Raw genomic sequence first — 72,089 nt, forward strand, 5'->3', positions numbered from 1 at the left:
TGCAGACCCAAACCACAATGAGATGTCACCTGACAGCCGTCAGAATGGCTAAAATCAACAACACGAGAAACAACAGGTGTTGGTGAGGCTATTGGGAACAGGGAACCCCTTACACTCCTGGTGGGCATGTGAACAGGTGCAGCCACTGTGGAAAACAGTGGGGAGGGTCCTCAAGAAGTTAAAAGTAGAGCGACCCTACGATGCCGGAATTGCGCAGCGAGGTACTTGCCCCGAGGATACAGAAGCACAGATTAGAAGGGGGGCGCGCAGCCCAGTGTCTGCAGCAGCGTCATCAACAGCAGCCGAACGGCGGATCGGGCCCAGGCGTCCACCGACAGATGAGTGGGCACAGACAATGGGGGAAATACAGTCACTGCGACGTCACTCGGTCATCAGAAGGGATGGAATGAAGCCATTGACAACGATGTGGGAGAAACGGAAAGGACTGATGCTAAATGAACTAAGTCTGTCAGAGAAAGACAAATACCATACGATTGCGTTCACGTGTGGATTTTAAGAAACCAATCAAACTGGCAAAGGGGAGGGGGATGAGGAAGCAAACCAAGAAACACACTCTTAACCATAGAGAATAAATTAATAAATACCAGAGGAATGGGGGGGGGGGTGGATAGGGAAATGGGGGATGGGGATGATGGAGGGCACCTGTGACGAGTACCAGGCGTTGTAGCCAATGGTTGAATCACTATGTGGTACACCTGAAACTATATTATACTGTGTTAACAAACGGGAATTCAATTAAAACTTTATTTTATTTTATTTTTTTCAATTAAAACTTTAAAATGACAATTGTTAGTTATTGATAGAACGGGTGCGCACAATGAGAAAAACAGAAAGGAAACTGAAAATCCAAATAAAGAGTACTTAGAGCCACAAATCCCCTCCTTAGCTCAGGAGATGCCTGCCATGGCTATTGTCACCTCAACAGAGGCCTGGAGTTTGATTCTCTGGAGAGGCTTCTGAATGGATGGATGCCAAGCACATACCCTAACCCAAACATAACTAGAACACTTAAAACTAACCCATTGAAGCTACTGGGAGTCCCAGGGCCAAGCACATGACCAGATCCAATCTCTATTGTTTACAGACAAAAACCCTAACCCTAATCTTAAACCTAACCTTAACCTAGCCTAACACCAGACCTATTAGTAACCGAAAACCAAACACTAACCCCTAGTCCATAATCCATATACCTAACCCTGATTCCAACTATAACTGTAACCTTAACCCTAAAAACCCTAACACCCCAACCCTAACCCTAACCCTAACCCCTATCCCTAACCCCTAACCCCCCCAACCCTAACCCTAAACCCTAGCCCTAACCCTAACACCCATCCTTACAATCCTATCCCTAGCATCGTACTAGAAGTTTTATTATTCAATCAGGAAACTAGAGAAGAATTTAAAATATTTCTGGGGGATCCCCGGGTGGCTCAGCGGTTTTGCTCCTGCCTTTGGCCCAGGGCGTGATCCTGGAGTCCAGAGATCGAGTCCGACATCAGGCTCCCTGTGTGGAGCCTGCTTCTCCCTCTGCCTGTGTCTCTGCCTCTCTCTCTCTCTCGCTCTCGCTCTCGCTCTCGCTCTTGCTCTCTCTATCTGACTCTCATGAATAAATAAAATCTTTAAAATATATATTTCTGGAAACTAATTATAATGAAACTACAACCATTCTAAATCTTTTGATACAGTAAATCGGTCCTAAGATGTAAATTCATTGCAATACAAGCCTCCATTAAAAAATTTGAAAAACTTCATATACAAAAGCTTACCTTGCACCTAGAGGAATTGGACAAATAACTGCAAATAAAGCCTACACCAAACAGAAAATGAGAGATAATAAAGATTAGAGCAGAACTCAATGAAATAGAGACGAGAAGAACTGTAATACAGTCAACAAAACCAGAAGCTCGTTCTTTGAAAGACTGAGATAGATAAGCCCCTGACAGCTTTATTAAATATAAAAGGGAAATAACTCAAATTAATAAAATCATGAGCAAAAGAGGAGAGATCACATCCAATACCAAGGAAATACAAACAATTTTAAAATTGCATAGTGAGTAACTCTATGCCAACAAATTAGGCAATCTAGAAGAAATGAATGCATTTCTGGAAACTGACAAGTTACCAAAACTAGAACAGGAAGAAATAGAGAACCTGAACAAGCCAGTAACTGTCGTGGAAATTGAGGCAGTTATCACACACCTCCCAAAACACAAAAGCCCAGGGCCCAGTGGCTTCCCAGGGGAATTCCACCAATCGTTTAAAGAAAACATAATACCTATCATACCAAAGCTGTTTTGAAGGATAGAAAAAGAGGGAAATATTCCAAACTCTTTTTATGAAGCCAGCATTATCTTGATCCCAAAACCAGAGACCCCACCAAAAAGGAGAATTATAGACCAATATTCCTGATGAACACAGATGCAAAAATTCTCACCAAGGTACTAGCCAATAGGATCCATTAAGAGGATTATTCACCATGACCAAGTGGGATTTATCCCTGGGATGCAAGCCTGGTTTAACATTCATAAAGCAATCAACATGATAGATCACATCAATAAGAGAGAAATCAAGAACCAGATGATCCTCTCCATAGATGCAGAGAAAGCATTTGACAAAATACAGCATCCATTCCTGATCAAAACTCTTCAGAGTGTAGGGATAGAGGAAACACTCCTCAGTATCTTAAAAGCCATTTATGAAAAGCCCACAGTGAATATCATTCTCAATGGGGAAGCACTGGGAGACTTTCCCCTAAGATCAGGAACAAGACAGGGATGTCCACTCTCACCACTGCTATTCACATAGTCCTCGAAGTCCTGGTCTCAGCAATCAGACAACAAAAAGAAAAGGCATTCATATTGGCAAAGAAGTCAAACTCTCCCTCTTCACAGATGACATGATACTGTACATAGAAAACCCAAAGACTCCACCCCAAGATTGCTAGAACTCATACAGCAATTCAGCAGTGTGGCAGGATACAAGCTCAATGCCCAGAAATCAGTGGCATTTCTGTACACTAACAATGAGACTGAAAAAAAATGAAGGAGTCAATCCCATTTACAATTGCACCCAAAAGCATAAGATACCTAGGAATAAACCTAACCAAAGAGGTAAAGGATCTCTACCCTAAAAACTATGGAACACTTCTGAAAGAAATTGAGGAAGATGTAATGAGATGAAAAAACATTCCATGCTCATGGATCAGAATAATTAATAGTGTGAAAATGTCTATGCTTCCCAGAGCGATCTATACAGTCAATGCAATCCCTATCAAAATACCATCAACATTTTTCACAGAGGTGAAACAAATAATCCTAAAATTTGTATGGAACCAGAAAAGGCCCAGTATAGCCAGGGAAAGATAAAAAAGAAAGCCAGAGCCGGGAGCATCACAAGGCCAGATTTCAGGTTGTACTACAGAGCTGTGGCCATCAAGACAGTGTGGTCCTGGCACAAAAACAGACACATAGATTAATGCAACAGAATACAGAATCCAGAAGTGGACCCTCAACTCTATCGTCAACTAATATTTGACAAAGGAGGAAAAGACGATCCACTGGAAAAGGACAGTCTCTTCAATAAATGGTGCTGGGAACATTGGACAGCCACGTGCAGAAGAACGAAACTAGACTGTTCTCTTACACCAGACCCAAAGATAAACTCAAAATGGATGAAAGATCTAAATGTGAGACAGGAATCCATCAAAATCCTAGAGGAGAACACAAGCTACATGAGACTCCTTTTAGACCGAAGCACACTTCCAGCCTGGAAATGAATGGGGTGGTGAGCCATTTACCTTTCAAATGGTCCTCAAAAGAAAGCTGGAGGAGCAATCCTCATATCGGATCAATTTCAGTTTATACAAAAGACAGTACTAAGAGAGGAAGAGGGACACTATATCATACTTAAAGGATCTGTCCCACAAGGAGACCTACTACCCCTAATGCGGGAGCCACCAAGTATATCAATCAATTAATAACCAAAGTAAAGAGATACCTTGTAACAATACACTAATAGTAGGAGGCTTTCACAGGGCACCCTCAGCGAATGACAGATCTTCTCATCTCTAGATGAGAACCCAGTCCATTGTGATTCTACAGCCAGGGTTTCTAACTATTGTATATTGCATTTTTCTGTGTATTTTCCACTTTGAGAACATGAAAGATAATGATCCCTTTTCTTATGGAGAACAACTAGCTGTTTATGTGATGGAATATTGTGACGGTGAGGATCTCATGAGAAGGATCCATAGACAATAGGGAGTGTTATTTCGTGAAGATCAGGTAAAAACACCTCCAATTTGCCTTTTAATTTATATTCGGGGAATTAAATTTATAATGCCATAACTACTAAGCCATGCTTATATACAGCATGATTTCTGGTAGAGAAATTCAAACCACTAGATAGTGGATCTATATTGATGATATATTTAGTCCAGAACATTTTTTGCAATTGAACTGAAATTGAATCTCTTTCTGAGAGTGAACTTTGAGAAAAGATAGTGTTGTATTTTTGGACAATCTCATATAGGATGCCCTTGAGATCAATCTTCATGGCTAAAAACATGTGAATGTGGATGCTCCTCAGCCATTTTAAGTGTGACATATAATAGCTCTGCTCTTCTTCCTTTTACCATTTAGTACACTGTTCTAAAATAGCTGTACTCATTATAAACGACAAATACCCACCATTTGCTTCAACGTGGATGGAACTGGAGGGTATTATGCTGAGTGAAATGAGTCAATCGGAGAAGAACAAACATTATATGCTCTCATTCATGTGGGGAATATAAATAATAGTGAAAGGGAACATAAGGGAAGGGAGAAGAAATGTGTGGGAAATATCAGAAAGGGAGACAGAACATAAAGACTCCTAACTCTGGGAAACGAACTAGGGGTGATGGAAGGGGAGGAGGGTGGGGGGTGGGGGTGAATGGGTGACGGGCACTGAGGGGGGCACTTGACGGGATGAGCACTGGGTGTTATTCTGTATGTTGGTAAATTGAACTCCAATAAAAATTATTTTATAAAAAAAATAATAAAATAAAATAATAAAATAAAATAAAATAAAATAAAATAAAATAAAATAGCTGTACTATTTTGCCAGGGAGCATGGAGGCCCTTTGTGACGATGGCCATTCAGTTTCATTGATTATGAAGAGGAAGGTGAGAAAGGTCAAGAGTAATGGCCTCCATTCCCATTCTCTTTTCACACAAACACATTATTCCTCCATGGGCTGAGCTTCCTTTGGAACCCTCTTGGGAGCTGTGCTCGCGAAGGAGACAGGAATGTGTATGTAGAAGGGAATCTGACTCAGGCCCGTGTGATGGATGGGGCAGGCCACTGCCTTGAGCAGGGCACAGGGATGGCCTCCGTCTTTCTTTTGGCCACTTGTTTCTGTGCTCTATTTTACTATTTAAGGACTTCATGCCTACGTCATTTCCTCCTAGAGCTAAATAGATTCGATGTACAAATGATTCAAGAACTGGTATCTCTAAATTTAGAAATTTTAATCAAGCATTCTCCCTATGCTCGTTTACATTATATATTAAATTCAATATTTATAGAAACCCACCTTTCTTCCTATCCAGGGATCATTTTGCTGTATTTAATAGAAACACTTTTCTCCATAAAATTTTGAATTACAATTCCCTTTGTTGGAAAAGAGCTAAAATTACAACTGAATCTTAGCATCTGGAGTATAGCTCTTTTTAATTTTGTTTTCCTTTTACCGTATAATGTGGTAGACAAAGAACCAACGGCATTTTGGAATAGTTTAAGGGAATCTTTATAGGCATAGAACACATTTTTAATTTACTTTTTACTTTTAAAAAAATTTAAAGACATTTATTTATTCATGAGAGACACAGAGAGAGGGGCAGAGACACAGGCAGAGGGAGAAGCAGGCTCCGTGCAGGGAGCCCGACATGGGACTCCTCAATCCTGGGACCCCAGGATCATGCCCTGAACCAAAGGCAGATGCTCAATCACTGAGCCCCCCAGATGCCTCTAGAACACATTTTTTTTTTTTATAAAGAGGTTCATGGCCAGATAAGATAAAATAAAATCAGAACTAACAAATGAAATTAAGTTCCAAAAAATTTTAAAGTAAAATGTTTTTATATCATATACACATAGATCGATATTTCACTAAAAACTTTAATAACCTCACAGAGTCTCTGCTTCTTCCTCTTTCTCTGTGCCATGGCACCTCCTTCCACTAACAAGGAAATACGTATGGCACCAGGGTTATCAGGAAATGTGGTTTATCTGCTATCCTGATGCAGTTAGCAAACTAGTGTTAAGAAAAAAAAAATCAAATCATGAACTGCCTCCCTCTCTCCCCTGCTTCTACTTCTCTTTTTCTGTATGTGGAATTCCTTCTGATATCAGCACATTTATTTTATTCACTTTTTTGAAGATTTTTTTATTCATGAGAGACACAGAGAAAGAGGCAGAGACACAGGCAGAGGGAGAAGCAGGCTCCACGCAGGGAGCCCGACATGGGACTCGATCCCCGGTCTCCAGGATCAGGCCCCGGGCTGAAGGCGACGCTAAACCACTGAGCCACCCGGGCTGCCTGATATCAGCACATTTAGATTGCCTTTTTGCACTTCCATTTTTCTTTTTCTTTTTTTTTTTTTAACAGTCAGTTATTTATTTATTTATTTATTTATTTATTTATTTATTTATTTATGATATGGAGAGAGACAGGCAGAGATACAGGCAGAAGGAGAGGGAGAAGCAGGCTCCATGCACCGGGAGCCCGACGTGGGATTCGATCCCGGGTCTCCAGGATCGTGCCCTGGGCCAAAGGCAGGCGCCAAACCGCTGTGCCACCCAGGGATCCCTCACTTCCATTTTTCTAGCTATAAAAAGAAAATAATGTGATAAGATGGTATGTCTAATAGTTTCATTCATATAAATACATAAACATAAATGTTATTTCTCTCTTTTTGCATATTATCATGAAGACATGTCAGTGACCACCAGACTACTGACTAGTTTTGTTTCATGTTCCTTCTACAGATTCTGAGTTGGTTTGTACAGATTTCTCTGGGACTAAAATATATTCATGACAGGAAACATATAACAGGGGCATAAAAGCACAAGTAACAGCTCAGAGAGAAAATCAAGAGATCAAGACAGAACAGAGCTTTTGTTTTCTTGAAGTATCTCCAACAACATAGCATTTTCTCCATTTATAGAACATTTTTTTTTTTTTAGCAAGAATGGAATGGTTGCAGAGCTTGTGGACTTTGGGATAGTAAGAGTTTTGAACAAATAAGTACTTTAAAATCATTTTTCTTTCTATTAATAACAGTCAAATTATGTATTTTTAGGTATCATGAGTAAAGAAGATATTAAAAGCTTGGTTTCAGATAATTTTAGATAACTATTTATATAAATTCATTAAATCATTCAGATGATATTTTGTCTAAGGATAAAATTTCCAAGATAAATCTTGGTATAATAGAAAAATGATGGCAATGTTGTTAACTGTGATACAAACTTATCAACTGAGATGTGACTGGATTCGCATAAAGCTAGTGAGAATTTAGTGAACCAGGCAAATTCACACATGCTCAGGGGAATATATTGATGCAACTGTTTTAGAAGACAATTTGTTGGTAATATTAAGAGATTTTTTTAACATTCAATTTCTTGGAATTTAGAACAATTTAAATGCCAAATAACTTTAATAATTTTAATGCCCATTGGGAAATGGGTAAATTTTATAAAGCTTGGCACAAGCATGTACCTGAATATTATGTAGCCATTCACATGTATGATTTTGAAGACTTCTTGATAATGTGAGAACAAACTTTGTTGTATTAAGACAAAACTGGAATTCTGGGCACCCTGGGTGGCTCTGTGATTTAGCACCTGCCTGCAGCCCAGGGCATGATCCTGGAGACCCAAGATCGAGTCCCGCGTGGGGCTCCCTGCAGGGACCCTGCTTCTCCCTCTGCCTGTGTCTCTGCCTCTCTCTCTCTCTCTGTCTCTCATGAATAAACAAATAAAATCTTTTTTAAAAAGTGGAATTCTGAATTTTAAATACTTTGTGATCACACCCATATGAAAAATATGCATGGAAAAAAGATAAAAAGGAAATACACCCAAATTTTAATAATAGCTGTTTTGAGGTAGTAAGATTCTGGGTGATTTTTTTCTTCTCTATTCATGTCCATATTTTCCAAATTTGAAGTCATGAGACTGCATTACTTTGGTAATTGGAAAGAGGGAACTGTTTGGACATCTAAGAGTTTTTGCAATATAACAATCATACTTCTTTGTGGAATCTTTAGCCATAAAACTTTTTTATGTGTAGATTTTGGGGTAGTGAATTATAAGTTTAAGAATTGGCTAATCTTATTACTCTGTTATAAATAGGCAATATGCTGTCTTTAATATGCACGTTCACTGAATTTTGTCTTATCCATTTTTACATTTTTTTCTTGCATGTCCATGTCTTAAGCCTTTTCTTACTTCCATAGTAAACCATATTGTTTTATTATCTATTGTACTTGATAATTATCTAATTATCTAATTAATCTAATATAACTAGCTGGTTCCATGGAACTTGCTAGAACTTGTGCTAGCATACTATACTCCCAATACTATACCATACTCCCAATCTCCAGAAATCTGTCAGAATAAATCCTACAAGAATAACACGTGGGTTGCCGACTATCGGTTTGAAAGTCTCAGTGACGGTGGGTGGATTCTCTCTTTCTTATGATACTTCCATAGTTTCATTTTCTTCACTTCTGAAATGGGGACCCACCCCAGTGACAGTCTCTGGCCACTTCAGTGTTCCCTGAAGCTTTTGAATTTATTTAGAAGAAAAACATTTCATTTGAGGATACAAGTGATAAAAAGATTGACATTGAAAATTGCAGTCACTGTGATGTGTGTCCATTTTATCTTCATACCTTTTGAACGCTGTGAAGCCTAACACAGGACAGTGTTGTGCGTGGGGCAGAGAGAAGGCAGTGAGAGCACTGGATTGGGAGCCAGGAGCCCTAGTCTTGGCCCCGTCACCATCTCCACCAAGTCGGTTGACCTCTGTGGGACCAGCTCCTCCAGCCGCAACGGGGAGTGTTGGCTAGGCGACTGTTAGGGGATCTTCCAGCTTTGAGACCCAACTAGTCCTAGGTATGTGATACCACAGCCGACCATTCTGGAATAGTATTGATCTACACAGTAGTGAATGGTGAACATGAGGAAGCTTTAACTTCCATAAGGAGAAGGTGGAAAAAACCCACTTTTAAGAGCTGGCTGCCAGATGAACTAGTTGTTTTACCAGGAAGACTGAGTTCCTTCTGGGAGTTAGTTTTCCATTTGTTTTGGAAAATACCCACGGGGTGTTTGGCTGTTTGACTTTGTAAGAGATAACTGGAGGGCAAGGCCCAGATGGTAGAGATTTCTAAAAGGAATAGTAAATATTTCTCTGCATAATAGAAAAACAAGCTTCTTTTTTCTTGTTGTTTGTTTTCTGTTTTATGAATACCCCCTAATACCAAGACGGGGCTTGGCCTCCAGGTGAGCAGGAATGCAGCTAGTGCAGCCCGAGTGGAGGCGCACACCATCCAGAGAAGCACCCTGGGTTAGTTCTGTACTGCTTTTTAAAAAATTTGACTCGGTATTTAAATATGCAGATTTGGTGCTTTTGATACTTGGAAGATCTTAGTAATAATGGGCTGGGGAGCTGCTGCGCCCCGTAGACCGGGAAGCCATTCCCTCAGACCGGGAAGCCAGTCCCTCAGCACACGCGGGGCCAGGAATTAGGTTTGCAAATGTTTGCACGCAGCCCGGGCGGCCCTGTGTCCTGAGGACCGTGCTGAGTGGGGGCGCTCTGGGACAGGGAGGATTTGGGTCTCGGGACAACCTGGTGAAGACAGAATTGGGTGGTCAAGGGAAACCGTGAATTTCTAGAAACTCTTAGAAAAGCACAAGAAAGCAGTTGTTTCCTACCTATGCCGTAATCACCCTTCATTTGCTCAGGCCCTGAGCGGTCTCTCTCCTCCTCCTGCACACACTCAGGGTAAGTGTTGATAAATAGTAGAACCATTTCCTCACTTTACTTGTTTTGACTCTTTCACTTCTCATTGTATTTTCTTTTTTTTAATAAGACACCTTTTTCTATAAGGTAACTCCTTGTTAAACCAACCACATATAAATACGAAGTCCTAAAGAGCCAGTCTGAGGGTGGAGGCAGAGCACCCCCCCCCCCCAGGTGTGAGAGTGTTTCTGTGCGGGTCTGCCTGTGTGGGGGCACTTGGGGTGAGCACCTGCTGGAAACACTGTTTTGTCTCTTGATATTACTGTACGAGGTAGTATTGAACTTTTCTCTGATTTACTATCACTACTCCTTGTCCTTCCAGTTTGAGAGTAACAACTTACACCAGTTGGTTCTGAAGCTATGCCAAGGACAGTTTGCCCCGATATCCCCAAGGTTAGCCCATGACCCGCAGGCCTTGGTATCTCAACTCTTTGAGGTGTCTCCCTGAGATCGACTGTCTACGAATTCCATTTTGAAAAGGCCTTTTCTTGAGAATCTTATTGCCAAATACTTTACTCCTGAGGTGAGCTTTAGAGGTGTTTCTGTGTGGATTTTTTTTTAATTTTTATTTATTTATGATAGAGAGAGAGAGAGAGAGAGAGAGAGAGAGGCAGAGACACAGGCAGAGGGAGAAGCAGGCTCCATGCACCGGGAGCCCGATGTGGGATTTGATCCCAGGTCTCCAGGATCGCGCCCTGGGCCAAAGGCAGGTGCCAAACCGCTGCGCCACCCAGGGATCCCTCTGTGTGGATTTTGACAGAGATTTTGGTTAGCAGGCCCTTGACACGTGTGTTTCATCTTAGGTCATTCAGGAGACTTCAATCCCAGCCTCACACATAAAACAAGATGATTGACTTCTCAAACTGCTGGGGAGGAATCCAAAGTAAGAATGATCCAAGTGATCGAAAAACATTTCTTAATGTTTGTCTCACACAGTGAGTTTTAATATATGGCTGACAGCATTAGCACAAAAATTCCACCAAATACACTGAACATAGATGTTTTAAAAATATGAGCAGTGTTGGGGCACCTGGGTGGCTCAGGCAGTTAAGCATCAAACTCTTTTTAAAAATTTATTTATTTATTTATTCCTGAAAGACCCAGAGAGAGAGGCAGAGACACAGGCAGAGGGAGAAGCAGGCTCCATGCAGGGAGCCCAACATGGGACTCGATCCCGGGAATCCAGGATCAGGCCCTGGGCTGAAGGCAGCGCTAAACTGCTGAGCCACCCAGGCTGCCCTCATTTTATTTTATTTTTTAATTTTATTTATTTTATTCCTGAGAGAGACAGAGGGAGAGGCAGAGACACAGGCAGAGGGAGAAGCAGGCTCCCTGCAGGGAGTCCGAGGGGTGACTGGAACCCAGGACCCCGGGGTCACGCCCTGAACTGAAGGCAGGCGCTCAACTACTGAGCCTCCCAGGGGCTCCAAACATCCAACTCTTTTTTATTATAATAAATTTATTTTTTATTGGTGTTCAATTTGCCAACATACAGAATAACACCCAGTGCTCATCCCGTCAAGTGCCCCCCTCAGTGCCCGTCACCCATTCACCCCCACCCCCCGCCCTAAAACATCCAACTCTTGATCTCAGCTCAGGTCTTGAATTCAAGCCTCTAGTTTGTCTCCATGCTAGGTGTGGAGCCTACTTAAAAATAGATAGCTGATGATAGATGATAGATGATAGATGATAGATGATAGATAGATAGATAGACAGAGATATGACAGAGATAGAGGTGTATATATAGATTTAGTGTAAGCAAGAGAAGAATCATCTTGTAAAATAGTGACTAGTGGCTGTGCCTGTATATCTGGCTCATGCCTGCTCTGGGTGACTCATTATCCTTTCTTCTCATTAGTCAGGAAACTCCAGAAACCAGTGGATTCGCTAATTAAGAGGTACTTGACAAGGTAGGATCATAACTTAACTTTTGCATAGAAGAGGAAGAGAAGGTTCACAGACAGACCAGGGATGATGAGATGAAGCTGATTTTCTACAGAGAGGATGGTCTGGTGACTTGGAATGCTCTTGCAAAGGCCATTTGAAGCTGGAGTTAGGATCTCAGACCTAACTGGTGGCTGTGGGGATTAGTATAGGGCCCCTGAGGAAAGCAGGTGACACTTCACAGTAATGACTAATAGAGAAACGATTTTAGTGGTGGTTTCAGGATCAGCTGCAGAAGCGCTCCATACATGTGGGTATGAGAGAGAGACAGACATCGAAGAAGACAAAATTACTCATTCCATTGATGTTGTCAAATAAGAGCAGTGTGGACTTAGTCATAACCAAATGTCTACACTGAAACAACGAGGAGGAGTAAAACATCTCTCCAAGGAGTCAGCGATAGGAACATCTGTTGGCTGTTAGATAGAGACATTAGACTTGAGGCAAGTTGTCAAGGGAAGAAGAGTGAATGCGTCCCTCTGCCTTGTGTAACTCAGTCTGGCATTGTTACATATGGGCTTAGTTTGAGAACATTTAGAAGGCAGGTAAGTAGCAGATGAGAGAAAGCACACTGTCAACATTTCTAATATGGGAAGGAAAAGAAAATAGGAACACAGCCTGCTGGTGGCACGCACGGACATATTAGAATCCTGCTCATACACTTCACAGGGCACCTGGGTGATGCAGTTGGTGAAGCGTCTGACTCTTGATTTGGGCTCAGGTCATGCTCTCAGGGTTGTGAGGTCAAGCCCTGCATCGGGCTCCATGCTCAGCAGGGAATCTACTTAACATTCTCTCTCTCCCTCTCCCTCTGTCCTCCCCTCCTGCTCTCTCTCTCTCAAAAAAAAAAAAAAAAAATCATACACTTCACACAACAGTGTGGCATGAGTTGTGTGACCTGTATCCCAAGCTATGATGACTCCATGTAATTATTTATGCCATTATCCATTGCATACTTTTCCTGTAAATGTTAACACTAATGCCTGATTTTTTAAAAATAGTGTTATATGTACTAGAAATATGTGAAAGAACCCTGGATTAAACAGTTTCCTCCATTAAAAGACAATGCAGGGGCACCTGGGGGCCTCAGTGGTTGAGGCCTTTGGTTCAGGGCGTGATCCTGGAGACCCAGGATCGAGTCCCACGTTGGGCTCCCGGTGCGTGGAGCCTGCTTCTCCCCCTGCCTGTGTCTCTGCCTCTCTGTGTGTCTCTCATGAGTAAATAAATAAAATCTTTAAAAAAGAAAGACAATCTACTGGCACTTCTCTCAATGGGTCTAAACATCCCTGGGTGAAGTGAACCTACTGTATTGTGAACTGTCCCTTATGTTCGTACTCTCACAAGCATCGATGATAAGATGTGGATATTTTAAAGAAACTGAAGTTGTTTTATTTCAGTTAAATAAGAGCCTAAAATACAGAAAGCAAGATTCCAGGGAAGTGCCTCCCCAGATCAAGGCTAGCAGCGCCAATTAAAAGGAAGGAGATGCTGTGTAGAAATGAATGGAGACCGCCAGCTGAGCCCAGAAGCCTGTATCTATCTGTACGTTGTACTTTGTTAGCAGGGGACATGTTCTCCAGGACTACTTGTACACGTTCAGAGGGCACAGGCTCATTACTCTGGAGTCGGCTAACTTGGTACTTAGTAGTGAAATCATTCTGTGAGGAGCATTAAAATGATACTTCATTGGACAACTTCCAATTGCATTTCCTTACAAGTATTCTATCCTTTTACGACTCAAACCCTTTTGATTTCCTCAAAAAATAAGACTTTTCTATATAGGATAAGTGAGTAGTATAGCTGCAGAAAACATTAGGCCTTCATTCCCTTAATTCAATATGGTATATATAATTGAGAAACTTTTATTATATAGTCGATTATTTTTTTCCTAGAGATTCTTTATGTTTGGTTCTGCTGAATCCACATCAGCAGAACCTTGAGCCTCTTAGTTCATGCTAATGTAATGTTTCTGGTATGTAAATGATAAAATGCTATTGTCTTTTAATTGAAGAATTGTATTTTTTTTTAATGTGGTCTTAGAACATCCAGCGTTTTTTTTTTTTTAATTTTATTTATTTATGAGAGACAGAGAGAGAGAGAGAGAGAGAGACAGGCAGAGGGAGAGGGAGAAGTAGGCTCCATGCAGGGAGCCCAATGTGGGACTCGATCCTGGGTCTCCAGGATCATGCCCTGGGCTGAAGGCGGCGCTAAACCGCTGAGCTTCCAGGGCTGCCCGAAGAATTGTATTTTTAAAGAAGGCTGTAATTGTATAATTAGAGGACCAGTTGGAAGTCTGTTTATTATGTATTTACTTGCTGTATAAACATTTTAGAAAATGTGGCTCTGTAAAAAAAAAAAAAAAAAAAGTAAGAAAAGGAAAAAGAAAAAGAAAATGTGGTGGTGTATAGATAGATTTTGAAACTATTAGTTAAATTATTACCCTCCATTTGGTAGAATGTGGTTTAACTTTATTAAAGGAGCCTAAAAGTCAGGGCGCCTGGCTGGCTTAGTTGGAAAAGCATGGGACGCTTGATCTCAGAGTTGTAAGTTCAAACCCCAGGTTGGGTATAGACATCACTACAAAAATTAATAAATAAGTAAACTTAGAAAAAAAAAAGAAATGTAAAAGTATGTTGTGATTTAGCATACTCTGTAGCTGACTCAGAGGAGAGAAAAAGCACCTGAAAGATTCAATGATGGATTAAATTAGCAGAACAAGTTGACATTTTATGCAGTGGAATGAGTGGGTCTCCACAGGAACCACCTCTGATGTTCTCATTACTTTGTGAGATTTTAGAGAAAATTCTAAAGAAGCTGTTAATTTCCTACCAATACTTTTCTCTATTTCTAGCCATTTTTCAGCAAGTAATTAGCAGTACCTTGTTTGGGGTTGTATATAGCTAAGACTGCAACACTAAGAAACATATGTCACACTTTAGAAGATTTTTTAAAATAAATATATAATTTGTGTTTAGACTAATAAGCCAAACTTGATACTTTAATATTTAAATAAAAATGACCCAATATCTACAATCCCAGATGGCTCAACTTACATATATAGGAATCACACAGCTTTAAAAAGAAGAGGTAAAAAAAAAAATAAAAAATAAAATAAAATAAAATAAAAAAAATAAAAAAATAAAAAAATAAAAAAATAAAAAAATAAAAAAAAAAAGAAGAGGGAATATAGTGTGTTCCTTCTTCACAGTGAGGAAACTTCAGTTTAAACCATTTGTTTGGTTATTGGTATTTCCAGCTACCAGTTCTAGGCCTTTCCAGTGGTTTGAACTTCTTTTTCTTTTTTGTTATTGTCTGGTAAGTAGTCAATTGTCCTGGTTAATGTAAAATTGGCCCTAATTTGTTCTTTCATCTGTTAACGTGGTCTGATTCTTGTCTTACAGCTCACTGGCCTCTACTTAACTCCGAGACAAACATTTGTTTCTGGTTCTCCTCCTGTCATTCTGTTCTGATCGGGAAGGGCAATAAGGGGTGACTTGGGGTGATAATATGCCAGTCACAGCTGTTGCATGACTTTCCTTCATTTACTTGGGAAGGGTGACTGAATAACTCAGCATCTTCTTTCCTTTGAGTCATGATGCCACTTTGTATTTAGTCAATTCATCAGGATCTAAAAATGTTATGAATCCCCAGATTTGTGAGTTGGACAATAACATTTATCCTCTATTAAAGTACAGTAAGATGCAAATAAGTTAATAAAAATAGAAAATAATAATACTGAGTTTAGTTTCAGATCTCAGGTTGGCGAGGCATACTCACCAGGTAAGCATTTTTGGTGGGCCAGCCATGAAGTATGCAGGATTTCTATTCACACCTTAGTATAATTATAAATGACTGTGCTACAGTAGACTTCTAAAATAATTTCAAGTTCTAAGATTTGGGGATACTAAGATTATGTTAGTCTAAAAAGAAATCTAGACCAAAAATAACAAAAATATACCTTCAGTGCTTTGTTTTAGTTATGGTCACTATCAAAGTGTCAGTTATTAGAGATTTTAATTATGTGTCTTCAAAATTTTTCCTCTTCTTTTTGATCCTTCAGATTAAAATAGTACAAAGGCCCAAACTTACTGCAGTGCATGGACATTATGACTATTATTATGCCCAACTTGACATGTTGAGGAGGAGAGCACATGAACCAAGTTACTGCTGGGTTCCTCAAGAAGATCCTGGAGTTGAGGAGAATTATAGTCAGGAAGAAAGCCACACAGTCCATCACCAGGTCAATGGTGATATCAGAGCCTGACTTAAATTTTGGTCCTCTGAAAATATCTTGATATACCATTTATTCTGAAACCCTCCCAATTCTCCTAAAACAAATAATCCAAGAAGAATTTCCAGACTGTTCATCTTGAATACTTAATTCACAATTCCCTTAACTCTGTTTCATCTTCATTCAGCATTTATTTTCTTGGGATCTTTCATTTGTGTGCCAGCGTGAGGAATAGATGTAAAGGAATGGGACAGCATCTTGCTCTCAAGGAGCTCGGAGTGTGGTACAGGAAGTGGACAAGCAACTAGGGTGGCAAGGCTGTTGATCAGATGCCTGCCCAAAGTGTGAGAAGATCCTGGTATTGGGTTTTTCGTTTTCCCTCCTACCCATTGTGGACCATGGATGGACTTCCTGTCCTGAAGAAAAATCACGGCACCAGAACATTTTTCTGTTTCAACCTCTCCTGCATCCCCAGTTGGTACAGTTCTCTTTGCGTCTTTTTCTGATTCCCAAGTATGTGTTCTGTAACTTTGAACTATCTCTTGAACTCAGAACTTTCAAGCCACAGGTGAACTGTGGACCTCATTATTAAATTGAAAATCTACTTCTCAAATTAGTGGCTAAGACTAGTAAAAATTTCTACTCAAGCTGAACATTTTTATTTTCTAAGGCCTGCTGAATACCTTCAGAGGAAATTTAAAGCTCAGCAATATAAATTGAAAGTGCAAAAGCAATTGGTAAGTAAAATTCCAATTATTAGGGGCGATCAGGAATTTCCTGCTCACAAATATTCATGGGTCCTTAAGTCAGAGTGCATTCCACATAGAGGATCAAGACTATCCTCCACCTTCTCCAGTTTTTAGTAGCTAAAGAAGGATAATGAGAATGTGCTTGAATCAGGGTCTGGGAAGCCTGATTTTTTTTTCCTCTGGCTCTATCACTTGCTGTGTGACCTTAGGCAGGTCGTACAAGCTCTCTGAGCCTCAGTGTCCTTTTTTAAGTGACAGTTTGGGAGTAGACAAGCTTGAAAGTCCCCTTCAGTGCTACAATTCTTTGTGTCTATTTTATTAGAATTCTATACATTTTTACAAAGTGATTTTGTATTTTATTTGAAGTGAAACTCAACCTTTACCCTTAAGTATAGTGTTACAGTTCTGGGGACAAAGGAAGCTGGATAGTCATCCTATTTCTGTTACTCTTATTTTGGACTGCTCAAGAGCTCTAGTTCTATTCCCCTACTTCACGGTGGTCAACTTTTACAGAACTTTATTTTATTTTATTTTTTTTAAACCTTTTTTTTTTTTTTTTTTTTTTTTTTTTTATTTATGATAGGCACACAGTGAGAGAGAGAGAGAGGCAGAGACACAGGCAGAGGAAGAAGCAGGCTCCATGCACCGGGAGCCCGACGTGGGATTCGATCCCGGATATCCAGGACCGCGCCCTGGGCCAAAGGCAGGCGCCAAACCGCTGCGCCACCCAGGGATCCCTTTTACAGAACTTTAATTTCACAATTATACTTTACTAGTTCAGAAAATGAATCCAGGTGTCTCACCTGATAGTGTAAAACATTGATTATGTAGGATAAACAACATAAATGGTTTTATTAATTTTCTTTACTTTTTAAAAGCTTCATACTTTAAATGAAGAAACTTCTACTGCCCACTCCCAAATAGTGAGTTTGATTCAGATAATTCTTGTTTAATGAAAAATATCAAAAGTCAAACGAGATTTCTAAAATGCAAGTACAAACAAAAAAATAAAAATAAAATAAAAAATAAAAAAATAAAATGCAAGTACACTTTATAAATCATTTTATTCAGTTGATAGGGTCTTTGTCCATCTTATGCTGAGTCAGATCACAACCAGAGACAAGAGCTAAGAAGTAATGGAGAAGAGTCTAGATTCCAGGACCTGCAGATCGGGAGAAACAAAATGAAGAACAGGTTAGAAACAGTGTGATTCCAGGGCCACCACTGTACCTGCATCCTTGTCTTCTGTGCTGCATAGGATATTATTTTTAGTGTCTACACTATGCCTGAGGGACAGCCCTCTTGCACAATACTTGGACACACTCACGTGAAGCTCCATGCTGAGAGTTTCAGGAGATACAAAGATATGGATTTGGGATCCCTGGGTGGTGCAGCGGTTTGGCGCCTGCCTTTGGCCCCGGGCCGCGATCCTGGAGACCCGGGATCGAATCCCACGTCGGGCTCCCGGTGCATGGAGCCTGCTTCTCCCTCTGCCTGTGTCTCTGCCTCTCTCTCTCTCTCTCTCTCTCTCTGTGTGTGTGTGTGTGTGTGTGAGACTATCCTAAATAAATAAAAATTAAAAAATAAAAAAAAATTTAAAAAAAAGATATGGATTTTACTTCCTCAGAGGATGTCACATAGCGAAGTTCATAAAGCTTTTGACCTTGGATTGATAAAGCCATTATCCACCACTAACATTTTTGAAATTTGTATTAGTTTTCTAGGGCTGCCTTAACAAAGTACAACAAACTGGGTGGTTTAAAACAACAGAAATGTATTGTCTTCCAGTTCTGGAGGCTAGAAGTCCAAAATCAAGGTGTCAGCCAGGCCATGCTCCCTCTGAAACCCGTAGGGAAATCATTTGCCTCTTACGGATCTTTGACATTCCTTGGCTTGCAACTGTATGACTCCGTTCTCCGTCATCACATGGCATTTGCCCTGTGCATCTCTACCTTCATCTCTGTCTTCTTACAAGGACACCCATTGTGTTGGATTAGGGACACACTCTACTCCCCTATGACCACATCTTAGCTTAACCAGCTACATTTGCAGTATCACTATCTCCAAATAAGGTCACATAATAAGGTCCTGGGGGTTAGGACTCCAACATACCTTTTTGAGGGGACAATAAAATTCAACCCATAAAAGTGGGATATATAAAGTAATGGTATGCCATTAACACATTCTGGGTTAAATATAAAAGTGAGATTGCCCAAAGCCACCCTATCGCTCACAGGGAGGGAAGTACCACAGCTGAATGTAAGGCAAATTATCATCTTTAGGACTATGAGGTTTTCAAATTCCTACTGTGTATCACACATTCTTTAAATCCATAGGCTCTGTGGAGATTACTCTGTTCAGTTGTTCACCACCATTTAAAATTTTTGGATTGGGAATATTTTCCAGGAATATTGGAAGCAGTTAGAGGAAATATGTCAACAGTACCACAATGATATGAAGGAAATTTAAAAGAAGATGGGGAGTGAACTGGAGCTGAATAAATTTTTCTCCTAAAGGAAACATGGTTCTCTTGATTTAGATCTAACTAAATTAAGCAGGTTTCAAGAGTGATGATCTCCTCGTAGAAAGGGTAAAATGTCATCATCTAAACTTTTAATGGGAAAGCAAACACGTAATTGAAGCTTTTATTATGGTTTACTTGAGACCACCCACGCTGGTGAGGATATCTGAGACTCTCAGTTAGGAATGGTTGTTATTAAAAATCCTCATTCACTGTCTTCTTCACGAATCAGTTAATACTTATTGACAGAGCAGCTACTTTACACCAGAACTAGATTAGTTGCAGAAAGTAAGTCCCTGCCCATAAGGTAGGGGCAAGAATGAGCATTTATTGAACTCAGCCATATTGGCATAGCCTCACATGCAGGGTAAGGCTCAAAGCCTGGGTAGGACCACATTTGAGTGTAGTCGACTTGAAAAACTGATTCCTGAAAAATCCCTTAAAGGTGCCACATTGGACACTCATTCTTCCATGTCTCGGGTCACTGCATTTCCAGTAGAGCTCCGGATGAGATAGCTGGCCTATGTTTGTAGACCACGTTTCGTGAACATCTAACCACAGAACCACCCTCATTGCCCTGCAGTGCTCCTCCTGTAAGAGGCCTGTGGTGCTAAAGCCGGCCGAGGACACGGCAGGCCCCCGGCTCATAGGCACTGAGTAGACTTACTGGACTTGGTTTCTTTCTCCCCTATCCGCGACCCCCAAGGGCGTACAGAGGAATCAATATGGGGGAGGTGAACCTATGCTACAGTTCAATTGCACATACCGGGAGTCTTCACATACTTTAGCTCATTGTACACACCACAACAGGGAAACTAAGTAACTCATCCAAAGTCACTTAGATGTTACGAGGTGGACCAAACACCCAAACATCTGATTTGAAGCCTCTACTCTTTCTAACATATGCACTTCTGCTCACGAAGAGTTGGAAAGACAGGACACACGTGTTTGAGCAATGACTGAGGAAGATTGACTACAGTTAAGCTCAGGAGTTAAGGATGAGCCAGGGGAGAGTTTTCATGGTCTCACCCAGTCCAGGAAGAGGAGCAGAGTTTGGAGGGGCAGAGCCGAGGGAGAGGGCGTTCTTCCGGAACCCTGCAGAGGTTCACGTGGTACTGGAGGTGCTGGAGGCAAGGGGACTGGAGCCGGTTCTCTTCAGGGCAGAGCCTCGGTTAGGGTGGAGAGCCTTGAATCGTCATCAGCCTTGTTTTTAAGGCAGGTCTGTGATGGAAGGATGATGGCAGACTTTTCTAGAGAGACCATGGAAGATGCATGTGGGGCCTGCCCAGGCTGCCACAGGGGAAAGGAGCCGGGAGGAGGGAGCTGTCAGGCCACTTCCTCTGATGGCCCCTCAGCAGCAGGAGGAGAGCATTTCCTCACCAGATCCCACTCAACACTGGCCACGGTCCCCCTGTGGACTTCAGAACTGACTCAGAACTAACCTGACTGACTGCGTATGATTTGTCTTTTTAGGAGGACCCCAAAATAAGTCATAAAACCTATTTAGTGAAGAAAAGCGACCCACCCGTCCACTGATAGGCACCTGAGGAGGAAGCTCCTGTGCAGCTGATGGTCGTTATTAGATGATGATGTGTCCTCCCCAGAAGTTCGTAGCCCTCACCGTGCAGGGGAGAAGCGTGTGTGAAAGTTCTTAAAAACTGAGCCACCTTGGCTCTACCCCAAACGGTGGGGCGGGGGTGGGATGGGGTGGGGGCAGGCATCTGTTTCTGGCAGCTGGCCAGGTGACTTGGTGCACAACCAAGTTTGAAACCTGCTTTGGAAAAAAAAAAAAAAAGAAAAGAAACCTGCTTTGGTGCGTGTATGAGTGTTCAGGGTTCTGGAGGGTGTTCGAGTCGGGGTCTCAGACACCTAGGTCAGAAGTCTGATGGTTAACGTTGCTCTACTTCAACCTTGCATTGAAGCTTTTTTGTCCCTTCTGGAAGGTTCTTTTACCTTCTTCTTCAACATACCATGAAGGCTTGGTTAAGGGCAGGTGAGGGGGACCCATGTTGGGTGAAGACCAAAAGGGCCCCTGAGTGTTTTGCCTTGTGAAAGACCCTGGGACCTTCCTTGATGTGATGCCGGGGTGCTCTAAAGTGGCCTGGCTTGGGGGATGGGGCTCAGGAGTTTAAGATGGTTGTATTTTAAGGAAAATAAAGCCATAGGACACTTCTTCCAGAACTGAGACAACCAGACTAAACTATCAGATCAGACTGCTAACCTCACAAAGTAAGATACAGAAGTCACGTCCTGTTTCAGAGTTCATGATATCACGCGGCAGAAAAACACCCTTCCCAGGGTTGCAGGGCGAACAGGTCGTAGTGAGCCAGACCGACACATCCCGTATGAGAAGTACCCACAGAGGAGACAGTTCTAAGAGAGAGATGATAGAGACCTCGTGTAAAATGGTGGAGAAAAGAGAGCCTTAAAACACACACACCAAGGAGACGCCTATGCTCCTGCCTGGAAAGGGGTAGTACCGCTTACTAAGACCGGGAAGAGTGGGGAGCAAGCTTGTGGTGGGGAGGCAATCAAGGGTTTGGACATCAGGTGAGTTAGAGAAAATCTGAGGGATTCCACGCCTGCCTCAGGACGCCTGCTTCACTGCTCCCCCGGCACAGAACACGCTTTCCCCAGACCTTCAGATCACGAGGTGCAACGTCATTCCAGGGGTTACACCAAATACGGAGATGGGCTTTTCCTGCATTCCCATCATCTACTCCTCAATTTCTATGCTACTACCCTATTTCCTTTTAGCACATAGTACTTTCTGAAATTATGTTGTTAATTTAACTCATCTATTACTACTCTAGGTCCCCTGTAGGGACCTGTGGTCACATTCGCTGCATGAACCCATGGTGTGGGACAGTGTCTGGCCTATGGTGGGTGCTCAGTATGACTCTGTGGAATGAATGTCGAAGTGAAGATGATGCTAAGTAGGCAGTTGAGTATGTGAGCCTGCAGCTCAGAGGGGAGGAAAGAGCAAGCCTGGAGGCGCACACTGCAAAGTCCTTGCATAAAGGTGCACTTACATCCACAGGAACTGCTGGAACCTGGGATTGAGGAAGAAAAGGGTAGACGGCCCAGGACCGGACCCTGACAAAGCTCCGAACTCTGACATTCCTGGCATCTACTTGCACAATCTTCTCTTCCTTGAAATTGCACATCAATTTTTAGTGCCCTCTTCTTCCTTTTTACTATCATGAGCAGTGCACATGTTTTCCTGATTACAATCATAATTAAGATCTATAAACCTCTTAAGGGAGTGATCCTGTAGCCAAAACTACTTTCTTAAAGAAATAAAATCTTTAAAAAATAAAAAAAAAAGAAGGGCGCCTGTGTGGCTCAGTGGGTTAAGCGTTTGCCTTTGCCTCAGGTCATGATCTCAGAGTTCTGGGATAGAGCCCTGCGTGGGGCTCCCTGCTCAGCAGGGAATCTGCTTCTCCTCCCTCTGCCCCACCCTACTTCTCTCTCTGTCTCTATCTCTCAAATAATTAAAATTACATTCTTGAATTAGATTAGGTTGTACTGGACCAAAGTGACAAGCACTGTCACATTGTAGAATTTTCCCCACTTGCAATGCCACTTGCAATGCCATTGTATTAATATTTCAAGTTAATGGATGCTGTGTCCAAGTTTTTAGTGAATTATTATTAACTTTCCTTAACAAAGGCATGTTTTTATTCTCAAATTAATCATCAGATCCAATCCAGAAGTCAAGTTATATAAACAGACCATGCTGTGAATTCAGGGATTGTGAAACTATCAGTTTGATCAATATTAAATGCTAGATATTAATTTTTCTCTAAACTTGCAGGACATTGAAAGAGACTTGAAACAAATTAGAGTTCAGAACATTAAGGAAAATAAAATTCCAGAACAAAACTGTACAGTTAAGGTAATAAATATTTTGTCTTGCAGTGTCGTATTAAATGACTCTTTGGGGGGGTTCCCACCTTGCAATCCGGGTTGCCTACAGGATTTTTCCCTCTACTATTTTATGGAATTGCCTTATTTTGTGATGTTTGACTAGTGGTTTTAAGTATCTGTAATGTCAAATAGGAGTTGTAATTTTAGCATTTTTATTGGATTGCTAAGCTAACACTATTTTCGTTGCTTTCTTCTAGAGAGGGGTGAAGCTTGAAATTGGTTTAAACCAATGTACTTCTGATGAAAACACCCTCCAAGAGGAAGAGGTATGCCATGAAGTATTTATTTCCATTAACAGGTATAAAAAAAACGAATGTCTTAATAGCACATTTAATGAAATTTTTCCACTGGCCATAGGGAGAATTTTCTTAAATGTTCCTAGAAGGATCTCTGGTTCAAAGGAGTCTTCCAAAATGCTTTTTATCCTTCCATTCTTTTTTTCACTGAGATAATTCCCTTATATGGATTATTCCAATTTAATTTACTTTTCTTTTATAAAATAATTATTTTCTTCATAATATTAACTTCTCCTTTATTGCCAAATTAAAATAGAAGACTTAATTGTAGTCAACAACCAATATACTTACTAAAAAAATTGAGCGGATACCCTGAAACCATGCACATTTATCTTAGGTCTTAATTAGCTATTGACAATTTTGTGTTGGTCTTTGGATGAATCTCAATTATACACTTGAGCTCTCATTGACACAGTGATAAATGCACGAATACAGTAGACTCAAGTCTCATTTTATTACTCGTATTCAACATCCCTTTTAATCCCACTTCTTACCAGACCTGCTAACAAATACCAAAATCAACTGGTTTGTGTTACCATTTCACCTTCTCTAACTTTGCCTTTTAAATTACCAAAAGTTATGTGTGTGGACATATAGGTTCTGTATCACATCTGATACTCAATTTCTTTCTTTCATGTCCTTCATTAGCTAACCATTTTTTAATGTTATCATTTCTTTTAGATTTTTTTGTTTTGAGTAGACTTCATGTTTTAGAGTAGTTTTGGGTTCATGGCAAAACTGAGCAGAAGGTACAGAGATTTTTCCATCTATACCTGGTCCCCTCACATGCACAGCTCCCCACCCACCCCCATCCCCCACCCCCACTGGGATGGAACATTTGTTACAACTGGTAAATTCAGATGGACACATCGTAATCAACCAAAGTCCATAGTTCACATTAGGGCTCACTCTTGGTATACATTCTGTGGGATTTGACGTAACAACACATATTCACCGTTACAGTACCATGAACAATAGATCCACTGCCCTAAAAATCCTCTGTGCCCTGCTTACCTTTGAGATTTGTCGTACCATTTTGCCACACAGAGGCTTCTTTGAGTGGTGGTTGTTGACTCTCACCTCTCTTTTAAGCCTTAGGCATCTTAGCATCCCAGGCCTAGGAGGGTCGGAGGGGGCCTGTTTCTGGTTGGGGTGGTACATCCACAGTCCTTCTATGAAGCCAGGCACTGAGGTAGGCCTGATCGTATAAAGGAATGGAGTCAAAACGTTTTATCTGCCGGGGTGTTCACCCTTGGTTACTTGATGCTTTGATGTGCTTGAAACAGAATGATCATTTTAGTGTTGATTATGGGGTATTAGGAGCAGTTTTCGGGACCCAGTGGGAACATTGTACACTTAAAGCAGGGCTTTCTATAAGGTGAGATAACTTTGAGCGTTCTATAGAACGGAACTGCCGCAGAATAACATCGAAGACAGGAAGTCTGGTTAAAATCAAGTTGCCATATGATCATTATGTGATTGTCACTACTGACAAGGAGAAGAAATAAACACACCCGTTTCTATCTTGTTCAAACATCATTCCAGTTAAAATGCTACTAACTTATTTGTTTAATATACATATATTGCATATGTACCGTATGCCTTGGTAACTGTTTATTACTGGGAATGCAAAAACATTTTTCAACATATTTTTTTTATCAAAATATGGCTTGTTGTCGAACACTGTGGTATTGCTTTAGGCAGTGGGTGTGCAAAATGAAACTTTGACCTTTGAGAATGGCATGAAGCTTAAGGAATATAAATGTGTGAAGGAATATGAAGATTATACAGACAAAGCATTTGAAGAGCTCTGCTGTCCAGAGACAGGTACGTATTGTGCCCCTCGAAAGCCGTAAGTGAGAAGGAATGTTTTATCAGCAATCCGTCACAGCCCCCCTCCTCACTCACTTGCAACCCCATTGTCACCTACCCCGGCTCCTCTGCCACCAGAGACCCAGCCCTTTGCTCTTGCTCTGAGCTGCCCCCAGCCAGCCACTCCATGCCATCCACTTTTCTCATTATCTGCTGGAAGCCTCCATGGACAAATCCCATTGGCCTTGCAGACTCAGCATCTGTCCAGTTGAATTTCAGAGCTCGTCCTTCCCATCGATCCTTTATTTCGGGTACTGCCAGCAGCGGGTCGAGAGTTCCTGCTGCACAGCCAGGGTGGGCTCTCCTCCTCCTTCGCTCCCTCGGCCCCTGGTCTGGGGCTCTGTTGTCCGCAGCGATATGGTGTGGTAGTGGATGCATGGACTTTGGAGGCAGATGGGAGTTTGGATTCCAGCGGGCACTGCTACTTTCTGATTGTGTGACCTTTTACAAGTGATGACAATGCTCTGAATCTCAGCTTCCTCCTAGGAACGGGGATGATAGTACTTGCCACACAGGCTTATTGTGAGGACTAAAGCAAAACTTGATATATGCAGTACCTGGCACATAGTATGTGCTTAATAAATGCTCTGTACCTCATTGTACTGCCTTATTCTCCTACGTGTCCTTTTCTCTAATATTTTCTCCTTCATTCTCTATATGGCTGCTGGAGTTATCTCATTATATTATTCTTCTACTTCAACTTTTTTTTTGGATAATACCTGCAGGATTCCCCATAGTCCATTCCACATAGTGTCCTATTGAATGCTGTGGGGCCTGATCCTGTGGTGACCAGCACCCCTCTTTCCTACCACTGATGACGGGATCCATATAGCCTCCTGGAGCAACCCTCGCTCTAACAGCTGTGTGAGCATTTACACACCCTGGCTTGGCTCTGTGTCTTCTTCCTGGAATAATATATTTCACCTCATTTCCATCTGGAAAAACCTGTATTCAGTTCAGCAGACATCTTATGAGAATCTCCCATGTGCTTAGACTGTGCTACATGGTAGGGATCTCAAAGATGAATGAAAACTGGGTCGGCCCTCGACATCACCATGTGTCCTGAGTCAAAGAAAGGAGGCAGAAAACATGTTTTCTGAGTCCAAATACTAATCATCATTAGAGTGCCAGCTGGCTAGAGTCAGGGAGGAGCCCACTCCTGCAGAGCTTGGCATGCTAAAGAGCTTGGGCTTTATCCTGTGTGATGACTTTCAATCAAAGGGAATTAAATTCTATCTGTGATGGAGAAAGATCGTGCTGGCTACAGTGTCAGGATGATGTGGAGTAGCAGGACTGCAGGCGGGAGGATAACAGTCCAGGTGGGAAATGACAGGTGCACTGGCCAGAGAAGTGTGGTGAGAAAGATCCCAAGTGTGAACCACTGAGTGTCAGGGTTGAGGAAGAGAAGGAGGTCAAGGATCCTCCCAGTTTTCTAATTCAGATGGATGAAGCTGTCACCAACCAAATAGGTACACACATCACACAGAGGGAGGTCAGCAGACATAGGATCCCACTCTAGATTTGGGACAGATGGGGATTTAGGTCTTTATGAACCTCAGCTGGAGATGCTTAGAAGATGTTAGTTGTGTGAGACCAAAGCTCTGGGGCAAATCAGGGTTTCCTTAGCATACACAAGGTATTATAATCACTTTAGAGATGGTCAAAAATGCCTAGGCAGAGGAACTAGAGTGAGAAGAAAACGGAGCTTAGGACAGACCTTAGCAATGTTTAGACAAGTTTTGGAGAGATCCAGAGAGAGTGAAACCAAAGGAGGAGAGAAAGTTCTAGAAGGAGATACAGAGTTGGCAGCATCAACTAAAGAGAAAGGCCAAGTGAAGTGGGTTGAGTAACAGTCTATGGATCTGGCCACAGGGAGCCCTTGGCGGCCTGAGTGAAAGTGAATTCCAAAGTTATTCTTTGCTTCAGTTTGCTGGGAAGAGATCGCAAGTTGTAGGTCTCAAAAGAAATAGCTGCCTCTTTTTTTTATTATTAAAATAATTTCAGTTTGATACTGAAAATGGTCTTTTAACTTGTCTGCATTCCTGTAATTATAATTCAGGTTGAAAAAAAACTTTTCCATATGTTTTGACCATCCATGTCTCTTGTGAATTATGTGTTCTCATCCTTCATTTTTTTATCCGCTGAAAATGGCATTTGTTTTATCCTTTATAAGACTCTTTAAGTTAAAGCTTTACCTGTAATATGAATTGCAGGTATTTTTGTCATTTGGTTTTCAAATCTCATCTCCAGTAACAACAGCAAATGTGTGTGAATGTGTGTGTATGTACATATATGATTAGGAATAAACTTTATAAAGATTATGCTAAGCATGTGAAGAATACTATAAAAACTTACTGAGGTATTTAAAGATCACTTGAATAAATGGGGAGAAATAACACATATTAGAAATATTCTTTCCAAATAAATATATCATATGTTGCCAATTTCAATCAAAATCATCAAAACCACAAAAAGATGGGGACATCATGGCAGATTGGAGAATCTTGGAGACTCTTAAGCAGACAGATTTAGAAAAGAAAAGCAGTGAAGTGGTATATACACTTTCAAATATCAATATATATTCTATAAATTATAAAACAAGATGATAGGAACACCAGAATAGATAAAGCAGTGAAAAGAAGAAATGGTTTAGAAACAAACTCTAGGATGGATAATAATTTAGTGTATGTTGAAAGTGACATCACAAGTCAATGGGAAAGGAAGGCTCAGTCAAATAAATGCTGCTAGGCCAATTGGTTTACAATTTGGGAAAAACTGTGAAATCAGATCCTGTATAATGATACAACAAAATACATTTTTGAAAAACCAGAGTTTATATATAAAAAATGAAGTTACAGATTAGAAAATGGAGTAAAGGAACAATCAAAACTCTAAGGCAACCTATGGAATGGGAGAAGATATTTCCAAACGACACATCTGATAAAGGGTCAGTTTCCAAAATATATAAAGAACTTATATAACTCAACACCCATTATTCAGAAATGAATAATACAGTTAAAAAATGGGCAGAAGACATGAATAGACATTTTTCCAAAGGAGATAGATGGCCAACAGACACATGAAAAGATGTTCAACATCACTGATCATCAGGAAATGGAAATCAAAACCACAATGAGAGGCACCTGGGTGGCTCAGTGGTTGAGTATCTGCCTTCAGCTCAGGGCATGATCCCAGGGTCCTAGGATCGAGTCCCACATTGGGCTCCCCACAGGGAGCCTGCTTTTCCCTCTGCCTGTGTCTCTGCCTCTCTCTGTGTCTCTCATTAATAAATAAATAAAATCTTAAAAAAAACTACAATGAGATGTTACCTCACACCTGTCAGAATGGCTAAAATCAACACCAGTAGAAAAACAGGTGTTGGCCAGGATGTGGAGATAGGGGAAGCCTCTTGCACTGTTGGTGGGAATGCACACTGGTGCAGCCACTATGGAAGACAGTATGGAAGTTCCTCAAAAAGTAAAAAATAGAGCTACCCTATGATCCAGTAATAATACCACAAGCATTTACCCAAAGAATACCAAAATACTAATTCAAAGGGAGACAAGCACCCCAATGTTTATAGGAGCATTATCTACAATAGCTAAACTAGGGAAACAGCCCAAGTGTCCATTGACTGATGAATGGATGAAGATATGGTATTTATACACAATGGAGTATTAGCCATCAAAAAGAATGAAATCTGGGGATCCCTGGGTGGCTCAGCAGTTTAGCGCCTGTCTTTGGCCCAGGGTGTGATCCTGGAGAACCGGGATCAAGTCCCATGTCGGGCTCCCTGCATGGAGCCTGCTTCTCCCTCTGCCTGTGTCTCTGCCTCTCTCTCTCTCTCTCTGTGACTATCATAAATAAATAAAAATTAAAAAAATAGATCTTTAAAAAAAATAAATAAATAAATAAAAAATAAAAATGAAGATAACAAGCGCCCGCGAGGCCCTATAGCTCAGGGCTTAGAGCACTGGTCTTGTAAACCAGGGGTCGCAAGTTAAAAAAAAAAAAAAAAGAAGAAGATAACAGAACTGGGGCTGTGTGGGTAGCATAGTTGGTTAAGTGGCCGACTCTTAGTTTCAGCACAGGTCTGACCTCAGGGTTGTGAAATCCAGTCCTGTGCTTGGTGTGAAGTCTATTTGGGTTTCTCTCTCCGTCTCCCACTGCCAGCCCCAACCCACTCTTACTCCATTTGTCTCTCAAATAAATAAACCTATCTTTAAAAAAAAAAAAAAAGATAACAACTGATTGCACTTCCATTGAAACTGAAGTCAAATGCTCAGAGTTGCCTCAAGGAATTTGTCCGTTCCTGTCACTAATATTTGTTAACATTTAGATATACTGTCTAGTCTCTCACATGTTAATAATAAAAATGAAACAATTTTTAAGCCTGTTTATAATTTTGGCCTTCTAAGTTACGATCTATATCTTAGTTCGTTTGGGCCGTTATAACAAAACGCCCTTAACTCTGGGGCTTATAAACAACAAACACTTACTTCTCACAGTTCTGGAAGCTGGAAAGCCCAAGATCACGGCGCTGATGGACTTGGTGTCTGATGAGGGCCTACTGCCATGTTTCCTCTATGTCCTCACTTAGCAGCCCTGTGGGGGCTCTTTTGTAAAAGAGCCCTAAGTCCATTCTCAAGGGTTCCACCCTCATGACCTCATCACCCCCCACAAAGATTCCCACTATATCATGTTGGGCATTAGGTTTCAACATAGGAATTTGGGGGGAGGTTGGATACAAGCACTCAGCCTGAACAATCTGTATTAGGAGGAGGTGATAATTTCTGTGTTTCCGAGTGTACCAACAGATAGACTACCTCCAGATTTCCTAAGAACCATTTGGTGCAATTAGTTATTGCATTTTACTTTAAAATTAATGAGTTATTTTCTCATACCCAAAGCTGTTCATTCAAGATACTGGTGCTGCTGCAGGGAATGGGAGACAGTGGGATGTGCGAGCTCCTCAGACTGCTGGAGCTGATGGCTGCGGGTAACACTACCTCCACCTGCTCCGCTATGCCTGCAAGGGAATCTACACTCAGTCAGTCAAAGTTGCCCACAGAGGAGACAAGGCCTCAGATGCAGCTGTGTTGCTGGCACTCACCCTGACTCCCTAGTTCCCTTTTCAATACCATCCCTATAGATTTGGTATCAATGCCTTCAAAGATATTATTTTGGTATCTCCCTCACCTCCTGAGAACCTTGCCTGCTAGTTATCCTAGACAACTGACCATCCCAGGTATGAGAATATAAAAGAGAAAAGATGTAGAACCCCACTTTCCTTGCAGTGAGGGGGATTGTCTAAGGAAGGGCAGTTGGCTTGACTTGCCTCCCATGCTAGCCCAATTAGTTCCTTGGAATTTCTTGGAGGGGTTTTTCCGTCAATAAAATCCAAATTAACATACTAGCTATCCCATAAGACTTATAGTTAGTAGGGGATCCCTGGGTGGCTCAGCTGTTTAGTGCCTGCCTTTGGCCCAGGGCACGATCCTAGAGTCCTGGGATCAAGTCCTGCGTCGGGCTCCCTGCATGGAGCCTGCTTCTCCCTCTGCCTGTGTCTCTGCCTCTCTCTCTCTCTGTGTCTATCATGAATAAATAAATAAATAAATCTTTTAAAAAAAAGACTTATAGTTAGCAGTGCAAAAATACACATAAAATTGCTTTGTAAGCCAATGTGCTATTTAAATGTTAAGAGTGTTTAGAATATGATGATATTTTAAAACTAAATTCCTCTGTTTACATTTGAGCTTCTGGCATAGTCTTTGCACAGGAGTTCAGAGCAACATCTGGGTGTTCTTTTTACAGGTGATGGGGAATTTTATTATCTATTTCCTGTGTTCGTCTTGATAACATGAGGTTGGGAGAGAGCTAAAATCTATACCCATTTTATACATTGAAATATGACTTACAATGATAGCATTACGAACCACTGAAGTCCTCAAACTTGCAAGAAAGGGCTTGCAAACAAGATACAATGTAATCCGTCCTATGCCAAGGAGACAATAAGACCAGTTTAAAATAATCAAGTAGAATAGAAAATTTAACACACCAAAGTGGCCACTTTACAAAGCAAACAAGTGATTCTCCTACACATCAGCCACGTGATGTGACATAAGTCACTAAACTTTTTCTCTATCACCGTTTTCTTAGTGGTAACAGGAGGGGTGGGATTAGGTCACCGCCAAGGCTCTCACATTCTGTGATTTTAGAAGAATTCAAATGAAGCATTTTTATTTTCAGTAACACAGTCTCCTCTTCAGGTGGCCCAGGGATCATGACCGAAGGCGTTCCAGAAAATAGAAGACGGTGGCGGCAGGAAGCCCCAGGAACTTTAATGAGCACGTTGGCTGCAGCACATCTAACAAGTAGTTCATTTTCTGCCAGCGAAGGAGAACTGGGTATGCAGTTTATTTTTAAGAACATAACCAGGCCCCTGGGGGATTTTGTCAGAGACTTGGAAATGCAGAAAGGGTATAAAAATACCTTAGGCCTGGTGAGAGGGCTGGGGAGGTCTCAGCCTCGTCAGAAACCGATTTGCTGTGTCCAAGCCTGTTCGAAATGCCACTAACAAAAGACTTGAGCTTCCGAAAAGAGTGGAGTAATTTTCTTTAATGTGGTCAGTTGACAACTGCTGAAAATAAGTAGGGAAGCTGGCTTTGTAGATGATAAGCTGGTACTGCTTAGCTCTACCTGACAGTGTATTTCTGAGAGCTATTCAACAAATCACTATTCTATAGGCAATGAAAGTACATCACAATATAGTTTCTTGGCTTTTTCCTTTTGTTCTTTTTTTTTTTTTTTTTGCCTCTGATTTTTAGCAAGATTATCCTTGTGTTTACTTTATGGGAAGCCAACAATCCTTTTCAAAAGTTTGAGGGATTCATGTCACAGGGGGATCTGGTCTTTGGTCAGGCATGCGGGTATGCCCTGGGACAAGTAAGGCCGCCTTAGGCAGGCAGGTATGTGCACAGGCGCAAGGTTAGGGAACGTGTGAAATTGTGGTGGCGAAGAGGCAGAGATACAAACGAGGTACACGGAGGCTGACAGATACTTACCAAGTTAAAGAACAATACAAAACTATGTACCACCCTGAGAATAATGAAGGTACCTACCACCCAAGAGGGAGTTTGCCAGTTGGTGAAGCCTGAACTTCGCAACCTTTGTGAAATCTTTGTGAAAGCTGCATCTTCCAAGAACGTCCCAAACGTCCTGGGCTGAAGGCAGTGCTCACTCACTGAGCCCCCCGGGGATCCCCCCCTTGAGACTCTTTATAATACTTTCAGATTACAGAAAGCAGTGTTTTGTCCATTTGCCCCCTTCTATTCTGTCCTGGGATAAAAGCCTTGTCCCTCACCTGGGTGGCTCTGTGGTTGGGCGTTTCTGCCTTCGGCTCAGGCCGTGATCCCAGGGTCCTGGGATCAAGTCCCATGTCAGGCTCCCCGCAGGGAGCCTGCTGCTCCCTCTGCCTGTGTCTCTGCTTCTCTCTGTGTCTCTCATGAATAAATAAAATCTTAAAAAAAAAAAATAATAAGCCTTGTCCCTAAGGGTGGCGCTGGAGGCAGTGAGGAGGAAGCTATGGGCTGACCTGGCTTGGCCTGGAAGCCAAGCCCTGGGACCACAGGGCCAGGTGTGAAGGATGGCACTCACCTTTCAAGGCACGGAGGTGGTGACATACTTGGTTTCTTCTTGCATATGCTCCTGTTTTTCTCAGAGTTATAGAAAACTCTTCATTTGGTCTGTCATGCCAAATTAATTAGTTCACAAACTTACTGTATTTTTCCATGGATGGTTTTACATTGGGCATATACGAGCAATTTATCTGACCAACCTGAGATTGGATATAGGAATTTGCCTCCAAAGGTGCCTTTAAAGCCGAGGGCAGATGTTTTCCTTTGCAACCTGCTGGGGTGCTGACACCCCTCCCAGTCCAGCTGTGCTCTGCCTCTAACTGCTGTTGGCCTCTTGACTTCCTGTTCCTGGTCATCTTTTCTTATGTTACCTCAACCATCTGTACCCCCAACAGATAATCCTCCTAAAACAGATCAAATTCCTTTTCGGCTTAAAATCCTTCAAAAGATTCCCCCTTACCCTCAGGATAAAATCCAGTCTCTCTGTGACGATGGGCCTGGCCCATCGCAATGCCAGGTTGGCCAGCCCTTCCCCACTAGCAGATACTCCTCCACCGGCTCTCCCTGTTTAGAATCCCTGCCTCCTTCTGCCAGGATAATTCCTCCTGCAAACTACCATTTCTGTCACTAGGTGTCATGGGCGGTTACCCTTCTCTCAGTGCTTTTCCCTGTACCACCCGACAGGGCTTTCTTTGTAAAGGGGTCTGGAATAACGTTGATTCTTATGTGCTCTTTTGCATGAATGAGTGGAAGACCCTGTAACTCTACATGCTTCTCTTTAAACCAAAAAAATTCTACTAAGTCCTCAAGTTTGTTAGCTGATTCTGACAATTTCATATTCAGTCTCATGCTCAGATTCATTCATGCTCAAATGTTTGTTCAGTGCATGAAATAGTGACATTTCATCACTTTATTTAAGTTCATGTCATAAAAAGATGCAGGAGTTGACTTGAATTTTTAGTAATTGCTATGATAAACCTGGATCTCAAACTACTGCCTGTGTGCCACTGATGGGAAGCCACTGTTTAAATGATTAAGAAAGATCTGAGCATGTTATGCCTCTAGGTTTGGCCTCACATACCCCACAAGACACTGTGATTCTCTGATCATAGAAATAAAGTTCCCTTTAATTACCTATTCTTATTATCTTTCTTCCCCACTGGACCATAAGCTTACGAAAGCTTTGTCTTGATTACCACCCTGCTTCACCTGTCTCTCCCTCATGCCTAGAACTTAGCAGGTGGCCATCGTCTTTATGAATGAACATAAAACTGTAGCATGTTTTTAGTATTACTTTATGTAAAGGCATGTGATTACCCATATTCATATTGGCATCAAGTTGGATAGGGAAATTATAATGTGAAAAATAATTCTTATGACCATGTAGAATCTTCATGAAGACTTCCTGCATGTGTAAGTTTTAATAACTTTGATTGCAAGTCTAATAGGCAGTTTATAAAGGCTTTCAGGGATTAGCTATTGGGCATACATTTAAGCACGATTCACGTCCTTCAACATTCTTTAGCTTAAACTTCCAACTCCTTGAAAATAAATTGCTTTAATGCTTCTAACCCTGCATTCCATTAAAAAAATGAAACTTTATCAACTACCTATTTAATTTATCCTCACTTTAAGTTTAAAATAGCAAGACTTTGTAAAATCCTTTTCAACGACTTTTACTAGTATAAGCTACACTCTTTAGATAAGGACAAGTATTTTTTTTTATGTGTGCATAACTCATTCAGGTCAGTAATTTTGTTTGCAGTTTAACCACTCCAAGGGAATCCTTGGTGGGAAGGTAACCTCCATTTTTCTTGTAGAAGTTTTCAGGCCACATAGTTGCCTTGGTAACATCAGAGATGCACATCCTGATAACAGCTGATTTACATTTCTATAGTTAGCTATTCATTCTTTCTTCTATCCTGTTAAGCAAAAAATAAAAGCCTCCTAAAACTGTCTTCCTAAAACAGGAAAACAAAAACTATGATTCCCACAGCAGGTGGAATACTGAGGCTCCTATTAATTACCCAGGCTACCTCCTAGATGAGCTATATCAATCAATTCATTTATTTTATAATGTACTGTAGGAAATGATATAGGCTGTGATTTGGGGTGACACCTATTGATTAAAAATAAATTCCTACTTGTAGATATGTACCTAAATGGTCAGTTTACCAAAAGACAAAATAATAGGCACACTTTGTTTTTCATTTCATCATTGGAGAAAAGTTGCTATTTCTAATCCCACTTGTTAGCAGTGGGTAGGATTTTTTTCCTGGAGACCAACATGAAACACAGTTTAGACCCCTAGGAAGCAGATGGTTGCAGAGTGCATGTGGGAGAGGCAGATTCTGATAGGTTACCAAAATGAGCGCAGTCTTCACTCTTCCCTGTATTCCTGCCCTTTGCAATATGACTTTGCAGCTCCTCCATCATTAAATGGCTTTTTTCCCCTTCCCCTTGAATCTCAACTGGCCTTAGTGATTTGTGTGCATGAGTAGGATGGAATAGAATGGTGGTGTGCCAAATCTGAGTATTCAAAGAGATGCTGCAATTTTTTTTTTTTTTGGACCCTGTCTCTCAACTAGCTCCAATTGGCCTGCTGGAAAATGAAGCCATGTGGAAAAGAGAGACAGGCCATCCCAAGAGAGGCCATAGTAGGCCAGCCGTCCTCCAGCTGGCCTGGCAAGTGACTGAACACGTTTGGCTGGGGTCAGCCGAGACTGGAAGAGTCAACCAGCTCAGCTCCAAACTGCCTAACGGCTGAAGAGTCACCTAAACAAATGGTTACTGTTTTAAACCACTAAGTTAGGCGGTGGTTTATTCTGGAAAAGCTAAGTAATGTAAACATATTTAGCAACATTCCTAAAGTGAGCAGCAAAAGAAGGCTAGATCTACATGGTTTTAAAGTCAACTTAAGAAGCCAGCATTTTTGGGATCCCTGGGTGGCGCAGCAGTTTGGCGCCTGCCTTTGGCCTAGGGCGCGATCCTGGAGACCCAGGATCGAATCCCACATCGGGCTCCCAGTGCATGGAGCCTGCTTCTCCCTCTGCCTGTGTCTCTGCCTCTCTCTCTCTCTCTCTCTCTGTGACTATCATAAATAAATAAAAATTAAAAAAAAAAAAAAAAGAAGCCGGCATTTTTAATTCTTTTGTGAACTCTTTATGTTTTTTAGATTTTAAGGAAATCTGTCTCAGCATTGCTCTTGATTGCACCAAGGTTGAAGTTATACAGGGGGGAAAAAAAAACCTGACATATTTTCTGTTTTAATGGAAATAATTCAAAAGTTTTACCTTCATGGTTGTTATCCAGTACAGGATTTGGGGTATAAACCTCTCATCATGCATATAGGCTGGTATGCTTTAATCTCTGTTATTTCTTTAACAGTGGGAACATTAAAACAATGGCTTCCTAAAGAAGATGAGGGGAATGTGGAAATGGCCTTTGGCATTGAAGTAGATAAGGAACAACCAAGATATGATGATGATGATACGTAAGTAGGTCTTATCTAGATGCCTGAATGAAGCATTGGTAGAAAGTTAAAAATGCTGTTGTTGAGACTTGGACCATAGTCTCAGAAACCTAGCTATAGAGATTAAGTTTTACTACACACATGGGTTTGTTTCTGGGCTCTCCATTCTTTCCCATTGGGATTGTTTCCTATCTCTGAATGAGTGATATTCTCTTAAATTACTGTGCCTTTACCATAACTTTTGGCATCTGGTAGGGCTATTCCCATACCTGCTTCTAGTCTCCTTATCCTTTTCTTCAAAATTATCTTAGCTATTGTTGCCCTTTACTTACCATATACATCTTCCACTTGTAAAATGTCATGAAAAGCTTTGCTGGAATTTTGAGGAGAATGGCATTACATTTGTTGATTGATTTAAAGCATTTGACATCTTTATGACCATATAGCTGAACATCCATGAATATAGTATAGCTCTGCATCTCTTTATGTCTTTTCTTAAAATATCCTTTAGCATTTTTGTAGTTTTAATCATGATAGAGGTACCATTTAACTTGGTGGTTGTTGCTGTTGTCATTATTAATGGGGTTGTTTTTCTTTTACTGTTTCAACTTAGCTACTGCTAGTGGATAGAATGCTATTGATGCTGTATCCTGTGTAACCTTGCTGAACTCTCTTATTAGTTCTAAAACTTGGAGTCCTTTGAGTTTTAAAAATTTTACACTTTTTAAATAAGCATATACTCACATGACTTCAAATTCAGAAGTTACACCCTTTTCGTAGTCTTCCTTCTATCTCTTTACGTCCACCACACAATTCTGCTTCCCAGAGTCAACCAATCGAATATGCCTCTTATGCACACTTCTCCTGAGGAATTCTATTAATCTGTAAGCCAACATGTAGACTGTGTATTCTTTTTTTTTTTAAAGATTTTATTTATTTCTTCATGAGAGACACAGAGAGAGAGAGAGAGAGGCAGAAACACAGGCAGAGGGAGAAGCAGGCTCCACTCAGGGAGCCTGACGTGGGACTCGATCCCGGGTCTCCAGGATCACACCCCGGACTGCAGGCGATGCTAAACCGCTATGCCACTGGGGCTGCCCTAGACTGTGTATTCTTTTTCTCTCTTATAGAAACAGATTGATAGTGCACATGCTATCCTGCAACTTCCTTTTATCATTTAACATTGTAGTCTGCATACCTATCATAATATACAAATAGTAGCATACATGCAGTTTAAATTCCCTGAAAAGCCAAGTATTAGGTCGAAGAGTATGTACATTTGTAGCTGGATATTGTCAAGTTGTCCTTCACAGAGGTTACATCTATGAACACTTCCACTGACAGAGTATGGAAGTGCCTGTTTCCTTGCATGTTTTCTTGCTTAGTGTGTTACCAAACTTTTGGATCTTGCACAACTGATAGGTTCAAAAATGACATTTCAGGTTAGTTTTAATTAACCTTTCTTTTTTGAGTAAGATTGCCTTTCCATGTGCTTAAGAACCATCTTTATTTCCTCACTGGGGACAATTTTATTCATAGCCTTAGCCATTTAAAAAATTAGGCTACTAACACTGCATTGATTTGGGGAGCCTTTTGCACTTTAGGGAAATTGATCTTTTATCTATAATATGACTCTAAATATTTCCCCCCGTTTTTTATTTGCCTTTTCATTTTTCTTATAGCAGCTTGTGCCATGTAGAAATTTCTCATTTTTATCTAGTTAGGTTTATCAATGATAAGAAACAATACCAGGATTTTTTTTTTAGCACTTTTATGATTTAATTTTTTTTTTAGTTAAATAACTTATTCCTCTGGAATTTCATTCACATCACACTGCAAAGTGTGGCTCCAACTTTACTTTCCTCTAAATAACTTCTTACCTACTCTAACACTTTTGAAAATTTTCATTTTCACTACCAATTTGAAATGCCACTTCTATGATATACTACAGTTTTATATGTATTTACTTCCAATTCTTATTCTTTCTAGTTTAATTATTGTATTATAAATATATTGTTATATAATATGAATTATTATTTGGGAGGGCTAGTTCCCTTAAATACGTTCCTTTTTCAGTATTTTTTTTTCTCTAGTCTTTATTGCTTATTTTTCCAAGTGAATGTTAGAATCATGGAAGTAAATAAAGGAGGGAAGGAAGAGGGAGAATTTTCTCAGCCTGCTTCCTGCCAGTAGAATTTTGGAGTCCAGCAGACTCATTTCAATTAGGATTATCTGTGTCCCTTTTGGTCCAACCTGGCTATGTTTCTACATATATATTTCTTTCAAAAATTTTGTGGACCTCTGTAAATTTTACTGGGATTCACTTTATTAGACAAAAGCCAGATCCACAAATCCTTTTTAGACAAGTGCTTCTCTGTCTTGAGCTTTTGCCTAGATTCTGAAGGACAACACAATTAAGCTCCCTGGAAACCCTACTGTTTGATAATAATCTTGAGATTCATCCACGTTGTCCTATGTATCAGTTGGTCATTCCTTTTTATTACTATGTACTATTCCATTATATAGATAGACCATAATTTATTTATATATTCACCTGTTGATTGATAGTTGGGTTGTTTCTAGTCTTTGGCTATTATAAATAAGGCTGCTGTGAATATTTATGTATGTCTTTGTGTAGACATAAATTTCATTTCTCATGAGTAAAACCATAGGAGTGGATGACTGAGTCATATGGTAGGTGAATGTTTCACTTTAAAAAAGACCTGCCAAGGTATTTTCCAAAGCGGTTGTGCCATTTTTACAGCCCATGAACAGTGTAGAATTGTTCTCATTGCTTGATATGGTCAACTTAAAAAAATACTTGGATGGTCTGGAAATGCGGATATTGAGAAATCAACATTAAAATTAATAGTAAGAAATCATAATACTCTGAGGTCTCTAGAATAAATAAATATGTAACATCCTGGAGGGATATAGCCTCAGTCCAGGCTATGTTGAATTTTGTCATTAAGGCACTGGTGAACATGAGTTTACAACTAAAAATAGAATCCACTATGAAAGAGAGCATGCGCAACAAGTAGCTGAATTAGACCATAAAGAATTCAGATAATACAATTATCCTATGAATACTTAATATTTATATAATAATTAAAATTGTACATTTAAAAATATCTAGAGTAAGGAATGAAAACATAAGAAAAAAGCCAATCTATCAAGAGCAGGAAGATTTGATAATTAACCAAACAGAGCTTCCAGAAGTGAAAAAGAATCTGGTAGAAATTAATATTCAAATGACAGTTTAAATACAGAATAGGTGCAGTTAATGAGGGAATTAGTAACTGCCAGAAAGACTTGAAGTAAAAAATATTGGGAAATGTGAGAGAGGAGTTAAGGGTCATGAAGGTCCAATGTGTATCTAAAAGGAGTTCCAGAGGAAGAGAATCAGAGAAAAGCAATATTCAAAGCAATTAGAGCTGTGAGCTTTTTATAGTCATTGAAAGCCATACACTGTGATCTCTGAGCAATAACCAAGCAGGAACAGTGAAAATAAATTCACACCTAGACACATCATACTTCAAACTGTAGAGGAATGAAGACAAAGGGATGATAGCTTAACAAATAGGAGCTTGAATTGCTGGTTCACCCCAGATGCATGCCCTCCGGTTTTAATGAGGTCCTCCATGGTATCTGGCAATCCTATGCCTGGCTTGCTTCCCTCCAAACCCTCCACCCTGCATATTCACCCCCATTCACCTCAGTCTTGTCCTGGGACCATGCCTCTACTTCACGGAGCTGGTATGTGGTTTGTAAATGGAATGGTCTTGATTATCTGGTTCCAAAACGTCTTTCTATCCACATAAGTCCTCATTGCTTTCTCTTTTCCTGACTTCTTCCCCAGACAAAAAAAAAAAACTGTCTCCCTGCTGAAAGCACATCCTGGCACAGGCGCTCTGAATCCCAGGCTTTCTCAGAGAACGTGTTCGTATTATCTGTCCTCCTATACTTTTTTTAAAGATTTTATTTATTTATTCATGAGACACAGAGCGAGAGAGAGAGGCAGAGACACAGGCAGAGGGAGAAGCAAGCTCCATGCAGGGAGCCCGACGTGGGACTCGATCCCGGGACTCCAAGATCACGCCCTGGGCTGAAGGCAGGCGCTAAACCGCTGAGCCACCCAGGGATCCCCTGTCCTCCTATATTTTTAATGTCTGTTACCTACTTTCTCTCAGCGTATACATGTGCCCAAATCTGTCCCTTCTTGAGACAACACCAAAAAATCATTGCCCTCATTTTCTCAAGTTAACGCTATCCTTTCAGAGCCAGGCTTCCCTCAAAGGAGTTTAAGCTTCTTATCATCACTTGTTTACCTCCTACTGCTTGCTTGCTCTCTTTCTTTCTTTTTAAGATTTTATATATTTATTTGAGAGAGAGAGAGGACACAGGTTACAAGTGAGGGGGGAGGGGCAGAGGGAGAGGGAGAAGTCGGCTCCCCGCTAGGTAGAGGGCTTGGTGTGGGACTCGATCACAGGACCCTGAAATCATGACCTGAGCAGAAGGCAGAGGCTTAACTGGCTGAGCCACCCAGGCGCCCCACCTCCTACTTGCTTTCTTGATCCACTCTATGATGGTTCCTGCCACATAGCACACTTTCTTGCAAAAGTCATCTATTACCTTGAAGTTGTCAGGTCCAGCTGTCATTTGTCATCTTATTTGGCTTCTTGCTACCTGGAAATTTCCTGCCTCCTTGGCTCCCATGATGAATACTTTCTTGGCTCTTATCAGATCTCCTTCAGCCTCTTTACTCGCCAAGTAAATATGGGATCATTGAGATGGTTTTCTTGGTCTCCTGCCTTCTTCCCTTCTAAGAATACCAGTGTTGAGGTCTTATATACAATTTCAATTCCCAGTCCTACTAATCAGTATCTGTGAGGACTTGGGCAAGCTTTATTAACCTCTCTGAGCCTCAGCTTCTTTATAAATTGATGGTGAGAGGGCAGCCTGGGTGGCTCAGCAGTTTAGCGCCGCCTTCTGCCCAGGGTGTGATCCTGGAGTCCCGGGATCGAGTCCCACATTGGGCTCCTCCCTCTGCCTGTGTCTCTGCCTCCCTGTCTCTCTCTGTGTCTCTCACGAATAAATAAAATCTTTAAAAATAAATAAATAGATGGTGAGCATGTCTACCTCGAAGTGCTGTATTCGATGAAATAGTCATGTGTAAAGTGCTTCAGGGCAGTCACTGGTGTATGGGAAGAGCTCGCTATATGGCAGCTGTTTTATTCTTTTTTTTTTTTCTCTTCTCTCTTCCTCTCCTTTTAAATATAAGAGTAGATGGGTATTAATAAAGGTTGTGGAGTCCAAGTCCAACTAAACATAATACTGATTATCCCAATGTTGGAAAGCCAGGTTGATGTAATAAATAATTCATTACTTGGGTGAAGATGCAACCATCAAATTGCTTACGTGGGGGTGGGCATGAGAAGGGGAACTACTTTTCATATGTATTTTTCATTGTTTTGATATCATAAAGTTGATTTTTACCTCTTGTTTCCAGAAATTTTGAAGAATCTGAAGGTGAGTTGAGAAACGAAGTGGTGGAGTGCCTGGAAAAACCTGCTACTCCCAAAGAGGAAGAGAAGAGACGCCTGGCTTCTCTAAGGCTGCAGAGAAGTTAGGACATAGAGATGGGACAGACACACAGGAATGTGCAAAATTAAATGAAGGTTCAGGGAGTATTTCTACTTGATCTAACGACAAAGTATGCATCGCTGATGAAAACAGAGAAACATCAACAACCCATCATAATATACAAGTGTGATTATTTTACTTTTTCATAAGTGACTAGTACCTATGAACTGCAGCATCTGTTTGAGCACAAGTCATTGATTCATGAGTTTTCTAGTAATCCCAGGGATTTATTTTTATCCCAGTTTAGACCATGAGACTGACCAATTCGATGTAGAAATTAATATTTTACTTCAAAAATTCTATCAAGGAATCTTTTGGACAATATATGTCACAGGCAGGGCCTTCCTCTCCCAATACACCTCCAACAATGTGAATATATTGTTTCATGGCAAAGGGGAATTAAGGTTTCGTGGTTGCAGGTGAAATTAAGGCTGCTAATCAGCTGACCTCAAATAGGGGAAAGTTATTTTTGCTTATCCAGGTAGACCCAATGTAACCACAGGCCAGTTTAATGGTAGAAGAGGGAGGCAGGAGACAGAACCAGAAGATGTCAGTGTGAGAGGGGCTCAGCCTGGTGCTGTCGGCTTGGAGGAAGGGGCCACAAGCCATGGAATGCAGGCAGCTTCTGGAAGCTGGGAAAGGCCAGGCAATGGGCGTCCCCGGAAGCCCACAGAAGGAACACAGTCCTCCTGACATGCTGGTTTTAGCTTTGTGAAATCCACTTTAGACTTCTGACCTACAGAACTGAAAGCTAATAAATGTGTGTTGTTTTAACTAAGTTTGCTAATTTGTTAAAACAATGATAGAAAACACAGTGTACAAACTAATTCACTTAATCAATCAACCATTTTAGAAAACTGTAACTTTGAAATTTCTTAAGTTCTATTGCATATACTATTTTTTTTTTTTTTTTTATGATAGGCACACAGTGAGAGAGAGAGAGGCAGAGACACAGGCAGAGGGAGAAGCAGGCTCCATGCACCAGGAGCCTGACGTGGGATTCGATCCCGGGTCTCCAGGATCGCGCCCTGGGCCAAAGGCAGGCGCTAAACCTCTGCGCCACCCAGGGATCCCGCATATACTATTTTGAAGTGGACACGGACACTTAGGGAGTAGGGTAACTGAGCAAAGAGGATCAAGGCATGTCATGTTAATTATGCCCAAGAAATCATTTTACTGTTTTATTGAATTAATTTCTACTAGCTTCAAATGTACAGATTATAGACTTCTTAAAGGCAGAGACTCTACCTGGTTCTTATATCTTATGCTGGTCTTTTTATAAATGGTGCTTAGCAGAGCCACATTATAACAATTCCAGTGTTGAACACATGCCTGCAGTTTAGCTATTTATTCATTTACTGTGTTGTTGCTGTGAAGGACGGAGTGGTTACCTTTCTAAGTGATAGAATTCTGCTTGAAATATATGCTCTAGGGATCCCTGGGTGGCAGCAGCGGTTTGGCGCCTGCCTTTGGCCCAGGGCACGATCCTGGAGACCCGGGATCGAATCCCACGTCGGGCTCCCGGTGCATGGAGCCTGCTTCTCCCTCTGCCTGTGTCTCTGCCTCTCTCTCTCTCTCTCACTGTGTGCCTATCATAAATAAATTTAAAAAAAAAAAAAAAAAAGAAATATATGCTCTATAATACAAATAAAGCTAAAATTGCACATTGATACATTGCTGAGCCAAGAAAACAAAGATGAAGTGTTGGTCGGATTATTTTTACATTTGATATAATTTCATTAAACGTGGGGAAAGTATCAGGATTCCCCTAACTGTGAGGAATGTCCCCTTCATGCCTGTATCTTCCTGGTGTGTGAAGTACTGTTCTTTCAACTCGGCGTATAAGGGTTATAATCTACTCTTTTAGGGAGAGTGCTTGGCATGGTCACATCATGAGGCTCAGAATATTTAAAAATCTCTCACCACTGTGTTAATGTCAACGTTGGTAGCACAGGACCCCGAGAGACTGGAGCATCAATTCTAAGAGTCTTTTACTGGTCAGCATATGCATGTTTAATTACTTCAGAACATTATGTGGTTCAGACACACTAAATCTGTTGGTGTGCTAAACAAACACTCAACAGTATTTGAATGCATGGAAAATGAAACACAGTTCCTGAAAATCCCAAAGACCAGTAAGTTGTAGGCAGAGAGAGAGAAAAAAAGAATGAATGTTTAAGGTCAATGTTTAAGAAGAAACCTATCAAGTCTGCTCCAATGACAAGATGCTTGGCTAAAGTCTCCTTTAGCCAATAGCCACCAAGCCTTATCATTCATGCTCAGATTTTGAGTTCTTTGCTATCAAGTAGGAAGTATCCACTGTGGCAAGTATACAAATCTGCAAGGTTTTCCAACCTACTTCAGCTCCTAATTCACCTTACCCACCTTATGTACACAATTACCTAAATCATGTTCTTGAGGCACACTTGATTACTTTATTCTGGGTTTAGGTTAGCTGCATGTGTTAAGTTGAAACTACTGATTAGACTTGCATGTGTTTTTAGAATAAATTTTATTAAAAATTATGCATCTCGGAAAAAATTATGCATCTCGGTAACTATATATCATAGCTATCAAACTGATCATTTTTTAAGTGGTGTATCAACTCTTAACTTCCCTTCTAGGTATCTTGTAGCATGTATAGTCCAAGCAAGCATGTAGCACTCAAGCGTTAGAACTGATGCTTCTTTAAGGCCCAGGGTGCCTTGGACTTAGGATGAGGACAGAGGAAAAAGAATCAGCTGAGGTAGGGAAATTACAAGGGCATAATTTGATTCTAGAAATTTGCATGACTTCTTGTGGATAACTTTCTCCTTGTACCCAAATCTGTTGACAGATTTAGCAGACACTCTACTTACTCATATTATAGTCCTGGAGTCTAGGATACATTTACATGATTAAACACAAATATTCTGAAAGCATTTACAATTATACTGGCCACTCTCATAATTTTGTCTATGACTTTGTAAAAAGCCCTGAAAATTATTAAAGTGTATGAAACTCTGCAGTGTTTTTGTAAGTCTGAAATATTAAAATAAAAAGTCTATTAAACCTGACAACCTATTCTTCTTGGGTACTAGAGGCAAGACAATTTTGTTTTACCTTGAAGTTCTTTTTCTTTCCTCCCTCCCTCCACCTTTGCCTGCCTCCTTTTCTTTTTTTAAATTCCCAGCATGTGGAGCTTAGAAATATTAGTAGTAGATAACAATTCAGCATTGGGAGAATGCATGGGGGTACCAATGTACCATAAGGAGAAAGTACCCAAGATCATGAAAATCGCTTTAAATCATAGATACAAACAGATTTTGTATCTATTAAATCCAAGTCATATTATATACAGATTATTATCAAAGAACATGGAACATGTATTTTATTATGCACAACCCAAATAAGAATGTGAATCCCCACTGTTGGGGGTTCGGGATATACCGCAACAGGACCATTCAAAAACAATGTTTTATAGGAATGAATAATCACTCAGAAGTTCCCCAGACAGACAGTAGCTGACATATTGTTTTGACACTCTTCACGGTTATTGGTCTTTCCAGAAAAAAACAAACAAAACACGTAATATCACATTAGCAATAGGGAGGGTGAAGAGATATGCAAAGTATGTTTCCAGTGATGTGTGTGGCAAATAAAAATAATTTTGAAGAAATAGGATTTAAAAATGCTTTACAGAATTTCAGAATCTTTTTTTTTTTTTTTTTTTTCCTGTTCTGCATCCTTTCCTTCTGCTTAGTCTACTTCAATTTATCTTTAGTCCTATGGTTTTCTGAGGGTAGACAGGTGACTGCAGGGGGCGGTGGGCCGAATCTTGCCCCAAGATTAACTATAAGATAAGAAAACCAAGTGGGCTGCAGTCAGAACATCCAGCTTATAATCCTGATTTTGTCCCTTAAACAGCTTTGTGAGACTGAAGGAGTCTTAAGGTCTTTAAATCGTGGTCTGTAAAGTTGAAAATAAAACTGGACCAGAGGATTTGTAAGGTCCTTCCAGCTTCCATGTCCACCAGTCTTTCTTTTCTAAACTGAACCATCTCCACCCAAAGCTATGTTGGTGGCACATCATCCTGGGGCTCTGCTTTGCTGCTTTTTGATCTGATGACAGAAGGAGGCCTGCAGATGAGTCAAAGGTGGAATTGGGAATAGATGACGGAGCTGGCTGGGTCCATGACTGAATGAGAGGAGTTTGAAAGAGGGAAAACCAGACCTCTTTCACATGCCCTCTAACACAAAGATGTATCAGACTGGGCTGGAGGTCGATTCACTGATCTAGAAGGAGCGAATTCTGTATGCAGAGAACGCCAAGTGCCGTGGGGCTCTGTAGCCGTATCTGCACATCCGCATACTTTCCGTGCTAGTCGTTCAGCACAGACGTTCTGTTCAAGTCAGCACATAGTCCTAGCTATTGACTTAATAACCTACCTTGAGTCCTACTATTTTAATAAGGAGGCTTGATCACAAATGACATTTACTATATATTGTTACTCTTAATTATTTTATAAAGGGAACTTTAAAAAAACTTTTATAGTTTTCAAAGTACTTCCCATCTCAGAATCACTAAGGGGTAGCGAGGACAGGTACTACCACCTCCAGATTATAGATGAAGAGCCGGAGTTTCAAAAAGATTAAGCAGCAGCCTGAGTAGTAGGAGGTCTGCTGTTTGTAAATAGTGACAGTGGGGTCAGGCTCAGGTATTCTGCCAGTCCGGGGCTCTTTTTGAAATGCCACTTTGTACAATGTATGATGCTGCTAACAGAGACCGGGAGGATGGAGCTGGTTACTCCATCATCATTATGAGAAGAACAACTTAGCAGGATGTTCTCATTCAGACCTTCTGATGGACTTAAAGCTGACTTCCAGTCCCCGGGAACGTGGAACTGTGAAGGGATTGGTACAAGTGTCCCGGGAGTGCTACACAAAAAGCTACTTCACAAATCCCAAGCTCCCGACAGGGATGGATTTGGGGCAGCACCGGCCTCCACGAGCAGACCCTTGGCCATGGAGTGGTCACAGTCCGCCTGGCTCGGCCCTGCGAGCTTTTAGAACACGATGCAGCCTGCTGCAAGTGTCTCTTCTCTTTAAGAAAACCGTTAGGCATCTTCAAGAAGGTCATCCACATAGTATTTAGAACTTAAATGTACCAAAATCTGTGTTTCCAAGATGGCAGAACAATTCTAAGTGCTCATCAACTAATTGTCAGCTCTCCATTTCCCTTTCTCCATTTCCTTTTTTTCTAAAGGGAAATTCTCTTTCCTGGTTTCTAAAGTACAGTGATTTGACAAATCAGATCGGAAAAAGACGGGTCATACCAACAGTAAGACTGTTCATTTTTTTCTTTCAGATTCATATTTTTCAGAATTTGAGACAGAATACTAATCTTACTTTTTTTTTTTTCATTTAAACCATTTAGGTAATTTTGCCTTTTTTTCATTTTCATTGAAATCAATATCCTGTCTATATACAAACTGCTGAGTACATTGCTCAGGCTGACTTTATCACCATACGGAAAAACTTTAGAAAAACACTAACATATGAAGGTGTTTAGCTGTTTTATATAAAATACCTTTGACTTTTACAGATACGGCACTATTTAAGTAAGTTCTCCACAGATGACAGGAATGCCAGTTCGAACTCCTGATCAGAGAATCTGCTCACAGATGCCCGAGCATTGCTTCGGATTTGGAGTCTCTTTTCCTCAGACATGGAAAGAATATGAACCATGGTCTCAGCGTAGTCTTCTTCGCTTTCAGCCAGAAATCCAGTTATCTCTCTTTGGTGTGGAACGACAATGTCGAGCTTCGGGCCCCCTGAATTGTGTGCAAGGATAATTGTGCCAGCTGCCATACACTCGACAACTCCTGAGAAACAAACAAAAGCTGTGTAGTCTTTTAACATTTTGAGAGCGTTCATAAGAACAAGGATGAGCAGAAACCTCTATAAATATTAAGACACTCATAAGAAATTTAAGTAAATGTTGCGTCTATAAATTTGCTTATTAAAATTCCGCAGTACCAAATAAAAGTTTTTTAGTTTCGAAGCTTCACAATAATGCTCTTTCGTTCTTAACTGAAACAGACAAGCAGGTGGAAGTCTATAACAAACAGATATACTGCGGACACTGAAACAAAGCAGAAGACCATACAGTGTGAGCAAGAAGGCATATGATTAATGGCTACTGATAAGTTGTAAAAAGATATCAAAAGCAAAATCTCAGGAGTTCAAATCACAGCATCAGGTTTCCCTCCTCCCTCCACTTCCCTTCTCCTCTGTTGGCTCCTGCTTCTACCCACTTCTGAGCCGTTCTTGTTTCCAGCGTTTTGTACTAGGGCCTCCTCTCGCTGGGCACACTTTCCCCAGGCAATGAGGTAACTCATCCGTGGGGTTTCTGCAACTACCAGGACAGTGACGCCAGCTCCTCTGTTTCCAGGTCAAGCCCCTCACCGGCACTTCTAGACCAGTGCCCACTGGGATGCACACACACCTCCGTGTCCCACCAACACCTAACTCTGCGTGCGAGGAGCCCGGCTCGTCAGCTGCCTCTCCTCTTGGAGTCCATCTCTAGGGGAAAGCCATCCACCACTGACACACTTGTCCAACTCAAAGCACCAGGAGGTCCCCTGCGACTCTTCTTTCTCCTTCGCCCAACAAATCCAATTCATCACCAAGTCCTGCTCAATCCTGCTTCAGAATCCGCTCGGGCATGTTCGCCTACCACATTCAGATCCCACCCCATCAGGGTGCCAGGGCAGCCCCACACACCCTCCTGCCTTCCTCGTCTGGCTCTCTCTGCTCCTCACCAATCCACCCCTCCACGTGGCACCCGGAGTGAACTGGAGGAAACAGAAAGCTTTTCAATCCAACACTTAAAATCAGTCTATCTTCTCCCACTGGCATCACACGGCCACCTGATCTGGCCCCAGCCCCCCGCTCCTTTGGCAAGCTGTACCTCCGTCATCCCTTGAGCATGCCTGTGAAGGCTCCCTTTGTCACACCTGTCTCAACGCTGTTTCCTCTGCTGGATATTCTCCTCTTTTGCAAGGCTGGCTTCTAATTATTGTTCAGGTCCCAGCTTACAAGTGACATCATGTCCTCGGGCAATTGTTCTCCGACCTCACAAATCTACATCAGGTGTTTCTCTGCTTGCCCTGACATAGGTCTTAGCACCCTGTCCAGTAAAGTGCTGTTTAACTGGTTTGCATCACACGCAGAGCTGGGGGTCTCTGAACACCAGTTTGCGTCCCCGTCATTTCTCCGCACCCACCACAAGCCTGGCACCGTGCATGCTCAGTAAGTCTCTGCGGAAGGAAGCACAGGAAGTCAAACCCCGTGCAGAAGGTTTGAACCAGAGTTCTTGCTGTATGTCTAAGCTTAGTCGTGTGCTACCAACCAGGGATTGACAAGAGTAGAAGATAAACTGTAGCCTTCGCAAAGGAAACTTCACTTTTATGTTCTTCCATTTTCCCTGAACACCGAGCATGGGAAGGCACAAAGCCACCACTGGAGGTGAGTCAGATACTTAAACGGGATTCAGCAGGAGGAGGAGGGGAGGCCATTCTAGTAATGAGTAGGGAATCAATAGAAGAGCCAACAGAAGTACTGTGTGGAGCCCAGCGGATTCAGCTTTTGGTGTACAACAAAATCACCCGAGGAGCTTTACCAAAATACATCTACCCGGGCTCCACCCAAGAACTCAGATTTGGTCCTTGAGTGAGATTAGGCCGGGAACCTGTACTGGTCCGCAGATGGGGTTGGGAGGGGCAGAGAAACTGTGGTAGGTAAGAGCAGGGACTGTCTGAGGGATGATCCAGGCTTTACCTCTTCCTGCGGCTGAACAAGGACGAGTTCAAAACCTCTCTGTGCCTGAGTTTATTTGTAAAATGGAAATAAGAGGGATCCTGGTGTGGCTCAGCGGTTTAGCGCCTGCCTTTGGCCCAGGGCATGATCCTGGAGACCCGAGATCGAGTCCCACGTCAGGCTCCTAGCATGGAGCCTGCTTCTCCCTCTGCCTGTGCCTCTGCCTGCCTCTCTCTTTCTCTCTCTGCATCTTTCATGAATGAATAAATAAATAAAATCTTTAAAAAAATAAATAAAAATAAAATAAAAATATAAAAAAAATGGAAATAAGAATATATATGAAGCAGGATTAAGTCAGATAACACTTGTAAAAATCCCAACAGTGACTTCTATGCAGTAAATTGTCAATAAATATCACCTATTATTACTGACTACATACTGTCATGTCCTGCAGGGTCTCAAATGAAAAGAGCTTACTTGGTGGACCAGTGGAAGAGCATGAAGACTTGATAAAATCTTCCACAGTATTATCATAGTATCAAGAGAACCTAAAATGTACATTCTCATGGCGCCAAACGAGTTGCTTAAAGGACAGACTTACCAATCCCAAAATGCTCGTTCCACATGGTATGCAGACCAATTGTTGCTTCAGACAAGTAATGCTTCAACTCGTCAAATGGGATGTTTATTTTAAATTCCACATCTTCTTGAATTCCTAGATCCTCAGAAAGCCTTCTCAGTTGGTTTACCCTCAGCTCATCATCTTGGTTACGACAACCTCCAATGAGGACAAGTTTAAGTGAAGGAAGTGGCTCAGCCACCTTCTTATTCAGCAACTTAGCAAAGGCTTTGATCTGCAAAGGATGATTCTTTTCAGGCCGGAACTGGCCAACGGAAACCAGTAAATGTCCTGGGGTCGTCTTTTTCTCACGTAAGGGAATGTCCAGAAATGTCTGCACGTCACAAGGTGGATAAACAATGTTAGTGCAATTCCCAACCTTCCACAGTGAGAGAATGTGATTTAGTGTCCAGGAAGAATTGACCATCACTACATCACTGCAAGAACCAACAAGTCCATAAATAAAAGCAAATAAATAATAATAGATGAGCTTTAATTTGCTGAGAAAAGGATTCCTGGTAATGAAGGCTGCATTGTTAAAGCCAACATTTTGATTCTTCACTACGGAAAGCATGTCGGTGCTGATGGTGGGATAATGAACATAGCTTCCGACGTGACAACCACCTAAATACTTAAACAGAGGAAGTGTGAACGCGTATCCCATTGAATCGATGTAAACGTCGGGAACACACTGCATTAGAGCTTCCCAGCCAAGAAAAATGGACCCTAGACTTTGGCCCAGCAGTGTGAAGTGAGGATAGAGTGAATCTTCCACAAGGTATCGTTTCCTTAAGAAGACAAACTTCACTGGGTGAGTGAGTTTGATGTTAAATCTTTGGAAAGCGCCTTCTAGTATCTGCTGTCCACTGACGTCGACATCACCAGTATAAACGACGTAAACTGCTTCAGGGTACCTAAAATAGAATGTAATACTTAAGGTTTTCCTTAGTGTAGGTGAGAACCAAGCAAAAAGTTGTAGATAATTATTTTCTCACAAGGTTACTAAAAGTAACCTTATTTTAGACTGAAAAAAAGGTTTTCCACGTCTTTAATTCATTGTTCTTGGTCTACTCGTTCTCCTCTTTCCTGAGTCTTCTGCTGCCCTGCGAGTGAAATGTTAGTCCTCCAAATGAGATCTCTAGTTCTTTGCTATTTCCTCTTCTAAGACTTTCGCATAGAGCAGACATCAACAAAAATTGCTGATCGACATTTCTGTCTTTAAGAAATATTCAGAAACTTTATTTTGACAAATTTCTCAATATAAAAATGGTACTAAAATATTAATAACATTCAGAAACAAGAGTTAAAATTTACTAAATGTATCTTTAGATAGAATTGTAAATGCTAAAGCATCACTCAGTTTTTATCTGAGACATGCAACAAGATTCTTCAAGCCAGATCTGGTGCCTGCATCAGCCTCTGGTTGCTTAAAGATGATGGCCACAGACTCTTTGACATTTGTCGAGCGGTGGGATCTACGCCACCTCCTATGGAATAACAGTGGGCTCTGTGACTCTTTTAACCATTAGTCAAAGGTGACATCTTGCCAGTTTCTAGACCCAGACTCTAAGAGCGGCAATTTCTACTTCGCTCTAGAGAAGTCAGCTGTCACATGAGGAGTCCAGTATCCTGAGACTGCCGTGTTGTGTGCCAGCCCAAGGCAGAGGCTGCGGGGGGACAGAGATGCCTGACCCGTATCCCACACCCTCACCCACAGGAGCTGCTGCCACCGTCCCAGCCCAGGAAGCAGACAGGTTAGCAAAGGCCTTCAGATGACTGGCCCCAGCTGCCATCTAATGCAGCTGCTCGGCATGAGGGATTCCCAACAGGGCCTGTCAGTGTCTAAACTGTTAGAAACAACAATAAATTCTTGTTTTAGCCATTACAGCAACAGGTCAGCAGAATGTCATCTCTCTGTTTGAAATCCTCATACAGTTTTCCACAGCATTTAGAATTAAACCTAAACTCCTTACCCTGCTCACTCAAGTCCTGTGTAACATGAGGCCTCTACTGTCTCACATGCCCGCACGGTCAGCCAAATTGGATTCCTTTCTGTGAACAAGCCAAGGTCCTTCCTGTTTTAGGTAACTTGTAATCCCCTCTGCTTTGAATTCTCTTTTCTCACCTTCATTGTCTTTTCCTGAGGCTGACAGTATGGCATGTGGTTTACAACATGGACTCTGGTTAACTCAGTTTCCTCACCTGTCAAATGAGGGTAAGAGTAACAACCTCATACAGTTGTAGTGAGGACTGAGTGAGCATGTAAAGCACTCCAGGCAATGCCTGGCATAGAGGTAAGTGCTCAGTAAACGTCAGCTGCTTTTGTCATTTAGACTCCATTAAGTGTTACCTCCTTGGAGATTTTCCCTAATCACTCATCCTAAAGTATGGAATCACTCTCATGTTATCCTATTTTAATTTCTCTCGCCGCATTTCTCACCACTTGATATTTTTCTTTGTTTATTATCTTGTCTCTCTCTCAGCTAAAATCTAAGATCTGTGTACGGTAGAGCTATCACAAAACTTTACTACTGCCCTCAAGAGCTAGATAATCCAGTTCGACAAGTTCATGCACAGAGTTATGAGAAGCAAAGAACAGGAGGAATTAGAGAGGGAGTAGGGAAGGCCTGAAGGAGGAGGCCGTTACGCTGGGATTTAAGAAAATGTTTTGGATCTGGGCAGTTATGGAAGATGGCAAAGGAAATGCGGGGGTGGAGGCTGGGAGCCAGGATTAGCCGACAATAGAGAAATGTAAAGCGAAAGGAATTCCGTGCGAGGGCTCAGGAACTGGATGAAGGGCATGTGCCAGGAAGCAGTGTAACCGTAGAAGAATAATAGTTTTCCTCCTATGATACAATCATCAATGGAACTTCTACTTTATTATGTTTGTTCCTCTTTAAAAGGGAATCATAAACATTTTGGGGGTGGGGATGGGATGTGGGTGGGGAGAAGGAAGCCTCAAACTTTAAATGACTCTAACATGGTAACTTAAGACTAACTGGTAATGGTATCAACCTCAGAATCAAACAAACACTTTCACAGACATTATTTCCTGCGGCCACTACTGACTAAAAGTATTTAGGTTTAAAGTACTCCCCATTACTTAGTCTATTTCTGTTTATTTCTTCTCCACACATTCTTCCAAGGAGACAGTTATCCCCACTACATTTTGCCATCAAAAAGCCCTTCTCTTCCCTATTTTTTTTTTTTATCATATCAACTAAAATTCAACATGCTCTTGTAATGCAGGTTGGCATATAACAGAAGTATTTCCTTATTGAAGAACAATTAATTCCTGGCTACAGAGAAGGTAGTGGAGCAAGCTGAATATCTGGACAAGGATTTTTCTTTAATGGTAATAATAGAGTAAATGAGCTAGGAGAGATGCATACCTACTTTTTCTGCAGGGCCCTTAAGGCACACCACAAAACTCTTTCTCCTCCTCCACCGGCATTGCAGTATGGATGAAAAAATGCAACCACCGTTTGCTTCTTCCCATTTTTGCTGGTTGATACTGACTCTTTCTTTTTCTGTAGCAGCAGTCTGATTCCCCAGAGGATAACGAACAGACATACACATAAAGTTCCACAGACTGTTAGCCCAGGGAGGAATAATGAATAAAAAAATCTGAAACAAGAAGGAAAATGTAAAAATTGACAAAATGCCTATTCTAAAGAAACTACAAATTAAAGTCTACTTTTACATAGCTACTTTATACATTAATAGTGAACACAAAAGTTTTATAGCTGGGAGTCTGCTAACAACATACTCAACTTTTAATATTCTAACACACAAAATGTCCAATGTCAGAAGGGCAAATCCTCCTTAATTCCGATCTCCATAGGATGCTACCAATTCAGTATAACTTTTCTTTTTAATTGGCAGTGAAAAATCAATGTTGATTTGATCAACCTTTCTCCTAACAGTATATGTGTTAAACGATTAATAACAAATTTAATTACTAAGCTAAACAAGATATGATTAGGAATGGCAATTGATCCTCAAATTTATGACACAGACTTCTAATTAGTTAAAAGTCTGATGAAATAGTAAATCATTTTTATTCTCTCACTTCACCTCAAACAGAACCATTTCTGGGGCAAGAGGAACTTAGATACCTTCACTTCTATTACAAGTTCTGCATTTGATCTGTTTCTATGACCCTGAAATAACTGCCTTCCCTCCTGTACCTCTAAGCGAGTTGCCAAAAATGCACCAACCTACTTCACACACATTGGTGAACTCACTCCTATTACAACACTTTGATGTCATTGCCTCCATTTGCGCTTAATAGCAGTTTTATCCACCATTACTTTTGCACTATAGGTACAAATGTAAACATAATGAAAAAGCAAATGTTATTTTCAATTATTATAAAAACAGTTTTAACCTTGAAGAACTACTAACAGGGTCTTGGGGACCTGCTACCGTCTATGACTGTACTTTGAGAACCATTGCCTTAAAGGATGAACAGAGTTTGACAGAAGTGGAAAGATTTGTCATTTATTTAACATTTGGAATATATGAATTCATTAAAGCAATATTATACAGCTTTCCCAGGACAAGCCAAAAGCCCATTTAACTTAAAATGTGGCTGACCGGGGATCCCTGGGTGTCTCAGTGGTATGGCACTTGCCTTCTGCCCAGGGTGTGACCCTGGGGTCCCCGGATCGAGTCTCACACCAGGCTCCCTGTGTGAAGCCTGCTTCTCCCTCTCCCTATGTCTCTGCCTCTCTCTGTGTCTCTCAGAAATAAATAAATAAAATCTTTAAAAAAATGTGGCTGACCTATATTACATAATACAAAGATTTTTATGACATTTCCTTCTAACGATTTAAGTGGTAAGATTCATATGATAGATTTTCAACTTGACCTATTTAACTTAAAATCAGGAAAAAAGGGCAGCCCCGGTGGCGCAGCAGTTTATTTTATTTTATTTTATTTTATTTTATTATTTTTTAAATTTTTATTTATGATAGTCACAGAGAGAGAGAGAGAGAGAGAGAGAGAGAGAGGCAGAGACACAGGCAGAGGGAGAAGCAGGCTCCATGCACCGGGAGCCCGACGTGGGATTCGATCCCGGGTCTCCAGGATCGCGCCCTGGGCCAAAGGCAGGCGCCAAACAGCTGCGCCACCCAGGGATCCTGGCGCAGCAGTTTAGCGCCACCTGCAGCCCGGGGTGTGATCCTGGAGACCCGGGATCAAGTCCCACGTCAGGCTCCCTGCTTCTTCTCGCTCTGCCTGTGTCTCTGCCTCTGTGTGTGTGTGTGTGTGTGTGTGTGTGTGTCTCATGAATAAATAAAATCTTTTTTAAAAATCAGGAAAAAAAACCCATATTAATGACTAAAGTTGAGCCAGTCCTTTATTGAGTCTATTAGTTTTAAAGACTCAGACTCTATAGATAAATTTATTAAACATCCTCCATTGCTTGCACATTAAAACTACTCATTTTACGGGCACCTGGGTGGCTCAGTCAGTTAAGTGCCAGCTCAGTTTATGATCTCAGGGTCCTGGGATGGAGCCCCTCATCAGACACTGGGCTCAGCAGGGAGTCTGCGAAGGGTTCTCTCTCCCCCTCTCCCCACCTCTAAAATAAATAAATCTTTTAAAAAAAAAAACTACCAATTTTAGAATTTATTTAAATATAACTAAAAATATGTGCCATTAAATAATGTTTATCATAGAAACACAAGGCTTTCTTGGTGGCTCAGTGGTTTAGCACCTACCTTCAGCCCAGGGTGTGATCCTGGGTCCCGGTATCAAGTCCTGCATTGGGCTCCCTGCATGGTGCCTGCTTCTCCCTCTGCCTGTGTCTCTGCCTCTCTCTCTCTCTCTCTCTCTGTGCGTCTCATGAATAAATAAGGTATTTTTTTAAAAAGATAACTGCAATCAACAGTGAGTCATTCATTCAACAAACATTTATTTAGCCATTATAATGTGCAAAGGACTGAATTATGGATGTTTCAAATGGCAGGGAAGAACATGAAGCCTCTGAAAATAGAATTTCCTGTCCAAAATATTTTAAATAATCATTATAGAATCTGGAGTAGAGGAGACAAAAGTGAAGAAATAATACCCAAAGTCTGGAGAGAATACCGCTTTTCGGGATGCTATGTGTTAATTACAAATTTTCAACCTGAACAAAAATAGGTTGGTGTTACAGACCTCTGTAGATGGAATATACTAGGTCTTCTTTTTATATAAATACATGAATACAGGGCAAAACATGTAAAATGCAGTACTATTACTAGAACAAATGTAGGAAAAAAGTCTGTTTTTTTTTTTGTTTGTTTGTTTTTTCCACCAACATGTTAACAGTCGTTATCTCTGGATGGTAGCATGCCTGGTGATTTTTCTTTTTTGCTCATCTATTTCCTAACTTTTTTTACAAGAAACAATGTAGTGACTATGTGATAAAATTTTATGTGACTATTCTTCCATCAACCAGAAATAAAGATCAGCGGATAATCATGGGGCTGAGGATTCAACATGAACTTTCTATCTGTGAACTAAAACCGTCCCTGAGAGGGCTCAGGAGGCCAGCGCGGAGCCCCATCCCTCAGTCCCACGAAGGCCGAGCATCACGCCCCGAGTCCTGGGGAGGAGCTGCCTGCGCAGACCCCGCCGCCAGCGCGCATCTCCCAGAGCGTCCCAGGAGCCGCCAGGAGACCCCCCCGGCCCCCCGCGTCCCCTCGGGTGTCACTCACCCCGCCCGCCCCGCCCCCCAGCTTCCGGTCCCGCGGGATCAGCACTGCGGGCCGGGGGTGCGCGCGCATCTCCCAGAGCGTCCCAGGAGCCGCCAGGAGACCCCCCCGGCCCCCCGCGTCCCCTCGGGTGTCACTCACCCCGCCCGCCCCGCCCCCCAGCTTCCGGTCCGGGAGCCGGGGGCCCTCTCCTTCGGTTTCGCCAGAGCCCGTGCCTCTCTGCTCTTCCCGGAAAACCAAGGCCAAAACCAAACCATTGCTGCTGGTAGGACAGTGGTTTTGTCTGCAAAGCTGACGGAGTCGATGACGTCTGACCATGACCGTGTCGGTGAGGAGGGGCGGCCACGACGGGAGAGGGAGAGCCCATCCTCCACCAAGGGACAGACGCGGTAGTTCGGAGGGCTTCGTGGCTCAGTCACAAAGGAAGAGGAGAAGTGAGTAGGAACGATCCGTGACAGAGCGAGGAGAGCACCAGGAGGGAAACGCCGGCCCTCACCGCACGGGGCAGGCCGACACGAGGCGGTAGGCGGACTCTTTAATCCGGTCAGCTCCAGTCTGACTGGAAACTCCGAGGTGAGAGGAAAGCGCTGTCTTTGCGGAAACAGACGAGGACCGGGGCAGGAAGACCCCCTCCCCGCAAGTTCCAGTTGCACGAGGCGGACAAGTGTCCCCGCGAAAGAAAACGCCTGCAAACCCGCCCCACCGCGCTCCTCACCTCAGTAACTCGCACAGGCACCAGCCCCCTTTGGCGGCCGCCATCTTCCCTCGACCCCCGACCTCCGGAAGCGCTTCGCTGTTACTCTTCTCTATTGGCTCCTGAGGAAGCGGGGGGCGGGGGGTGTTCTCTCCGCCTCCGCGGGGCCCATCTTGCGTTCCAATTGGCTGCTGGCAGTAGCTTCCCACGGCCTTCCAGCCAATAGGATCTCCCGGGGAGGAGACGAGCGTTCGGCGTGGCGCACAAGGGTCCCGCCTCCAGTGGGCGGGGCCGGAGCGGGAGTTGGGCTGGGGGGCGTGGCCTGCGATGGACACCGGCGCCCCGCCCTCGGCTCCCTCCCCCACGGGAAGCCCCCCGCCCCGGGCCCGCGGGCGGTTGAGACCAATGGGAGGTCCTTGCGCGCCTCGGGTCGATTTTCCAGGTGCAGAGGTCACCCCCGGCGCGGCTGTAACGCCTGGGATCCGGCGCTCGGGAGCCAGGCGCGGACCCGGACCGGGAGCCGGAGCCGGAGCCGGCGCCCGCCGCGCCGCACCTTCCCCGCCCGCGGCCGGCGCGCCCTGGGTCCGCATCTCCGCGCCCGCCCCGCGGCCCTCCCGGCGCTCGCTGCAGGCCGCAGACCGAGTCCGCAGCGCGCCGGCCCGAGGTAGCGGAGCCCCGGGGAGGACCGGCCCTGCCAGGGTGCGAGCGCGGCTCCGGGGCCCGTGGCGCGCGTCTGACCCACCCGCGGGCGAGGGCAGCGGGTCCCGGGCCTGTCCCCGTGCGGGCGCCCGGCCGCAGAGATGCAGCGCTCACCGCGCCCTTGTTCCCCCCCCCCCCCCCCCACCAGGTGACCGCAGGATTCGGTGCCCCCGGAGGACGATGCTGCAGCCGTAAGCCGAAGAGGCCGGTCGGACAGTAAGTGTCGTTCCCGGGCGCCGGGCGCGCACACCCACCTGGCGGCCCCTGCTCGCCCACCTGGCGGCTGGCGGCCGGCGTCCGCGGGGGGCGGGGCGCGGAGCCCCAGCCCGGGGGCAGTCGGGATCCTACCCCGAGCAGCCCCAGGACAGGCGGGGGCCCCGGCGGGTCTGCAGGACACTTTCCCATTCATCTTGGTGCTGAGGAATCTGAAGCTGGCGACGTAAAGTGAGCGTCGACTTGCTGCCGCGTAAGAGCGCGAATTGCCCGGGCTGATTAAATTAATTGCCCAGAGAAGTTACTCAGAGTGTGCGGATCTCTGTACGGTCTATTCAGGTCCTGCAACTTTTTTTTTTTTTTTTTTTTTTAAACAGGCTCCACACCCACGGTGGAGTCCGACGGGGACTCAGGACCCTGAACCGAGATCAAGAGCACTTAACCAGGCGCCCCCTGCGACTTTTCTTTTTTTTAAGAACTACTTTGGATTCATTTTAATTACACAAGTAATACGTTAATGCAGTCACTTAAAAATGCAAACAGTACAGAAGTATCAAGCATGAAAAGCAGATGCACTTTGTAATCCTTTTCTATTTATTTATATATGTCTCCATTTGTTCAGCAAACATTTATTGAAAAGTTACTGTGTTTCAGGCATGGTGTTGAAGAGCTGAAAATACCGTGGTTACCAAAAAAAGGTGTGTGTGTGTGTGTGTGTGTGTGTGTGCATCCAGAGAAATCTTTAGGTTTTGTATGTGTGTAGTTTTAAAATGTTTTGTTTCACATAAATGAAATCACATAGTGTATATCCTGCAACTTTATTTTCTTCAATACAACTGTGTTTTAGAGATTGTTTCAGCTCAGTATGTAAGCATCCGTCTTGTTCAGTTTAACCTCTGTACAGTATGGATGCATACCGTATGCATACCACAGTGTGTTTATCTTTTCCCTGTGGGTGATCCTTCTGGGTGCTTCTAATTTCTCCCCTCTCACAAGCCATGTTGTAGTGAACATCCTTGTGTGTGATTTGTAGTGTGACAGTTGACTATTTCTTTTTTCTTTTTTTTTTTAAGATTTTATTTATTTATTCATGAGAGACACAGAGAGAGGCAGAGACACAGGCAGAGGGGAAGCAGGCCCCCTGCAGAAAATCCCATGCAGGACTGATCCCAGGACTCTAGGATCACGCCTTGAGCCAAAGGCAGGTGCTCAACCCCTGAGCCCCCCAGGCATCCTGACAGTTGACTATTTCTTTAGGATAGATCATAGACTGAATGGGTGGTCTATAGATTTCAGAAGTTAATGATATTATTGTGTGCCCTTTTGTAGTGAAATCTGTTTTGGGCTCTGGTAGTATGGCAATGAAAGGTAAGTGGATTAATGGATGGGTAGAGAGAGGCTGGCTGATAGGTGATTCTTAGTGTGATGACTGCAGTTAATGGAAGTGTGAAGAACTTACGGGGGAGGGGTGGCTCAGACAAGGGAAGAAGCTTCAAACCACGCAATGCTTCCACCTCAGTACTCATCTGAAAAATCCTTAACCTTCCAGATTAAACTCAAGATACTTCGTCCTTAAAACTTCGGTAACTGCTTTTCCCAATGTTGAGCTCACCTTCTTCTGGATAGTAATAGCAATAGCCAGCGTTATTGAGCTTACTACTGCTAGGCTCTGTGTTACATACTTTATATACCCCCACTCTGTTATTTAGTCCTCACAAAACCCTTCATTATAGGTCTTATTTTCCTCTTATTACCATTTATTTAACAAATTTTTATAGTATTTACTAGGTGCCAGGCATTCTAGGCCCAGTGGATCCAGATGAGACTAAGACCCTGCCCTTAAGGAATTTTTGCCTTAGAGGAGGTACAGAAATGTAGAAGGGTGAACAAAGGGGTGGCTGCGTGGCCAGTTGGTGAAGCATCCAACTCTTGGTTTCAGCTCAGGAAATGATCTCAGGGTCCTGAGATCCAGCCCCACATTGGCTCTATGCTCAGCCAAGAGTCTATTTGAGATCCTCTCTACTCTCCCTCTGCCCTGCCTGCTCCTGCTCTCTCTCTCTTTCTCTCTCAAAAAAATCTTAAAAAAAGGGGGGGGGGGGACAAATACTGTGATTTCTGGCACTAATAAGTGTTGTGAGCATATCAGGGTATGGGCATTAGGAATGACTGGGACGGAAGATGCTATCGAAGGGAGGTGGTGGCCCATGCGCTGGGTCCTTCAGCCTTCGCTCTGCCAGCATGGAGCAGCTTCTGTTTCTCTGGTGCTGAGCCAAAGCAGAACAGAGGTGCAAGAGGGGCACAGAGATGAATATAGGCCAGCCCCCAAGCTCTTGGAGCTGACAGTCCAGAGGTGTGGACACAGCACAGGACTCATAGGAACGGTCAGCCCCTCCTGGGAGGAAGGGCCACAAAAAGAAGGTCAAGAAGAGATGTGGCACGAGTCAGGTCTTTTTTTTTTCTTTTCAAGATTTTATCTATTAATTTACCCATGACAGACAGAGAGAGGCAGAGACCCAGGCAGAGGGAGAAGCAGGCTCCCTGTGGGCAGCCCGATGTGGGACTCGATCCCAGGACCCTGGGGTCGCACCCTGAGCCAAAGGCAGACAGTCAACCACTGAGCCACCCAGGTGCCCCAGTGAGTGAGGTCTTGAAGGAGAAATGCCATGTGTCATTTGGGCACACTAAAGGGGGAAGGGAGGGATGTGCCAGGATAGGACCAGCAGGTGCAAAGGTCCCAGAGGATAGGAATGGAAAGGTGGATTTACCTTGAGTGGCCGGACAGGTCTGGAAAGCTAATTGCGGGAGGCCCTGTGTTCAGGCCTTTGGACTTTATTCCACAAACTGGAGAGTTCATAAAACCTGGACAAACAGTGTGAGGGGCTTCTCCAAAGAAGGGTAAACAGAAAAGTGAGCTCCTGGAGACTTAATTAGAGGCCTTTGCCAGCAGTCCACTCACCCAGACCCAAGGTGGCTGAAACCCTACAAAAGACCTGGGAGTTCCATTTCCTGTGGAGTTGCTGCTTCAGGAATAAAAGGTTTTTTAGACTCCGCAGCGTCCAGAGTGTCAGAGGCATTGGTGGTCCGATCAGCAACTAACACAGAGCGTAGTTGGTACACAAGTTACTGGGAGCAAGCTGGGGTGGGAGGGGGACAAGGAACCGGGGGGGGGGGGGGAAGCTGGGGGGGAGGCAGGAGAGTTTAAGTGTTTCTTTATCTGACATGGATCTTCATGGCAAGGATGGAGATAGCCCAGGGCCATGATGACTGTTCGCTGATGGCACATGTAGCAGGGCAGTGTCCGTGTCCGTGTCCGTGTTCAGTGTGTGCAATATTATTTTTATCTATAGGTTTAGAATCATTGCCAAGTGAAATTTTCAAATGTCTGACTTTTTTAAAAAAGAAAAACTAAGTTAAAGGAGGAAAATCTGAGGAGATCAAAGGTCGATGAGATAAAGTAGAGAGCAAAGCAGGGTGACTTTTTATTGTGATGTAACCAACATGGCAAATAAGGTTTTAAAACACCAGTAATTGTGAAATCTGTGGATTCAGAAATGCAGCCATTGTGTTGAAGCCTCAGTCCCTACAGAAACTCAAAATTACTCCACATTGGGGATTAGAAATGCTTAGAATTCTTTTAAATTCTTTTAAAAAAATTACTATTAATGAAAGTAGTTCTATAAGAGAGATTTGGAAAATAAAGCCCAAAATGAGAAAATTGACTTTTACTTATCACTCTCAGGATGACCGTTAGCACATTTGTAAACTTTATTTATTATTTTTTTTGCTGCATCATGTTACTAATTTTTAGAAATAAAAAAAATATATTCTTATAACTGAAAGAGAACCAGTATTAACATCTTTGGCATATTTCAATCCAGTCTTTTCCTTTTTCCAAACTCCATGGTGTGTGCGCGCGTGGGTGTGTTAACAGCTTTCAAAGCCGCCCCTCCATGAGTCCGTCCTTATCCTCAGGCAGCGTGTGGCCTCTCTCAGTCCTGGCCATGGGCTGGTTTAGTCAGAAGCATCTCGTGGCCACCCTGGCCCCCGCCCCAGCCCCGGGACCCTCCAGCCGCTGCCCGGGTGGATCTGCACACCGCCCTCTCTGCTCCTGCGGCACAGTGACAACTGCTGGGACCTTTAGGCAACCGCGTGCTTGGTGCTGTTCACAGGTTCTGGTTTCTAATGTCAACTGTGACCGCAAATTGCAGATGCTTTTCGCTTGTCCTGTGTCAACTTCCTGCGATCAGGGAGCCTCGTGCGCCATCTCTGCTTCCTGATTCTCAACAAATGACCTGACTTCTTACTTGGAGAGAAGTGACAGCACTGGGTCTAGTTTTCTTCAACTTCCCGCCTACATCCATGCAGCGTTTTCTAAGCTTCTGTAGGTCTACAGCCTATTTTCACTTGCTCGTCTAGTCCCGATGGGGCTTGCTTTTCAAGGTCATCTCTTCAGTGAGTGCCCTTGACCTCTGCCCCTTCTCCTCTACCTGTTCTGGAGCCCTTACTGGTCATCACTTTTCTTGCCTCCAGTCTTTCCCCCTCTGCAGACTTCTCCCCTTCAATTTATAAATTTGTGCCATTTGCCTTCATTTTAAAATCTCTTCCATTACTTTGTGTCTCCTGTGACCTCTTGTAGTATCTTCTCCCCTTCTGAAAGAATCATTTTCATTTGCATGTTTCCACCCTCCCATTTGCTTTAAGATTTTTCTTTTATCAGTTTATTGAACATAAAAGAAATGCATACAGCCACATATATAGTTATAAAACATAATAAAGTAGAGAACACCTTTGACCTCCCACCTGACCCAAGAATGAGATTATCAATGCCATGGTGTCTATACACTGTTCTTCTCTTGTGTCACCTGTGGAGGTACCCACTATAAATGTAACCACCATCCCAGCCTTCTGTTTATTGTAACCTAGCTTTTGTTTTTGTTTTTGTAAAGTTTTATCACATATAATGGATGCCTGAACAATCCATTATTTAACTTTGCTGGATTCTGAGCTTTATAAAAATTCTCTCATAGTGTGCTTAGTCTTCTGAGACTAGACATTCTCCCACCAGACATTACATTAGGAAAGTTATTTGTTTCATTTAAGTAAATTTTTAATTTTTAATTCCAGTATAGTTAACGTACAGTGTTTGTTAGTTTCTAGTGTACAACATAGCGATTCAACAATTCCCTTACTCAGTGCTCATTATTATGAGTGTACTGTTAATCCCCTTCACCTGCTTCACCTGTGGCAATCATTAGTTTACTCTCTGTATTAAGAGTCTGGTTTTTCCTTTGTCTCTTTTTTTATTTGTTTGCTTTCTTAAATTCCACAGATGAGTGAAATCATAGGGTATTTGTCTTTCATTGACTTATTTCACTTAGCAGTATACCATCTAGATCCATCCATGTCATTGCAAATAGCAAGATTTCATCTTTATTTATGGCTGATATTTCCTTTTGTATATATATACATACATACACACCACATCTTTAATCCATTCATCTATAGATGGACCCTCTGGCTGCTTCCATATCTTGACTATTGTAAATGATGCTGCAGTGAAGATAGGGGAACATGTCTGTCTTTGAGTTAGTGTCTTCATTTTCTTCAGGTAAATATTCAGTACTGGAGCTATTGGATCATATGTTCTATTTTTAGTGTTGTTGTTTTTTTAAGATTTATTTATGATAGACATAGAGAGAGAAGCAGAGACACAGGAGGAGGGAGAAGCAGGCTCCATGCCAGGAGCCCGACATGGGACTCGATCCCGGGACTCCAGGATTGCGCCCTGGGCCAAAGGCAGGCGCCAAACCGCTGAGCCACCCAGGGATCCCTATTTTTAGTGTTTTGAAGAACCTCCATACTGTTCCCCACAGTGGCTGTACCAGTTTGCATTCCCAACAATGCATGTGGATTCCCCTTTCTCCACATCCTCAGTATACTTCTGGTTTCTTATGCTTTTGATTTTAGCCATTCTGACGGGTGTGAGGTGATAATCTTACTGTGGATTTGATTTGCATTTCCCTGAAGATTAGTGATGTAGAGCATCTTTTTCATAAGTCTGTTGGCCACCCATACGTCTTCTTTGGAAAAATGTTCGAGTTCTCTGCCCATTTTTAATTGGATTACTTATTTTCTTGGTGTTGTGTAAGTTCTTTGTATTTTTTGGATATTAGCCCTTTATCAGATATGTCATTTGTAAATATCTTCTCCCATTCAGTATGGTAAATTGCTTTTTTGTTTTGTTGATGGATTTTTTTTGCTGTGCTTTTAATTTCGGTATTGTTGCAGTAGTTTAATTCACTAGTCATTGTATTTCTAAGAATCGTTGCTGTGCATTATGCCATTGTGGGAATATAACATCATTTATCCTTTTTCCTTGAAGGATATTGGGTGGTTTGTGGGTTTTTGCAATTACCAGCCGTTTCATGGTGTATGCTGGCACTCTGTCCACTTCTGTTTCTAGTGCTTCACCGCTCACCTGGAAACTCTTTTGTTTAGATTTCTATGAATGGCAAGGCATATCCTCCCTAATTTTTCTTTGAATAATCTCTCTACTTTTTTTTTTAAAAAAAAAAGCTTTACTGAGGTACAATTCACAGATGCATGCAATTATCAACCACAGTCCATTTTAGAATATTTTCATTCATTACCTCAGAAAGAAACCATACACCTTCAGCTATCACTCCCTACCTCCCCATGATCCCCCTGCCTAAGCAACCACTAATCTACTTTCTCTTTAGATTTGCCTATTGTGAAGTTTTCATATCTTAGGGGAAAGCTTCCAGTCTTTCACCATTAAGTACAATGTTGGCTGTGGGTTTTTCATAGATATCCTTTATCATGTTTTAAGAAGTTCCCTCCAAGTCCTACTTTGTCCAGTGTTTTTATCATGAAAGGATTTTATATTTTGTCAGATGCTTTCTCGGTGTCTATTGAAAAAACCATGTTTTGATTTTTATTCTATCAATGTGGTGTGTTTCATTAACTGATTTTAGATGTTAAACCAGACTTGCATTCCCAGGACAAATCCCACTTTGTCATGGCATGAAATATTTTTATATTTTGCTGGATTTGGTTTACTGTAATATTGCTGAGGAATATTCGTGTCCATATTCACATGAGATATTGGTTTGTAGTTTTCTTGTGATCTCTTTGTCTAATTTTGGTATCAAGGTAATGCTGGCCTCATTCATAGAATGAGTTGAGAAGTGTTCCTTTGTCTTTTGGTTTTCTTTTTTTTTTTCCTTAGGAAGACTGTATTAAAATTTTGTATTCTCCTCAATTAATCTTTGATGGCATTTAGTGTTGAAGCTGTCTGAGCTTGGACTTTTCTTCTTGGCAAGCTTTCCACTTACTAATTCAAGATCTTACTTATTTCTTCTTAAGTCAGTTTTGGTAGTTTTTCTTTCTGGAATTGGCCTATTACATCCAGGGTATCTAATTTGTTGGCACACAATTGTTTCTAGTATTCCTTTATAATCCTTCTTATTTCTTTAAAATCAGTGATAATAACCCCTTTTTCATTTCTGATTCTAATACTTTGAGTCTTCTCTCTGTTTTCTGAGTCATTCTAGCTAAAGAGTTATCAATTTTGTTGATTTCAAAGAAACAGCCTTTGGTTTTGACAATTTTCTGTATTTTTCTGTCCTCTATTTCATTAATTCCTACTCTAATCTTTTATTCCCTTATGTCATAGGTTGAAGCTCTCGTACCTGTGAGTGTTGTCATCTTACATGGAAGTAGGGTCTTTGCAGGTGTAATTAGTACATTAAGATGAAGTCATACAGGATTCTGGTGGACCCTAAATCCAATTTCTGCTATTCTTTTTTTTTTTTTTTTTTTTAAGATTTTATTTATTTATTTATGAGAGACACAGAAAGAGAGGCAGAGACACAAGCAGACGGTGAAGCAGGCTCCCTGCAGAGGGCCCTCCACAGAAATCTATCCTAGGGCCTCAGGATCATGCCCTGAGCCAAAGGCAGATGCTCGGGACACCTGGGTGACTCAGTGGTTGAGCATCTGCCTTCAGTTCAGGGCGTGATCCTGGAGTCCAGGGATTGAGTCCCACATTGGGCTCCCCACAGGGAGCCTGCTTTGTGTCTCTGCCTCTCTCTCTGTGTCTCTCATGAATGAATGAATGAATCAATCAATCAATCTTTAAAAAAAAAAGGCACTCAACCACTGAGCCATCCAGAGGCCCCAATTTCTGCTATTCTTGTAAGAAACCATGTGAAGACACAGATGAGAAAGCCATGTGATTATAGAAATAGATTGGAGTGATGCTTCTATTAACCAAGAAATGCTAAGGATTGCCAGCAACCACCAGGAAGTAGGAGAGAGTCATGAGATAGATTCTCCTTCAGAGCCTCAAAAAGGAAAATCTTGACTTCTAGCCATCAGAATTATGAGAGAATAGATTTCTAATACTCAATTTTGTTACAGCAGTATTAGGACACTAACATAATTTCCTTCTACTTCTTTAGGTTTAGTCATCTTTTTCCAGTGTCTTAGGTAGAAGCTTGGGTTATTGATTTGAGATCCTCTTTTTTTCTTTATTCAGGTATTGACAGCTATCGGTTTCCCTTTAAACATTTATGGGATGCTTTAGGTGCATCCCATAAATGTTGGTATGTTGTGTCTTCATTTGGCTCAAAGTGTTTACTAATTTCCCTTTGATTTCTTCTTTGGCCCACTGGTTATTTAGGAGTGTCCTGTTTCATTTCCACATATTTGTGAGTTTCCCGGATTCCTTTCTATTACAGATTTCTGATTCAGTTGTGGTTGAAGACTAGACTGCATTATTTCCATTGTTTTCAATTTATTGAGGTTAATTTTATGGCTTAGCATATGGTATATCCTGGAGAATGTCCCATGTGCACTTGAAAATGGGTATATTATACTATTATTGCGTGGAGGGTTCTGTATATATTGGTCAGGTCTGTTTGGCCTATTGTGTTGTTCCTGTCTTCTATTTTGCAATTCTGATATCGGTTCCAACATACGGATTTTTTTCTCCATACACCAAACAATTCTTGGGTCAGCTGAGTGTCCTGCAATTTAACTTATTTCTTAAGCTATCTATCTGGGGATTGCATCAGATCCCAGAGGTTCAGGGCTCTTTCCTACAAGACTGCCCTCCTGCCCTCCACTTCAGATACCAGTGACAAGTTCAGGTTGTCACCTGTGCGTCTGACCTACTGGCTATAGGATGAAGGTTCCAACAAGCCCCTCTGAGTTCAATTAATTTGCTAGAGTGAGTCACAGAACTCAGGAAAGTACTTACTTACATCAGTATATTATAAAAGGGTATAACTCAGGAAGAGCCAGATGGAAGAGTTTTACATTGGGCAAGGTCCCATGTCACTTAGGAAATTCCAAGGGCTTTAGGAGACCAAATACTATTTCTGTTATTAAGTCACCCGTTTCCTTGTTGATACTCGGCACGGTTTTCTTCATTATCGAAAGTGAGTGTTGAAGTCTCCAATTGTCACTGGTAAATTGTCTTTTTTCTTTTCATTTCTGTCAGTTATTTTTGTCATGTATTCTGTGTGCTGGTATTAGATGTGTATGTTTGTAATTTTTATATCTTCCTGGTGGAGTGAGTTTTATCATCATAAAATGTACCCTTTTTTTCCTGGTAACATTGTTTTGAAGTCTGTTTTGTTTATCAGGATAGCCACATTGGCTTTCTTGTGGTTACTGTTTGCATGATACATCTTTTTCCATTATTTTATTTTTAGTCTATTTGTGTCATTGAATCTAAAGTTATCAAACTTTCTGGATGTGTAGGCTATTTTTTTTTTTTTCCACTAAATTTGGGAAGTTTTCAGTCACTGTTTCTTTGAGTATTTTTCCTATTCCTTTTTCCTGGTCTCCCATTACACATATGCTGGTGTGGGCAGTGGTGTCCCAAATTTCTATGAGTGTAACTGAGCCCAAGCCCGTCTGCCTGATGCACAGCAAAGCCAATCACCAAGACCCTAGGTTTGCAGCAAGGAAAGCGTTTTTTTTTTTTGAGAGGCAAATGAGATGGGCAAGCCTGAAACCCACCTCCCGAAGGGGGACAGAACAAGTTTTTTATAACCATTAGGGGTTGAGGTTACACACATATTGATGAAGAGGGTGGGGAAGCTTATGACTATTCATGAGGAAGGATGGAGTGTGCACACTGAGCAAACATACAGGTAGCATATGCTCCATGTTCACTTTAGGGAGAGACTTGATGTCATAGGCAAAATTCAGCCCCTGACATCAGGAGGTTATCTTAGGACAGGGAGCGGGGTGCGGGCATGCTCCAAGAGCTGATATAACTCTGAGGGGGTCTTGGGCTCCTTATCTCGGGTAAGGAAGGCAGGGCCTTGCTTGTTCCTAGGCTGGAACCGTATCAGTTGACCTGGAGTCCAGGCTTCTGTGATGACCACGAGTAGATTTGATAGTGGGGTCTGAAAAGACAGAGTAGCTGATTAGGAGGAAGCAGTACTCTAAACTGTTTAAGCTTCCTGCTAGTTGCAACCTCGTTAACCCTGTGGGGTACAATTTCATGAGGTTTTATTCATTTTTCTTCATTCCTTTTTTCCTCTCTGTTCTTAGATTGCATTGTCTCTTTGATCTCTTCTTGTTGGCTAATTCAGTTCAAATCTACTGTTGGACCCAACTAGTGAATTTTCATTTCAGTTTACTATATTTTTCAACTCCAGAATTGCCATTTGGTTCTTTTTTATACTTTCTATCTCCTTATTGCTATTGTCTATTTAACGCAACATTGTCATCATCTCTTCCTTTATTTAAGATGGTTTTAATGGTTTCTGTCTTTGTATATTAAATCCTACATCTCATTGCAATCAGGCAGTTTCTGTTGGCTGCTTTGTTTCTCTTGGTGTGTGGATCATACTTGTCTTTTTCTTTGCATGTCTCACAATTTTTTGGTAGAAACTGGACATTTTAGACAATTCTGGGTACTGCTACTTCCTCACCACTGCCGCCCAAGGGCTTCTTATTGTTACTTGCTTTTTTTTTATTATTATTATTATTTAGTGACTCACTAGATTATTTTAGTGGAGTATGTTTCACACCAGCAGTGTTGAGCCTCTGTTGTTTCTTATTGGGGCACAGCCTTGGGTGTGCTCACAGTCACTTTGTGATGACAATTGTTTTGTTTTTGTGGGTTTTTTTCCTGACCCACTCATAGCTATTAAGCTCCACTAATTGCTGGATGATCTGTTGTTTTCAATAATGCCCTGGGGTATAAATTGTTCCACAGCTGGGCCCACTCAAATTCAGGCTCCTTTGATGGGAAGTTCTTGAGCTCAGTGTTTTGAGATTTGTTCTGACCCCAGGCATGCTCTCCCCGGCTGTCTCCCCATCTCCCCACCCCACCAGCACTGCCCCTGCTACTTCTGCAAACTGGTCAGCCTGTAGGTCAGCCCATCAGTCCAATTGATCTACCAATCTCCTCCCAGTTGCCTTGGCTGGGAATGGGGACAATGTCACACTTCTGAGTGATTCTCCCTCTTTAGGAGCTGAGTGCTTTGGGAAGGGGATTCACAGGGCATGGGGCAGACCCTACCCTCAGTTCTGCTCAGTTTTCCTCTCTTGGTTTGGGACCAGCACATCATGAGCCAGGGCAAAGGCAGTCATATTCTGGGTGCACCGGGCTCAAAGTAGAGCCTTCGTACCACCAGGGGGTCTAGATGGGAGAGGGGAACCTCCACCATGTGGCTGTGTCAGCCTACAACTTAGCCTCAACATCAGGAGATGGATAGGGTGAGAAGTGCTGATGTGCTGCCCCTCCTGGGAAGAAAGCCCACTGACTGGTAGCTGGGTGGGGAGGGATCCCTGTGTTCTTGGCTGCACCAGTCAAGTAGAGTTCCCACCTTGCTGAGTTCAGAGAGAGGGGAGGGAGTGTGGTCTTGATTCAAACCGTGTAGACTCTTGCTCCAAATTGTAGGAGGTTTTCTTGAACAAATATTTGTTCATTTGCTCTATGTCTTTAGGGTCATTTCCAGAGCCTTTCCGTGTTTGTTTGTAAGGTTTCTTTAAAATAATTTTCACCAGTTTTACTGGGGAGCTGGTCTGCAGTTTATACTGCCGTGCCCAAAGCCCCTACTCCTCTACTGCATGTGACACTTGTATTAGAATTATGTTTGGCCATGTACAACAGAAGGTCTACAGCAATATGGCTGTTAGTGAAGTCGAGAGGCATGTGTCCCGGGTTGGTGGGTGTCTCCGGGGTCATCAGGGATGCAGACCTCCTTGTCTCACTGCTCTAGAAAGCTAAGATGCAGCTCCCATCTTCCTCATAATCTCATGGCTAGGACTCCAGCCGTCTAACCCATGTCACACACAGCAGAAATGAGGAAGGGGTAAGCACAAACCTGGTCTCTCTTTTAGGGAGCCTTCTCAGGAGCCCTGACAAACAGCTTTTCCTTATATTTCATTGGCTAGAACTTTGCATCGATTTTTCAACATTTTTAAATTAGAAGATTTTATTGTGTGAAACTCCAGCTACTTACCTTCTCTTGGAAACCCTGGCGACCCAAGACTCTTGACAGCAGTTGGCTGGAGCCCAGGAGTAACTGCCTCATGTAGGGGGAGCACGTTAAAAAGAAAACCACAGGATCAAAATGGTGTCACTTAGGTTAAGTCCCCGAGACTATAAACCAGGGCTTCATACCTAAGATCACTGCAGTGTCCCCCTCCTGCAGGAATACTACTCTTAACTGGTTAGTCAGGAGTTTTCTGACAAACAGCAATGGGGTCATCTATCAGGTGGGTTTCTCCGTCTCCCGAAGGAAGATGAGGTAATCTGCGCAGTAAGACCCTCTGCTCTTCTCCTGAAACAACCTTTCCTTGCCTCTTGCCTTACAACTTTCACACCACTTCCCTTCCCTTAAAATCTTCCATTTCATACAGCTCCTTGGAGCGCCCCCTGCTCTGTCAATGGGATGCTACCCGATGCATGGATCGTTTAATAAAGCCA

At 42.2% G+C, this 72,089-nt stretch overlaps 2 protein-coding genes across 2 annotated transcripts; one reads left to right on the top strand and one right to left on the bottom strand.

Annotated features, from left to right (window-relative positions):
* The first annotated feature begins 4,229 nt into the window (after positions 1-4,229).
* Positions 4,230-42,512, top strand: NEK5 (NIMA related kinase 5). The gene is given in 22 exon segments (XM_038570157.1): positions 4,230-4,304; positions 7,051-7,193; positions 7,249-7,305; positions 8,595-8,619; positions 10,410-10,610; positions 13,472-13,573; positions 16,092-16,253; positions 16,256-16,278; positions 16,933-16,999; positions 18,090-18,215; positions 19,418-19,502; positions 21,004-21,104; positions 23,350-23,430; positions 23,660-23,728; positions 25,459-25,589; positions 29,711-29,721; positions 30,554-30,608; positions 30,610-30,680; positions 31,900-32,037; positions 36,655-36,760; positions 42,249-42,343; positions 42,346-42,512. Coding segments are annotated over 22 exon segments (2,091 nt in total).
* Positions 42,513-44,875: 2,363 nt separating this feature from the next.
* On the bottom strand, positions 44,876-58,430 carry ALG11 (ALG11 alpha-1,2-mannosyltransferase). The gene is made up of 4 exons (XM_038569403.1): positions 58,220-58,430; positions 54,197-54,427; positions 50,783-51,714; positions 44,876-48,245 (listed from the first exon to the last, which is right to left on the bottom strand). The coding sequence occupies exons 1-4, from the start codon at positions 58,261-58,263 to the stop codon at positions 47,974-47,976; spliced, it is 1,479 nt and encodes a 492-aa protein (XP_038425331.1). The 5' UTR covers positions 58,264-58,430; the 3' UTR covers positions 44,876-47,973.
* Between the last annotated feature and the right edge of the window lie 13,659 nt (positions 58,431-72,089).

This window comes from Canis lupus, chromosome 22 (genome assembly GCF_011100685.1).
Source record: "Canis lupus familiaris isolate Mischka breed German Shepherd chromosome 22, alternate assembly UU_Cfam_GSD_1.0, whole genome shotgun sequence".
Lineage (NCBI taxonomy): Eukaryota > Metazoa > Chordata > Mammalia > Carnivora > Canidae > Canis > Canis lupus.

What these genes read in the sequence shown, in the direction of transcription:
- ALG11 (XM_038569403.1), bottom strand. Translation starts at nt 58,263, where the DNA reads ATGGCGGCCGCCAAAGGGGGCTGGTGCCTGTGCGAGTTACTGAG. An exon ending in TGCCTGTGCGAGTTACTGAG is followed by an intron (nt 54,428 to 58,219) that starts GTGAGGAGCGCG and finishes TTCTTGTTTCAG; the next exon opens with ATTTTTTTATTCATTATTCC. An exon ending in TTAAGGGCCCTGCAGAAAAA is followed by an intron (nt 51,715 to 54,196) that starts GTAGGTATGCAT and finishes ATTCTATTTTAG; the next exon opens with GTACCCTGAAGCAGTTTACG.